General features: G+C 36.6%; 1 protein-coding gene across 1 annotated transcript; it reads left to right on the forward strand.

Moving 5' to 3' along the window:
• The first annotated feature begins 40,044 nt into the window (after positions 1 to 40,044).
• Positions 40,045 to 46,899, forward strand: LOC149815407 (DUF21 domain-containing protein At4g14240-like). Its single transcript, XM_089989103.1, has 13 exons — positions 40,045 to 40,406; positions 41,236 to 41,312; positions 42,365 to 42,448; positions 42,593 to 42,706; positions 43,053 to 43,139; positions 43,273 to 43,344; positions 44,414 to 44,481; positions 44,753 to 44,840; positions 44,953 to 45,026; positions 45,114 to 45,492; positions 45,779 to 45,825; positions 45,991 to 46,072; positions 46,504 to 46,899. The coding sequence occupies exons 1-13, from the start codon at positions 40,163 to 40,165 to the stop codon at positions 46,675 to 46,677; spliced, it is 1,590 nt and encodes a 529-aa protein (XP_089845229.1). The 5' UTR covers positions 40,045 to 40,162; the 3' UTR covers positions 46,678 to 46,899.
• The last annotated feature ends 25,190 nt before the right edge of the window (positions 46,900 to 72,089 follow it).

The raw sequence follows: 72,089 nt of genomic DNA on the forward strand, positions 1-72,089 counted from the left end.
GGCTCAGGTTTATACCTTTATCCTGATTGGGCGGAAAATGAAATACCTCATCATGGGAGGCTCAGGTTTGTACCCTTATCCTGATTGGGCAAAAAATGAAATACCTCATCAAAGGAGGCTCAGGTTTATACCCTTATCCTGATTGGGCGATGAAATCAAGTCCTTAAGAAGGATTTAAAATTGGTGTCAGGATGTATCAAAAACGGACATCAAGCTCTCACTTCACGTCAGGATAGCTAGAAAATATTGTCAAAATGTTGGAAATTTTGTTGTTGATTCAAAGTTTTTGAAAATGATGCACATTGTTGCAAAGATATTCCTTCTTTTCTACCTGAAGCATTACCTCCAAACGAGATTCACTTCGTAGAATCAAGATTTAGCATCCAAATTTCTTGCGATTGACTTTCTTCAAGGAGGTTATCAATTTCGTTGATATGACCAAGAAAGAGAATTTGATATTATGAAAGCAATTGATGAAAGAATATTGATAATAGAATTGCATAAATTTAAAGAAATTCTTGGAAAATTTTGGCAAATTTTGGCAGTTTGATATCCTGGGAGTTTCTCTCATGATAATCTTTCTACACTCTTTTGGCTCTCTTGGGTTTTTGCTACATTCTCCTTCATTTTGGAGATGTTCTGACTTTTTCTCTCTTTCTTTTTCCTCTCTTGCTCTCTTTTGGGAAGGGTACGTCACAAACTCCTTCAACTTGGAGATGTTTCGATCCTTCTTTAACGATATTGGCTTCTTGGCTGGAGATTTTTTTTTTTTTTGAAGGATAGCTGAAATTAAATATCTTTTAGGGATTGTCGGTAGGTTCATCGCATCTGCCTTCATCTCGACAGTGCTTTGGACTTTCCCTGGAAGAATCCGTCACAAACTCCGTCATCTTGGAGATGTTTCGAATCTTCTTTGGCCCCGGAGGTCTACTCGCTTAATTCGCCTTCATCTTGACAACAAGTGAGAGATCTCTTTTGCGGATATTTAATTGCAGCTTAGGTGATTTTAAGGAGACAGGGCTGGGATGAATTCTCTCTTTTTCTAGCACTCAGGATATTTCCACTGCCTCATTTTCACAAGAATGGTCTTTAAAATGTGCCATTGACTGCGATCAATATCAATCATCTATGGCTTTGCAAAAACATTGAATCTTCTTTTCTAACCATATCGAGGATTTATCCTTCATCCTTTTGGTTGGCCAATAGAAAGAATTTGGATTTTTGAATCCTTCTTCTCAAAAGCTTTGCCTTTTTTGGAAGTAATACTGAAGGTAAACTGAGGTAAAAATTTGTGCAATAAAGTTCTGAAATCAACAAATAATTTGATTGACAAATTGACAAAGTTTTCTTGAAATCCTAGGTGAAAAAGAGCATTTGAAGTCCGGTTTAATGCACCCGTGACAAAAATTATCCTTTCCTTTCCCCAAAGGAGGTGACTATCAGTTTACTGGGAACAATATCAGTTCAATTGAGAACGACCATCGGTTCATTGAGAACAATATCGGTTCAATTAAGAACGACCGTCGGTTCACTGGGAACAATATCAATTCAATTAAGAATGACCATCGCTGGGAATAATATTAGTTTAATGAAGAACGACCATCGGTTCATTTGGAACACTATCAGTTCAATGAAGAACGACTATTAGTTCACTGGGAACACTATCAGTTCGAGGAAGAACGACTATCAGTTCGCTTGGAATATTATCAGTTCAATGAAGAACGACTATCAGTTCGCTTGGAACACTATCAGTTCGATGAAGAACGACTATCAGTTCAATTGGAACACTATCAATTCAATGAAAAACGACTATCAGTTTGCTTGGAACACTATCAGTTCAATGAAGAACGACTATCAGTTTGCTTGGAACACTATCAGTTCAATGAAGAACGACTATCAGTTCGCTTGGAACACTATCAGTTCAATGAAGAACGACTATCAGTTCGCTTGGAACACTATCAGTTCGATGAAGAACGACTATCAGTTCACTTGGAACACTATCAATTCAATGAAAAATGACTATCAGTTCGCTTGGAACACTATCAGTTCAATGAAGAACGACTATCAGTTCGCTTGGAACACTATCAGTTCAATGAAGAACGACTATCAGTTCGCTTGGAACACTATCAGTTCAATGAAGAACGACTATCAGTTCACATGGAACACTATCAGTTCAATGAAGAACGACTATCAGTTCACATGGAACACTATCAGTTCAATGAAGAACGAGGACTATTATATAGAGTTGGATTGCTTCTATGAACGGTTTCAGGATTATCCCCTTATCCTGAACGGGGATAGAAATTGGATGACCCGAAGGTCGACATTGACATAATTAATATTGAACTTGAATTCTGATGAAAGGTCAGCGTGAAGACTGCACCTAAGAGATCGAATAACGCGATCAATGGGCAAGACACCAACACGAGTGTTAGATTTTTAAAAAGTACCAGTACGAGCATTGGATTTTGAAAATGTACCAGTACAAGCATTATGTTTTGAAAGATTACCAGTACGAATACTGGGTTTTGGAAGATTACCAGTACGAGCGCTGGATTTTGGGAGATTATCAATACGAGCACTGGATTTTGAGAGATTACCAATACGAGCACTGGATTTAGAAGAATTTACCAGCATGAACCTTGGATTTTGAAAATCTTACCAGCACGAACACTGGATTTTTAAAAATTTACCAGCACGAACACTGGATTTAGAAAATTTTTACCAGCACGAACCTTGGATTTTGAAAATCTTACCAGCATGAACACTGGATTTTTGAAAATTTACCAGCACGAACACTGGATTTAGAAAATTTTTACCAGCACGAACCCTGGATTTTGAAAATCTTTCCAGCACGAACACAGGATTTTTGAGAATTTACTAATTGATTTTGATAGAAGATTTTCAGTCTTCACCCTCACGATGACTTGGACAACTGTCGGGGTCTCAGGATTTATCCCTTAACCTGAAGGGGAAGTTCAGGTTTATCCCTTAACCTGAAGGGGAAATGAATTTGATGCAAATGAATGTAAATGAATGCAAATGAATGCATGTAAATGTAAATGAATGCAAATGTATGCAAAATGATGTAAATGAATGCACATGTATGCAAAATGAGAGATTTGTTTGATCCTGCCTGCATACATAATGTTTTGAAGACAAATTTTAAAATAATTCCCCAGTGTAACTGGGAAAGAAGGATTTGACCATTATTGAGGAAAATATATTGAGGAATTACAAAGGATGGAAAAGAGGATTTAAGTATAGAAAATTTTCAAATGTTAATCATTGATGGGGTCTAATAATTCTACACCATCGGCATTGATGAGCAGATATGAATTGCAGAGTAATGCTTCCTCAACAACATAGGGACCTTCCCAATTCGGCGACCATTTGCCACCCAGACGGTGCTTGAGATAGGTCGTTGATCTGAGCACTAGATCATTGACTCAAGATTTTCTTTGAATGACAAATTTTGCATATTGTTTGGCTATCCTCTGACGATATGATTGAGCGTGCTCTGTTGCTCTGAGTCTTCTTTCATTGAGCAAATCAAGTTGTACCAGTCGCTGCTGCTAATACTGATCAAGCGATAACTCCAGCAGTGATGCGAACTTCAAGGCAGGTTTCTGAACATGTAGAGGCAATACTACTTCAGTTCCGTAGACAAGTTCTGACGGAGTAGCATTAGTTGGAGTACAAATGGTGGTTCTGTATGCCCATAATGCATCATGGATCTTCTCATGCCAATTATGGCCTGTTTCCAAGGTTCGCTCCAGGATTTGAATCAAAATCTTATTGGTGGCCTCTGCCTGACCATTCCTTTGAGGATAATAAGGAGCGGAGAAACGATGCTGAATTCTGAACTTTAAGTCAAATGTCCTCATTCTCTTATTCTTGAAATGACTCTCATTGTCTGACACGATATCGTGCGGTATGCCGAAACAACAATATTCTTGTGGATGAATAAGACCATGTGTCGACCTTCTATTATACGCAAAGTGATAGCTTCGACCCATTTAGTGAAATATTCTGTTGCGGCAAGAAAATATTTGTAGCTGTTTGAAGCAGGAGTGATGGGGCCCACAACATCAAAGGCCCACATAGAAAATAGCCATGGAGAGATGGCGATTCGCAAATATGTTGCTGGCGCATGAATAGAAGGTGCATGTATCTGGCATAGAGCACACTTCTTCACAAACTGGTAGCAATCTTGCTGCATAGTCTTCCAATAAGATCATGCCCGGATGATTTGCTTGATAAGAGTTTGGTAGCCGATGAGTCTACTGCAAATGCCTTCGTGTACCTCCTGGATAACTTCTTTGGCTTCATCTTCGTCTAGGCATCTGAAATATTTAGAACTGAATCCACGATGATAGAGGACATCGGCAATAATAAAATATCGGGCAGACACATGCCAAATCGCTCGTTACTCTTACCAGTGATATTCTAAGAGAAGGAGACAGATGTCTTCTTTTTGATGGGAGCCTTTCTAAAACAGTCCTTAGCTTGCTCAGACATCATCCTAATCATCATTTTCTTGAACATCTGATATGTAGTAGGATCAATGCCATCCCTACCATTCAAACTCTGTCTTCTGGCAGATCTTGGAGAATCCATTTCTTCTTGCCTGCTTCTAAAATCACTGATGCCCTGATACAGTGGTGTCTTCTTGCTTGATCTGATCTGAACCACTTGGGAATACTGATGCTCTTTGTAGAATGGATGATTAAATTTCGATGATGAAGATTCAGGATAGAAATGAATATAGTAAAAATATTTGATGAGAATTTGATAGATAATTGAAAGAACATCCCATTACTAGGGATTGGGTCGCCGCTGGAGTCACGACAATTATGTTGTCATTCTTTGCAAGGAGAACGAACAACTGCAAATATGCCTTGTCACCTAGGCGAGGTTATCAAACCATGATAGAATGAAAATTGAAGGATTTTTTTTTCTTTATTGAAGGAAAAATATGATTGCATCAATAGTGGACTTGAGAAAGACGGAGTATATAGACAGTCTGTCATCACTCTTAACGATCAACAGAGACACGAGGACCAAGGAAAAGAGTGAGAATGATGAAAGAATCCCAGCCATATATGGCAGAATGGTATGTTTCAGACCATTGTGCTGATGTAAGGTCAAACTTTGGCATAACCCCTGATAGTAGCCAAGCTTCTACGCGCTTGTCTCTGAGAAAATTGCCTGACACATCACTCTGGATAGTAGTAGGTACAGAAAAATGGGCCAAGTAGCTTGAACTGCTTGCCATACACATATGTATATTTGGGAAGAAGGCGAGCCCTTCAGTGCACAGAACCATCGCATGCTGATTTCTTTCTCGAGTTGTTCTAGATAATGAGCTGACTTCTGCAAATGCCTCGTACTGTTGATAGATCTCGATCAGGCTCACGTACTCATTCTCATTTTCTTCAATCAGTGGCCAAGACTTGCGCCCTGTCATGCGAGCTACGGCATCTTTGGGGTTCAGACCCTTGACATTGATCAGAAACTGGTGCTCTAACGGATCTCCAGGCTGACCGGCTGGTTCAGGCAGTCCCATAATCTCTGAAAATTCATTCATCAGTAGTGTCATCTCTCCCCGCGGGAACCAGAACGTGCAAGTGCGCGGATTCCACCGCTCTGCCAGTGCATGAATCAGATTGCTGTTGACTGTCAACTTTCCCACTGCAGATGCCAGTTCTAACCCGCAATCGCTCAAGTGGTCCGGAAACATACGAGAGAAGTTTTTGAACCAGACATAGTACCACCGGGGGAAGAAGGGTCCGGTGCTAAGAGATCGATGCTCAGGAAGACTTTGTCGCACCTCGTAGGAGATGTGACCCTCAGGAAAAATAGAATCGAGCTGACTAGATGCCATTGGACTTAGGGACAAGAAGACTGGAATTAGACTTTGGAAAAATACAAGAATTTTGAAAATTGCAGGCAGGATAAAATGAAAGCTGGAAATTCGAAGTCCAGAGGAACGAAAGAATGAAAAATCTCCTGGAGTTTTGAAGAAAAGGTGGATAATTTAGAAAAATCGTCCAGGGTTTTTGAGAAAAAGGAGATATTTCACAAAAGATGGAAAATGAGGTATTTTGGAAAATTGTTCGGTATTTTGGAAAAATTGAAAAAAAATATGAGAAAATAAGGCAAAAGTGACTATCATACATTCAATTACAAACAATTATGCACATACAACATTTCCTAAGAAGCTGACTCTAAATGCATCGATTTTGAAAGAGCTTTAGGACCCTAATCCTGACTCTAGGCTCAGATCAACTGTGTCCAATCATGCTATGCCGATATACTCGAGCCGAGGCTCGATGTACGTGGCATAAAACTCATCTCCGGGTCTAGGCTTGTGTTTTCCCAACATCCTTGAGCGCCTGCCGATATACGTTGGACTATGGCCCTTGGTACGTGGCAGGGGGGCGTTAGCCCAAATAAGTGGCCCAGTTGTGAGGCTCTGTCCCGAACTATGGTTCTGCAAGAGAGCCCAGCAACGTGAAGACCGGGTAGACATAGGTGGGGTGGTTTTTGAAATATGATCACATGCAGGCAAACAAAGGGCTCTAAGTCCTAAAGAGATAGAATTTTGAAATTTTTTGAAGAAGCAAATATTGTTTTCATACAAGTCCTAGATTGAGGAGTGTTGTATTTCAGACCTAAGTCTAAGTGAGCATGCATAATTATCCTCAATATGGTCCTATCAAACCATGCCTAGTCTATATGCAATCCATGTCAGCTGGGTTCAAGTCTAGGCTCCTAGGTTCACATGATATCAGAAATTAAAAGCTGACAGTTCAAAGAGCATGATTTTGATAATTGAGCTAAGTCAAAGCACATAATTGATCAGACGAAGACAAGTCCCATCTCGGTCGCCAAACCTGTTATCATCGCAAAATTTTTCCCCTCCCTTGCGAGAGAGAAACGAATTTCGCGAGTCAAACTCGACCAAAGTTTTGAAAATGATTTTAAAAATTTACTCGCCTCCGTTTTGAAAATTTGCGGGAAAATTCCATGGAATGGGATCCGCCTGTCGGTACGAGGTTCAACCGTTCCTGGCGCCTTTACCAGGGATAATTGAACCAAGGACCAATTATGTGCTTTAACTCAACTCAAATATCTAAATTATGCTCTATTTTTCCTAGAATGCACAAAGAATCAGGCTTGTGCTATGAAATTTTTAAAAAAATGCAAGTTTGAGAAAATATGATGTTTGCTTTGGAAGATTGAAATATGCTTGAAAATTGATTGAAAAAGTACTTGAAAATTGAATTCCTGGGAAAATCAATGAATTTCATTGGAAATCAGAAATTGGATTGAAAATGAATTCTTAGGAAAATTTTAACTTTGGAAAATCGATTTTGAAATTTGGAATTGCTTTTTTGAGAAAATGGATTTGAGAATTCTAAGAAAATCTAAGAAATTCATTGGAAAATGACTTTTGAAATGACAAATGGATTCTCAAGAAACGGAGAAATCTGAGAAAATCGATCTTTTTGAAAACTTGAGACTTTGAAATCTGAGAATTTTAAAACATTGGAAAATCTTGGTTTGAACTTGGAAAATGCTTTGAAATCTCTTTTCAAAACTTAGGATTTTGAGAAAATTAGATCCTGAGAAAGACTTGGAAATTCTTGAGAAAGCTGAATTTTCTGAAATTGAAATTGGAAAATGAATTTGAGAATAATGCAATTTGAATAATATGAATGAATGAATATGAATTTGAAAAGGGAATTTCATTGAGGAATTGAGAAATCCCTTTAAAGTTTTGAGAAATGCAGTGCATTTTTGAAGTTAGCCTAAGAGTGTAGGCTGAATGTGGCTGATATAAAGATCATAAATCTTGGTTTTCTTTGTATTCTGACTATGGCCATAAATACAAATCCCACCGAGTTTATGAACTCCATAAAAGCTTGTGCACATGCCATTCGTGTAAACCATAGTGAATTTGAAATAATGTGCATGAATCATACATCACATATTAAAATTTGCATAAATTAAACTATATGCAATGCAGCCCTATTCTAAGCAGAAATGTAACTCTTATTCCAAATATTACATTGATTTTTATATTGAATTGAAATAAAAGAAATAAAATGGCTAAGTCTTCTTCTTGAATATTTCTGCAAAAATGGAAAATAAAGTTAGCACAAAAATGTAGGTTTTTCTGAATTTATCCGAAAATATGGAAAATTATCGGATATTATTCAGATATAAACCCAGAATCATACCCCCTTTGATATAAACATGATAAATAATGAATAAATTTCGAAAATAAACTTGAAAATTCGAAATTGGGGTCAAAATGACCAAAATGCCCCTGATAACCTTGAAATCAGGGTTTTCTGAAAGAATTTTTGTAAATTTTGGAATTTTGAAAATCAAATGAAATAAATCAAACATAATATGATAAAATATGATGATATGCATGAAATTTTGGAGAATTAGAAATTGAAATTTCGAAATTTAGGTCAAAATGACCAAAATACCCCTGATAACAAGACTATGGCCTTGAAACCAGGGTTTTCTGAAATAAATTTTGCAAAATTGAAAAATATGAAATGCAAATGAGATTAAAATTAACCCTAATATGATTCTACATGCTTATGTACATGATAAAAACCCTAAAATGGCAAAAATATCATAAAACATCGAATTTAACCTGATTTTCGCTTCTACATTTAAAGATAAACTAACACATGGAGCAAATGAACTTGAAATTAAACCAAATTTGGCATGGACACCTAAAATAACCCTAATAACAGAATGGAGCTCGAAAATCTAATTTTTTTTGTATTTTTAAATATGGAAATTCAAATAAAAACCCTAAATTTTGTGATTTTTGCCTAAAATGTTGATTCTAAAGGGGATTTAGGATATCCAATTTCCATAAAAATTTCCCAAATTTTATGGGGTGACAGAGGACAGTGAGAAAAGTATTTTTTCCTTTTACACTTTCTGGTTTTGACCTATGGTCGGAGCTGTACCACTCCGGCAAGTCGGATCGGAATCCGGCGACTCTAGTAAATGAAGGAAACAGACAGGTTTCGGTATAAAATGTGGGAAAAATGGAAGACAGATGGGAAAATCGCTGAAATTGTGGGAGAATGTTCCTGACAAACAGAGGAAGATTTGATCTTTTGACACCATTGGGATTCGGGTTACGGTTTGGAAAAGGCCATACTGTTATCAAAGACCTAAATCTCTGGAATTTCTGGACATTGGAATCTGTTAGATAGAAAGAGAAAAACCGGGAAAAATAATTAAACAGATCCAAAAATTCCCAAAGTTTGGGAAATGACAGGAAATTATGTTAGGAACAACTTTCATGTTGAAAGTTTTTGCAGACAAGTTACAGATTTGGCGGACTTGATGCATTAGGATCTGTCTATACCCTGACAAAGGAAAATCAAGATTTTCCCAGGGGTCTGAGAACACCGATTTTTTACAGAGGACAAAACTAATTGGAAAAACCTCAAAATTTCCATATCATTAGTATATTCAATTATAAATCCACTGTAATTTTTTGAGGATGATCTGAATCTCCCACAATGGTGGTGCCGGAGGTTCTTGTCTGCTAAAGCAGAAATTAGAAGTTCTGGAAATGGGAAATCCCAGTTTGGGACTTGATTTGTTTGAGAGGGTTCCGAAACCCAAATTAAACCAAATTTTCGGCAGGAAAACAATAATAAACATGTGAAACCATCATAAAATTTCTAGGATTTTTGAAAGAAAATTCATGCATGAAATATTGACTGAACTATGCGTATGAGTATAAAACCTATGAACTAAGTATCAACTATTAATAGAATTAAACTAAACAACTATTAAACTAAGAAATAAAACTAAATGCAACATTAAATGTGAAAAAAAAAACATCAACTCTATATGATGATGGTAAAACATAAAAATAAAAATAAAAAAATAAAAAAAATAAATATTAGGGAGGCATGAAGCACTTCATTGATTTTGGCTATTTGAAAGGGGAGACTTAACCCATCGAATTGGATTAATCACCTCGTTCATATAGCCTACACATATGAAACAAAAACATCTGCTATTTTCTATGATTTAAACTTAGAAAAGTATGATCTCAAATCTGAGTTTTGAATGAACTTTATGCTAAATCCCTCATCTCAATAGGCAATGATCAAACCTACTCATCATGCATTGATAAAAATTATGTAGAGTGTAAGCAAAAAAAATAGGTTGTTACCTTGGATCGGTTGAAGCAAAGGCTAGAGGGAGTTTCCTTGGTGTTTGCTGGGATTGACCGAAGGGGAAAGAGCATGGGAAGGTCTGTATACACCGGGAGCAATGATAGTTGCAATGGAAGGCCGTCTGAAGGAAGGCATCAAAGTGGGTGCTAATGAGCTGCTGCCAGCCGTCACCTTGGAGATTGTTGGGCTGGACCTTGCCGTGGCTGTCTTGGCTAAAGTAGCGGTGGCTACATGAATGCTCTTGTGTAAATGACTTAGGGCTTGATAAAAATCAAGTCCTAAGTTTTTAATCATCAAATCAGCTTAATGAGAGAGGGCTAATGGCTGAGCGTGAATCCTCTTGGAGAATGGAAGGAAGATGGGTCTTAAGGTGGCTGGGCCAAGGTGGCGTTTGATGATGGAGCTGCGGGATCAATGGGCTGAAGGAGGCTGTCTTGACGTTAGTAGATGTTGAAGCTTGCTGGAAGTGGAGCTTGGTGGTGGCATCAATGGCTGGAAGTTGCAGCCAAGAGGAGAGTTGCTGTGGTGGAGTTGGAACCGACTAGAGGTTGGGGATGGTTGTGCTGCAAGGGCTGCAATGAAGGTAGGCTTTTGTTTTTGCTGAAGCAAGGCTGTGCCTTGTTGTAGATATCTAAAGATGGGAGGAAGGGTTGCTGCTGGAGCTGCTACACTAGCTTGTGAACCGGCTGGAGGTAGTGGAAGCCTTTGGAAGAGGTGGCACCGGCTGTAGCTGCTTCCAAAAGGGGTGGCTGGAGGAGCTGGAGGCTGCTGCAAGTGTATAATGGTGGCTGTGTATGATAGGAACCAAGGGAGAGAGAGTGAGAGAGAGAAAGAGGCGTGAGGTTAGAAGATGGGCCTCGTTCTCTTTCTCTTTTTTTTCTCTTTGTATTGAACTTAGGTTTTGATTTTCATCAAAACCTAAGTTTCCATTGTTATCTAATGAGCCATACGTGAATGGCTATGGCTGCAGCTTTTGCTTTGAAAAAGATGGAAAGGAAGTAGGGAAGAAAGGGGAAAGAAGGAAGGGAAAGAAAATGAAAGAAGAGGGGAAGAAGGAAAAGGAAAGGAGAAGAAGGAGGGGCTGGAAAGACTATACGTGAATGGAGGGAGAGGAAAGAAAGAAAGAAAGAAAAAGGAAAAAAAAAAGAAAGAAAAGAAATAAAGAAGAAAAGAAAATAAAAAAAAATATAAAAAAAGAAAATAGAGGAAGAAAGAAAGGAAATGGGCTCGAGGTTTGGGTGACCCCCTTGTGGGTCCCACCTTAGGAAGAATAAAATAATTTAAAAAAAAATTAAAATAAATAAAATAAAACAAACCAAAAAAATAAAGAAAAAGATAATTTTTTTTATATAAATTAAAACAAGAGAATGCAAATGGATGGGCCATCTCAGAGCGGGTCCAAATTTTGATTTTGAAATTCATTTTGACGATCAGAGGGGTAAAATAGTCTTTTCAGAAAGTTTCCAAACGAAACGAGCTATTTTTGGCAGTTTTTGAAACGAGCTCGGATTTTGAAGTTCAATACCTCGTTGCGAAGCAAATCCAATGTAGAATTTGAAAATTTGATTTTAAAAGAAATCCAGATTGTTTTTATTGAGAAAATATTTCCAAATGAAACGAGCTATTTTTGGCAGTTTTTTAAACGAGCTCAGATTTTGAAGTTTAATAGCTCGTTGCGAAGCAAATCCAGTATAGAATTTGAAAATTTAACTTTGAAAGAAATCCATATTGTTTTTCTCGAGAAAATATTTCCAAATTTAGAATCTTGGGGGTAAAAACGTTAATTTTGAAAACCCAGGGTTTGAAATTGATTTCTGAAAACTTTTAAAACTCAATCTGGATTGAAATTTATAAAACTGGAGTTCTGGACTTCGAAAATGGAATGAAATGTGATGAAATGTTATGAAATGCTGAGAAATGATATGAAATGATGAGAAATGACATGAAATGCTATGTGAAATGCTAGCCCTGAATGAAGGATTTTGGATGTTAGACCCCGATTGACACTTGTACCAGTTCAAAAAGTGTTAAAATTGACAAAATTTGCAAAAATGGTTGAAGAAATGATTTTCGAGCTCTGCCAAGCTAGAGTAACACTGAAAATTAGGGTTTGAGCTGGATTCAACTGAAATGAACTGGATTGAGCTGGGTTTTAGAGTTTCAGAACTCAAATGAACTCAACAGACACTGACTCAACTGACCTTTCCAACTGAATTTTCAAGAAAAGCTGCCATTTTTAGAGAAATGGTTCAGAATGGTCATTGAAATGAAGTGAATTACGAACCTGAACTGGGTTTGAGCTAAAACAAAGGTCAGTAATACTGAGATGAACTAAAATCATGTCTCAAACACTAACTCAACTGACTGAACTCGACTCAATTTCAGCTGAAAGAGCTGAAATGGACTAAAATGGGCTCCTGAACACTTAGAAATGGTTTTGAACTGAAATTGGAGCACTTGAACTCCTGGTGAGCTCAAGTTAGACTCTGGGGAACATGACTGACTGGGAATGACTGACTTGGAGACAATTGGCTTGGATTCGAGTGAGAAATGAGCTCATTTTTGAAGAAATGATCCCATTTTGGCAGGAATGGTCAGAAATGAAAATGGTTTGTTCATTGTGAGCTCAGATGAGCTTGAGATGACTGATATTTTAACTGTCCTGAACTGATCAATGAGCTTAGTTGACTCCGACTGACTAGGGTCCGGGATGACCTAGGGGTAAAATGGTAATTTTTCTAATGAAAATGGGTAAAATGTTGATTTTTTGAAACTGACTCGGGGTTTGACTCCTACACTGACCTACAGGGTTGGCACTACACAAGGAGGGATTTTTAAGAATAGATGAGGAAAATTTTGGGTGTTTACACCCGCCAACCCGTTTTCCCGACCCAACCCATTTATTAAACGGATTGGTGGGTCATGTCGGGTTATCCGTTTATTAAATGGGTCGGGTTAGTGTTTGCCATAGTTGATCCGTTTAATAAACGGGTCAGGTTCGGGTTGAGGTATGCTGACACGCCAACCCGACCCGATTGCCACCCCTACTTTCAGGTGATAGTGGACCTCTTTTCTGCTTGGGGGTAAAACAAACGCCAAGGCCCAGAAAATAATTGTGGGACCCACACATTTAAATGGCCCTAAAGTAAGGGTGTCAACGAGTAGGGTTTGGTTGGGACCTAGGTGAAACCACACTTGGACCAAATTTTTGGGTATGGTATCGGGTTCGGACCCAGGTCTAATGGGGTCCACTATAAGAAAAGCCATACCCAGATCTGGTAAAAATTACATGAACCAAACCCGGACCATACCCAGTAAAACCATATTAGAAAATTGTAGGGTTTTTCTAACAATATCAACAATTTTTTAGTGGATTTTGAAAATTTGTACGGTTTTTCGGGAAATACATCATTTTTATCATAGAGTATGGTCATTTTCAGTTTTTTAAATCATGACCTATCACGTTTTCTAACAATATTAACCATCGATTTTTATATTATATTAAAACCTTAACTTACAAAATTGCTTATGTAAATTGTCTTACACTAACTAAACCGGAGATCACATGCACTTCTAAGTTTTGATTTGTAAAACATGCAATAGAACATCAAGAAATAATATGGTGCATATCAAGTCGACACTCAATAGTAGCAAACCTTTACCTTTATCATATCACTGTTTTCTTTTCTCTTTAGGCCTACATTGCCATGATATTGCCCTTTGGAAGCAGGCAGGTGGAGAGTTTGTCCTGGTATTTGGTAGGGTACAAGGATTGAACTTTCTTAACCACATGGCTTTATGCAACACATACACTAGAAATGGCTATCATGTTCATGGAATGCTCTTCTTAGACTTTTTGTTATATCTTGGTTTAAGAATCTAACCTGCAATACCTATAATTTTTTGACAATTATTTAAATAAATAAAGATGATTTTATGTCTTAATTATAGATTTTTATATGTATTTAGATTAAAATTGATTATGTATATTAACTTGAAATTTAATCTCAAGTGAATTAGAATTTTAATTAAAGTTATGATAAAAAATGAATTTAATTTGGAGTTAATTTGAGGCAAATTAGAAATTGAATTAAGTATGAACTTGATTTGGATTTAAGTACAAGTAAATTTGGGTATGGTATGTGAAGTTGGATCCAATATAGGTTTGAAACTAATTAGATTTGAACTAGGTATGAAATCCAAGATTTAAAATGGATCTAAAGTCCAAATTGAAAATTAAAAAATTTAGTAAATTAAATAAAATATAATTAATTATTTTATAAGGTAAGGTAACCCAAGAGGGTGGAATGCCCATTAGGTGGGCCCACACATCTTTGCTGAAAATTTACTTTCTAAAAACCTTGAATTCACGTGAAATCTCATAAAGAAAAGAAAATTGAAGAATTTCAAAACTTACCAAAAGAGAGTCAAGACTTTGGTAAGAAAGCCTTGAATTCAAATTGGACTCTTGTAGCAAACAAGGCAAGTAAGGGGACCCACATGGGACATCCTTACCCACTTGGATGATTTAAGGAAATAAAACATATATATATATAACCAAAGAAAGAAGAAAAAAACATAGGGGGCGATAGAAAGTTTTTTTATTTTGAAAAAAAAAATCCAAGGAGGGGTGACCTGCCCTCTTTCCTTATATGATTGGGCTGCTAAGGCAAGCCCTTAGACTTGCCTTAGCTGGACTCAAAATCCATAAAAAGAGAGAGCCAAGTGTCCCACCCATTCTTGCCTTCTCTCTCTCAAACCTCCTTCTTCTTCTATATCTTCTTCTTCTTATTTTTCTTTTTTTATCTCCTGCAAAGAGGCTGTTCTAGCAGCCATTATACCTATACCTTAAAGGGGAATAGTTATAGATTGGGGGTACCTTACTCGAGTTTGAAATCAGGAAATGAAGGATCTCAAAACTGAGCATTGTACGAGGTAAGTGCATCACATGCATAGGCTCATGATTTATGTGTAGGAGTGATTTCAAGATCTGAGCCAAGGGTGGATCAGACCATGAAACAACTATAAGGAATGGTTTTTCAGTTTTCAAAATAGTTTTGGTATAACCATGTCACCATATTGGTTTTTGAGAAAAAAATTGGTTTGACAAAAACAAGTTTGAGGCCCTAAAGTAAAAAAATGATTTTGGAGAGGATTAAGATCTTTGATTAAGCATGAGATCTCAATTATTTTCAACATATCTAATGCATGAATGTTAGGTTTATATGATTCAAGCCTGAATTATAAGTTCTGAAATTTATTTTGGCTTGGATCAATGTTTAAATCAAGCAAAAATGTTTTATAGAGAGATTTAGGCAAAATCAATATAGGGTTTTATGGTTATATTAGATTGTAATCGGCATGTTACTGAGTTAAATCCATGTTAGTTATGTCAATTAGCATGATAATATCTTTGTAAAATTAAGATGATCATGCTTTGATTTATTTTTAATTGATTGTTGGATAAATCTATGTTCTTGGAATAAACCCATGAAAGAAACATGATTTTGGAATGATGAATGTAGTTATTTTAATTTTTATTAGCATGTCAAAGCTTAGATATTTGCTTTGATGTATTGTAAATGTGTTTAAACATATGTATTTAAGGTTGATCATGTATTTATAGCTTTCTTAATATTAGTTATTGGATAGATTGAGTTCTAAAATTTATTGTTATGTTGTTCTCGTTTTTAACCCGACCAGTTTTAAAAAAAAATTATATCTCCCATAATATGAATCCAATAAATACAAACAAAAATACTGAGATTATCTACACATATGAGGCTTGATTTTGAAATCTTATTTTGTTTTGTTTGAGTCAATTTTGAGGGTGAAACGTCTATAGTAATAGAGCACAGTTTTTCTGTCTTGGTTATAGAACTATTTATACCTGTCCTTTTAAAAATTATAGGAACATATCCAAAAAAACTCAAATTAAATTATAAAAAATCTAGGTAGAAACCAATACATAGTAGAAGAATCTATAAGGACTTTTTCAAAAGTGTTCACAGAAAATCTCAATAAATTCTACAAGTTGGTAAAAAAAATTGTAATTTAAATAGTTTGTCATGTAATTTTTCTTCGCAGAGGTTTGTTACATAATTTTTATGGATTTGTGGAGAACGAATTTGGGGCTGAGATTTTGAAAATTTGTTCATGACATGTTAGGGCAACTCCAGTTAAATTTTATAGGTCAGAATTGTTTTCTGTGATTTTTTTATGATTTTTTCAAAATTGGGTAAATAGGGAGCCAAATTTTCCTAATTGCACGTGTTAATGCTTAATCATGTTTTTATGTTGCTAATCAGGATGGGTGATGGCTAAGATTTATTATGTGATATTTTATGCATGTTAAATGAATGTGTATTATGATGAATCATGTATGTTAAGAAGTTATACGTCATAAACACGAGAATGTGCATTATATATCATTGAGCATGATTTGAAAATATGATGAATGCATATGTGGATTTTAAGAATAAGAAAGAAAGTGATTAGGATTATGCATGCTACCTATATACGATTGTAAGCATATGAGCATGTAAATTAGCGCATGCATGATGATAATGAACAGTGGTATGCATGACTTGAAAAGTGCAGCGTGATCATCAACCTAATGAGGTAAAATTGGTATATGAAATGCATTGTTATGCATTAATGTCTTGTATTGTGTTTTTCTATAATTATGCAACAAATATGTGGTATGGGTCATGCACATGGCTCATGAGTGGGTCCGGGTCCAATAGAACCCACGAGTGCTTGTTAGAAATCAAATGAAAAAGAAGACATAGCAAAACATGCACATAATCACATAAGCCTCAAGGAGGCTGAGCTTAAAGTTACCCAACGATGGGGTATGTACTCTGAGCTGTTTGAATGGGTTAATAAACAGCTTTGTGTTGTGGATGCATCCCAAACTGGAACTTGGGTTAAGGAGTCTGTGTGCTAAGAGCACTTGAAATTAAGATATGATCCTAATGTTAAATAACACCTAGTGACCCATTCAAACTCGAAACCACCTTGGAGAGGGTGGTGGTACACTCGATCAGTCGACCATTTATTGTTTTGGAGAGCAAAGCATCTCTGTTGTTCCCTAGTCATCGGTCGTAGGGGGTTGGACTACCATGTTGCCTAGGTGGTATATCCCAAAACTCTGCATATGAATCGATTCCATATGGACCACAGGGAGTTCTCTCGGTCACAAACTGCTCCAGTGAAAAACTCCGATGAGAGTTTGACGATTCTTCTATTCAATAGGGATAATAAAGCACATGGCATAACAGACACCCACATTGACTTGTTGAATCAAAGTTAGAATCCCTGAGTGTGTACCCTTCGAGATGAGAAAAGAGAAACAAAATATTAAAATACATACTCACTGGCATTATTACAATTTATACATAAATGCATAGTTTATTATGAATTGTGTGTTTACTTCTGCAATTACGCATAGTAGGATACTTATCATGAATATTGCTTTTAAGCATGATTTGGTTAGAAGTTTGTGAAATGTGCTCATATTGATATATTGTGTTGTGTGATTCAATTGTTTATCTGAACACAAACCTATGGTTATCTCTTGTGTTCGGATTATATCCATGTTTATGTTGTTTGGTGTATCCTACTGCAGTTGTGGTTTAATGCCTTCTACTTTAAAATTTTACTGATAATACATGAGCTGACGTGATGGTGGGTTGCTTAGTTGCGTCAGATGGATCATCATCATTTTCTTTCTAAGAGATCCAGCTTGTTTTGAATATTTTTATATTAAGTTAGATTGTTGTATGAGACTTGCAAACTCTGAATTGATTTGAGTACTGGTTTGAATTAATTCCATGAGTTAAGTTCTTTAAATCCAGTTGGATGAGTGTTTTGGGGTTATTGTAACTCGCCCAAAGTTTTGAATCGGTTTCAAAACAACTATTCCACTGTGTTTGCAAATAGATAAGTTGAATAAAAAATTTCTTTGAAATTTTTTGATAAAATTTTAGGGGTGTTATATAACCACTACCTTAGTGCATTCATTATGTGATTGAGCAGTTGTGTAACTGCTCATAATTAACTAGCCTCACATGAGTGTCCCCAAGGTTCACTAATGCCAAACCTGGCTGGGAACTTGGCTAACCATATTGGGTTCCTCTGGCCTGTTGCATCAAGCTGCTGGTCCAAGCTTGGATAGATCATGCTGCCTACTTAAGGTCTGTTCTCAATAATTAGGCCTGAAAATGGTCTCATTTTCCTTTTTGATAATCCAAGGAAACCCCATCAATGATCTCATTGGCTGGACTTCGGTTGGTAAAACCTTTGAGGGGCCCCCTGTCAGGCCAGGAACCCAGTTTCGACCTTGCAACAAGTGACGCCACTCGTAGGTTTTGAACTTGTGATGTCCCGCCAACTTGGTGACATTCACAAGTCACCACTACCAGATACCAGATGAGCAGAGCCCTTGTGGGCTCATTTTCTATCCTTAAAATGCCTGCCTCTGTTGCCTGCTTGGCCCTTGCTCTAGTTATAGAGCAGTGGTGTTTGCTTGTATGGACCCCAAAAGTCAAAAAAAAATTGTAAATTACAGTAGTAATTATACATTTCAGTAGTGAAGCAATTGATAGAGTAAATACAAAAATATACAGCAATTCATGGACCGAGTACAAAAATATAAACATAACACCTCAAATAGCATACGTAAGAGAAACCCAAATAGCTTGAAAGGTTTATATAGACGAACCTATAGCAAAGCTCACATAATGTCTACCAAAAACAATTTACTTGGATGAACCTATTTTAACCAAGTGCACATCTAGTAGCAATTAGACCTATTTAGTCAAAATATAGAGTATAGCTCTATTTAAACAACATACCATTTGTTTTTCCTTTCATGTTTATATGTTAGCTTCTCCACATGCTTTTCTAATGGCTATCTCAGCTTTATTATGGTTTGTGTTCTTCATACAACATTAGATTCACAACATGCTGAACATTTTTCTAATAATAGAAAGTTGATTTAAAATTATAATAAAAAAATAAGTGGTGGTAATAAATTCTAATCATCATAGATGACAAGCAAAAAAGCAAAACAATGGACAAATCTGCAGCAAAAAAAAACATGCAAGAAATCTGTCTTAAAGTAGGCAACACTTTATACCAGAACTGTAACACCTGATTTTTTAAGAATTTGTCCAAAAAAGAAAGTCCTTAGCCTGACAAAATCCACTCTTGATCCATGGCAATGTTGTCAAAATTGGTTTCCAGTCTTGATTGATTTTGAAAAATGATTCAGAGAATTGGCTGATTCAAAATCGAACTGGATCCGATCAGAATCGATCAATTTTTTACCATCAGATGGCATGTGTCATTAAAAAATGAAAACCCGTTCTTCACCTTTTCCAATTACTCCAAGGACCCGATTAGCCCCGACGACCGCTACCTGGTGATCTGCCTCATCTGAAAACCAGCCACCCTAATCACACACCCAAAAACGCATCCCCAAAGCCCTCGCTCCAAGAGAGAGAGAGAGAGAGAGAGAGAGAGAGAGAGAGGGAAAATAAAAGTGAGACATAGAATGAATGGTGCTATGGTGTGAAACTTGGTAAATGCATTTAAGATTGGATGGAACTCTTGAGAAAGGTATTCTCCACTTTTCTATTTCATTGACTGTTTTTTTAGCCTAAATTGTTACTTTTTGAAGCTCATGTTATCTATTATTGAGATGGTATTTTTTTATCAAACAAATAAAATATATGTACAGAGGGGGTGTTTGAACCATGGCGAAGGTGTAGTCGTCCACTGTCTCTTTGATGAAATACTCAAGCTAGCATGACTTATATAGAACCATTCACCAAACTTAGGTCTGCCATTCATCTTTTCTTGAACCAACGCATTTGTGTGGTTTATTGTTCAATTCATGCTATGCCTACCAATTGTTGTTGAAATGCCCAATCAAAGCTCTGGCTTCAGGGACTACCAAGTGTAGTAGGCTGGTGCCATGCCTCCGTGCGTATTGATCATGTTCCCTGATATAGGGATGTGCAAGTTCGGTTACTTTCTAAAGATAATTTAGTGGAGCCCCTCTATTTGAAACCATAGCATCTAACTAATGGCTGCTGAAAATTTAGTAGAATGCATTAAGTTATTTCAGTTATACTTTAAAATTTAGAATGGTCTTTCTTGTAGCAAGGTCAGCCTTGTTATAGTGTCCTATTTTCATATTTTCGTGTCTTGTAGATTTATAAATTTCTTATTTATATGCAATCTATGAAAGATTTGTGAGGCTCTAGTAGCTGATACATGGAGATTATTAGATCGTGTCATCATATTTGCCGTATAGTTTTTGTGTGGCAAGCAGGCTTCTATAGTGTTAAACAATAAAAGCATCATATAGGTTGTTAGTAGGGATAATTTTCAATGTTGTTGCTTCGTTACATTTTTATAATTGTCATTCAACTTTTGTTGGGATATGATACAAATGATCAAGAAATGGATGAAGTATTTGCCAAATTAAAAATATTATTACGAGGACAAATTCCAAGCTAATGGCAACAAGCATCTCCTTGTTTGGAGGTAAGGAAAATGTAGGATCAATTGGGGTGATTTCACTGCTCCTAGACTGAGTTACATGGACATTGTAATAACTTATTTCAATGTATATTTCATTTGATTCTAGCACTTTTACCATCTCTGCTATTTGTAACTTCAAAATTTATGAATTAGATGACATCCATGGAATTTAAGAATTTAGCTATAAGAACTTAGACATGTTAAACATAAAATCCATATCCGTATTTCATAGTATAATATGTGATCAAGTTGGATAAGGTATATTGCATATTGGATTTGGAGTCCGTTTGAGTTTTATACGTTGATCAAAGCCCATGTTTTGAATCAACCAAGTTTTTAGCCACAAACTCGAATTAAATATACATATCGATACAAATTGAGAGACTTGGAAATTCTGCAATAAGTTGACTGCTCCCATATTATTTTTTGAAAAGATTACAGTCTAATGATTCTCATCCTATTAAAGTGTTCTACATTTGATAAACACTGCTTATGCTAAACACTGCAGTGTTTAGCAAGTGCTTCTGCTGTCAACACTTAGGGGGCCTTTGCATGTCACATAATGGGGTGCCGCGGCACCCCTTTTCGTGGATTTCACTGCCGCGAAAATGGAATCAGATTCCCCTCCAGCGGGAACTGTTTCCGCGAAAAACCCACCTCCAGCATGTAAAATGGCACACTCATCGAGGGTTTTCCACGAAAATGCACGATTCCACTGTTTGTTTTGTAACTGTGGGCCCTGCAGAAATGCACGCCCCTCAATGCAATTTTGCAGAAAATAACCCACTTTCTGTGGCACACAAATGCGCCCTTACTCTTCATAACCCACAGTGAGATCAAGAAATATCATTGATCATATTGGAACAGGGTGCAACAATATTAGGTTACTTGACTCTACAAAGCAACAGAAAAACCCTACACCTGACTCCTACCACTACACATGTTTTTACAAGGGTGTTGTGCCTATTGGCACCTTGGAAAGGCCATAAAATTCAGTGGGCTTCTGATTCCACACACACACTGCAGTGTAAAGCCTGTCATGAAGATTTGCATGCAAGCAATGAAACGGATATGAACGATTAAGAATATAGCCAGTAATCCAAACATTGTAACGATTATAATTTAAACTGAATCTTAGATTTGAGCAAATGATTTTACATTCAGAAAAACAAAGCTCGAGGAGCAGAAGCAACCGTAGATGGGGCTGGTTGTAGCATAACAAGATTCAAGCATCTATCTAAACGTTTTATGTTATTGTAACTCACCCAAAGAAAAATCCCCAAGCCTTTGGATTATCTAAGTTCGAGGTTATCAAGTGCCCAAATGATCGATAACTCATGTCTAAGATAATTTAAAATATGACAAATCACCACATTCTGAAGAGACAATCTGCTTTGTTCAATTACAGCAAACATACAATATATCGGCACCAATTGTCATAGTTTGACTATACAATCTATGGAAATTACCAGCAAGCTTCTTTAAGTCACTGCAAGATAAAAATCAACACCTTGTAGTCCTTCCTATCATATTGTTTGTTTCTCCGGCCGAGGGTGGACCATAAAGAAAAATGAAGATAACGTGTATCCAAGCTTCGAGATTGAATCTCACAATATATACTTTTGCCCTGTAACCTAACCAGTTTACTGTCATCTGAGATTGGATCTCACAATAATTAAAATGGATCATATCCAATTGGAACTGGTCAATTTTTTTACTATTAGATGACGCTCTATGGTAACTCCGCCTGTGTAGTTATACACTGCCGGTCCCAAGCCCGGATAAAGGAGGAGGGTTGCGGTAGGCCTGTGACAGCCAGCATAAAAACTTTGTCATATCCTATGAAAATGAACCAATATGAGAATTTCGTTGGGGCGTTCCCTACTGAGCGACGCGCTGTACTCTCTAGGCCCGGAGGCAGTGATAAATGTGCAAGGGTTGCTAGGTCGTCGCCCAGAAGCGACGCGTCACACCGGCGCCCGGGTGTGGTGTCAAATAGGCAAGGGTTCCCTCACTTTGTTGGACGGGTGGGGGTAAAGAAGTTAGTCCAAGACCATAAAATTAGGTTAGCCACTTGGAACATAGGGTCTTTAGCTGGTAAGTTGGTAGAGTTAGTAGATGTTATGTGTAGGAGAAAGATTGATATTTTATGTCTTCAAGAGACCAAATGGGTAGGTGAGAAAGCTAAAGTGATAGAACCTTGGGGATATAAGATTTGGTATACAGGAATAAATAGGAATAGGAATGGAGTAGGGATTGTTATGAGTCGTCAGTTTATAGATAATGTAGTTGAGGTCCGTAGGAAGGGTGATAGAATTTTACTTATTAAATTAGTATTAGGTACGGATATTATTAATATTATTAGTGTTTATGCACCTCAAGTAGGTTTAGATGATTCCATTAAGCATCAATTTTGGGAAGATTTAGATGGAGTAGTACAAGAGACATCTTATGGAGAAAAGCTTTTCATCGGCGGTGACCTTAATGGACATGTAGACATTAGTAGGGATGGATTTGAGAATATCCATGGAGGCTATGGTATAGGAGAAAGAAATGAAAGTGGAGAAAGGATTTTAGATTTTTGTTTGTCCTATGATATGATCTTAGCAAACACTTGGTTTAGGAAGAGGGAGTCTCACCTAGTAACATTTAAAAGTGGGGTTAATACGAGTCAGATAGATTTTTTCCTACTTAGAAAGAGAGATAGGGGTTGTTGCATCGATTGTAAGGTTATACCAGGAGAAAGTGTAGCTACACAACATAGAGTCTTAATTTTAGATCTTAGAATTAGACAATGCCGCAAAAGGGATAGACATAGGATAGATCCTAGAATTAAGTGGTGGGCACTGAAAGGAGCTAAACAAGGAATGTTTGTAGAGCAGGTAGTTAAGGAAGTTGATTGGTGTCTCGAGGAGGATTCAGAATCAATGTGGAATAAGATAGCGGGTGGTATGAGAAAAGTAGCTAAGGAGGTATTGGGTGAGTCTAAAGGCGGTGCACCACTAGGTAAGGATACATCATGGTGGAACGAGGATGTCAAATTAGCTATTAAGGTTAAAAGAGAGTGTTATAGAAATCTAAGTAAGAGTCGTGATAATGAGAATTTGGAGAAGTATATGATAGCAAAGAAGGAAGCTAAAAAAGTTGTTCGAAACGCGAGGGCTAAGGTATATAAGGAGGTTTATGACAAGTTGGATACCAAAGAAGGCGAGAAGGATATTTATAGGCTTGCAAAGATGAGAGATAGGAAATTGAAGGATTTGGGTATGGTTAGATGTATCAAAGATGAAACGCAAAGGGTTTTAGTCAAAGATGAGGAGATTAAGGAGAGATGGAAAGATTATTTTGATAAGCTATTTAATGATAGTCATGCTCAAGATCTTGGAGACTTCTCCATTCCTTTTCATGAGATAAATCGTGACTTCATGCGCAAGATTCAAAAGAAAGAAATTGCAGAGGCTTTGAAGAAAATGAAATCAAGAAGGGCAGTTGGCCCAGATAGTATACCTATCGAGGCTTGGAAATGCTTGGGAGAGAAAGGTTTAGAATGGTTGACAAATCTTTTTAACTTGATTTGGCGAACAAATAAGATGCCTAATGAGTGGAGGAAGAGTACTTTGGTGCCTTTATATAAGAATAAGGGTGATATACAAGATTGCACAAACTATCATGGTATAAAACTCATGAGTCATACTATGAAACTTTGGGAGAGGGTGATTGAGTCTAGGTTGAGGAAGGTTGTCATGATATCGGAGAATCAATTTGGTTTTATGCCTGGAAGATCAACTATGGAAGCTATACATCTTCTTAGACAACTTATTGAAAGATATAGAGAGAGGAACAAAGATTTGCATATGGTTTTTATTGATTTAGAGAAGGCATACGATAGAGTACCTAGGGACGTTCTCTGGTGGACAATGATGAAGAAAGGTGTTTCTCTCAAGTACATTAGTATAATTAAAGATATGTATGAAGGAGTAGTAACCAATGTCCGCACTTGTGGAGGGGTGACAACCAATTTCCCGATAACGGTTGGGTTACATCAAGGATCTGCTTTAAGCCCTTTCCTATTTGCAATAGTGATGGATGAGCTTACGAGATCAATTCAAGAAAATGTACCGTGGTGTATGTTGTTTGCTGATGATATTGTTTTGATTGATGAGTCTAGAGCTGGGGTTAATGCTAAGTTAGAATTATGGAGACAGACATTGGAAGCTAGAGGTTTTAAGTTGAGTAAGAGTAAGACTGAATATATGGAATGTCGGTTTAGTAAGCAACGAAGTAGTGATGGGAGTGTAGTGAAGCTTGGTGAGCAAGATATACCGGTAAATGATTATTTCAAATATTTGGGATCCATCATTCAAAAGTATGGAGAAATTGATGGAGATGTAAATCATAGGATAAAGGTTGGGTGGATGAAATGGAAAAGTGCTACTGGAGTGCTGTGCGATCGTAGAATGCCATTGCGGTTGAAGGGAAAGTTTTATAGGACGACTATTAGACCCGCTTTACTATATGGTACGGAATGTTGGGCTGCCAAGAGACATCATATTCAAAAAATGAGTGTAGCTGAGATGCGGATGCTTAGATGGATGTGTGGAAATACAATAAAAGATAAGATTCGAAACGAAGAGATACGTAAGAAGGTAGGTGTTGCACCCATTGAAAATAAGATGCGAGAGAATCGTTTACGGTGGTTTGGACATATTCGGCGAAGGCCTAATGATGCTCCAGTTAGAAGGTTGGAGAAATGGGAAAATATATTAGTTAAAAGAGGTCGGGGTAGGCCTAGGAAGACTTGGATGGAGATGATAGGAAAGGATATGAATGCTTTGAACCTCACCGAGGACATGGCGTTGGATAGAAATGATTGGAGGAAAAGGATTCATGTGGAAGACCCAAAATGAATTTCTTTTTTGGTTCATATCGCTGACCCCAATTGTTTTGGGATGAAGGCGTAGTTGTTGTTGTTGTTGTTGTAGATGACGCTCTATGGTATGAGAATGGCTGTCTTTCTCGATACTAAGTGCAAAACAAATAAATTTGTAACAAACCAGAATCTTAAGAGATCAGTTTGGAGAAAGTTGGGATTAATAGTTCAATTTGAAGCCCATGTTTTAAATATACATATTAGTACAGAGCAAATTTCAGTCATTGAGCTGCACATTTAAATTAAACGCAAGCTTTCAACTATCATAGCTGTTTGGATTTCTCTGTAGTCTTTGATCTTAGCTTTCAACTTCATGATTGTGGTTGCAGTGTCATAGCGAAGCTATTTGGCTTGGTGGATCAATAAAGACGTCACAAACATATGTTTTCACTTCTGAATGCACTACACATGGTTGGTTTGTTGCTGAATAGGGTCCGACCATTTCTTTTGTGACGTTTCTTTTTGCAAGGTTGTTGCATCTACGAGATTTATGAATCCAGTACAAAATGAAGGTTACCAACTCCATGACAAGATAAATGATATATGAGCTTCAAACAAGGAGTAAAAGGATGCAGATGCACCTTGCAAAAGTATAGCCAATATACAGTGCAAAGTTTAATAATATGAGTTTTTGAATTCATTCAAGCCAAAGATACCACCATAAACAAATGAATATACTATGCTAAGGAGCAAAATCTACAAGTGCCTAGACAATCCTACCACAAACAAAAATTTCATGACAAAACTCACTTGATTCCAAAGTCTAAATATATGTGACAAAGCAAAATGACAATTATTAAAATGTAACAGAGAGAACATTACTTAAAGAGAACAAGTACCACAAAAATACTGATGATGCTCAAGCAAAAAGGACCTTAAGTACAATGTCCTTGAAAATTATACGAGGACAACATAAAGAGTTGAGATTACCTTTGAGCAGAACCAGAGGAAAGTAACATCACAACATAATCTCATCAGACGGTCAGCAACATAATCTCATCAGACGGTCAGCAACACAATATCAACATGGATTCCATAATGTGTTATCCTGTTGCTCACTATCTTTTCCTATTTTTTTCTTCTGAAAGATTTCTTATGCAATTTTATACAGCAGAAATTTTATGCTTATAGACATGGTTTTTCATGAGGAAATATTTTAAGCCCCTAAATGTTTAACAAACAAAAAACAAGTTTTAAAGTATCTCACAATAGCAAATAACCCACAAGCCATGTACAACAAAAATACCATAAATAAAATTATATGGATGGTCATGATAACAGTATAGAACACAAGAAACAGAAAAGAAAAACAAGCATAATATAATTGAAGCAATAACAGTATAAAAGAAACAACTACAATGGGAGGCAGGATTCAACATGACTATGGCAGAGCAGAGTAACTAATGCAAAGTCATAATTAGTTCTAAACATGGCAGCAATGTGTTGTACAAGGAAAAATGCACAAAGAGAATGTATCCCATAGTAGACACAAGGATAAAGCCACTTCTATAAATAAAAAATAAAAAGAGGGGGCACTAGTCTCTACCAGAGGATGGATTGAGTTAGGAAGACATCATTTATAGTGAGTATATAAGGCTAGATTTGGTTTATATCAGCGTAAAATCACCCAATAGTATTGGATCATGCATTTGGGCCGGATCTGAACATGTGTTTTGATGAGTTGTGGAGCCTGATTCATTGTTTTTTGCCCTTGCAAGAAGGGGGGTTCGGGGGATCCTTCCTGCGCAGGTCCCGCTGAGCGGGCGGGGGTCCAGGAGGGGCCGCCCCTGGCGGGGGGTTATAGGGGGGCAGCCTCCCCCCCCCCCCCCCAAGAAGAATTTTTTCTGGACTTATGTTTGGGACCCAGTTTCCAGTGGATCAGACCCGATTTGGTTAGGGTTAGGGTTGTCGTCCTTGCCTTGTTTATATTCTCACTTTTCTTTCTCCATCTTGTAACTGTTAGATAAGAGTAATAAGATTTCTCTCTGGGCGACCGTAGTTTTTTACTCTCTCTCAGATTTGAGGAGAGGTTTTTCCACGTAAATCTGTGTTCTTCTTGTGTTTTGTTTGATCGTTCGTGTTCTTTGTTTCCTTTTGGTTGTTTCTTGCTCGTGGTTTTCCTAACAATTTGTATCAGAGCAAGGTTCATTGAAGCAAGAATGAAAGAGGGAAAGATAAAGATCGATCGGTTCGACGGCAAGTATTTTGATTTCTGAAAGATGCAGATTGAGGATCTGCTGTATCAAAAGAAACTGTATCAGCCTCTATCGGGAAAGAAACCGGAGACGATGGGGGGAGAAGAATGGCTATTGTTGGATCGACAAGCCCTAGGTGTGATTTGTCTCACCCTGTCTCGCAATGTTGCGTTTAACAATGAAAATGAGAAGACGACGACAGATTTGATGGTGGCATTGTCAAACATGTATGAGAAGCCATCCGCCTCTAACAAAGTGTATCTGATGTGGCGGTTGTTCAATCTGAAGATGGTTGAGGGTGCCTCTGTGACAGATCATATCAATGAGTTCAACACCATCACGAGTCAGTTGAGTTCGGTGAGCATCAATTTCGATGATGAGATAAAAGCCCTTATACTACTCTCTTCTTTACCCGAGAGTTGGGGTGTGACGATAACTGCGGTGAGCAGTTCGTCTGGCCAGAAGAAGTTGAAACTCTTAGAAATCCGAGATATGATTCTCAGTGAGAATATTCGAAGAAAGGAGTCGGGAGAATCCTCAGGCGCTGCCTTGAGTTTCGAAGGCAGAGGGAGGAACTTCCAACGGGGCCAAAGTTCAAACCGTTGTAAGTCAAGGTCAAAGGGAAGGAGTAAGTCGAGATCTCGTGGTAACCTTGTGTGTTGGAACTGCAATAAGAAGGGTCATCTAAAGTGGGATTGCAAAGCCCCTAAGAAGAAGAAGAATCAGGACAACACTCAGTCTGTGAATGCAACAGTTGAAGAAACTACATGTTTTGAGGACGTTTTGATCTTGAGCATGGGCAGTTTGATCGAGTCGTGGATTCTAGACTTAGATGCCTCTTTTCACTCCACTCTGTGCAAAGAGCTTATGCACAACTTCGTGGCCGAAAAGCTCGGTAAGGTTTATTTAGTTGATGATGTGCATATTAGGACTGCTTGTGGGTCCAAATAGACATTGCATAATGTTCATTATATACCTGGTTTAAAGAGAAATCTGATCTCAATAGGTCAGTTGGATAATGTTGGGTATACAACGGTATTTGGACATGGTTTTTGGAAAATTATGAAAGGAATATTGGTTGTTGCACAGGAAAGAAAATTGGGGACCCTATACATGACTGATAATGACCAAGATATTGTTGCTTCGGTGAGTTTGGAAGCAGATACTAAGTTGTGGCATTGTAGACTCGGGCACATGAGCGAGAAAGGGATGAAGGTGTTAGCATCAAAGGGACTATTGTCAGACTTGAAGTCTGTAAACATTGGTTTTTGTGAGGATTGCATATTAGGCAAACAAAAATGGGTCAGTTTCTCGAAAATCAAAAGAGAACCGAGGGCGGAGAAATTGGAGCTAGTACACACTGATGTTTGGGGACCAGCCCCTATTTGTTCCCTTGGAGGCTCACGATACTATGTGACCTTCATTGATAATTCCACCAGAAAGGCGTGGGTTTACTTTTTGAAGAATAAATCTGATGCTTTGCCACTTTTAAGAAGTAGAAAATAGAGATAGAAATAAGACAGGGTTGAAAGTGAAGGGCCTACGGTCTAACAATGGAGGGGAGTATGACAGTGCAGAGTTTAAAGCATTTTGTGCAGGGAACGAAATTAAAATGAGTCAGACTGTTCCGAACCGACCACAACAGAATGGAGTTGCTGAAAGGATGAATAGAACTCTCAATGAGCGTGCGAGGAGCATGAGACTGCTTGCAGGTTTGCCCAAGGCATTTTGGGTTAATGCTATCAATATTGCAGCCTATTTGATCAATCGGGGTCCCTCAGTCCCATTGGATATGAAACTGCCAGAAGAAGAATGAACGGGGAAGAAGGTAAATCTATCTTATTTAAGAATTTTTGTTGTGTTTCTTACGTACACATTGATTTTGAAAATAGGGATAAGCTAGATGCTAAGGCCCGAAAATGTTATTTCATTAGATATGGCTCTAATTACTTTGGTTATCATTTCTGGAATGAAGAAAACTAAAAAGTAATAAGAACCAATGATGTAACGTTTAATGAGAATATGTTTTACAAAGACAGGTCCAATGTAGAATCAGAGGGGACAGAGAAACAGGGGGATATGATGAGAGAGATTAACTTGGAGAAAATCTCAACAAATAACCCTGAGACAGTCGAGGTAGACTCTAATACAGAGTCAACCACTCCTGCACCTGAGTTGAGGAGATCTATTAGAGTACCTAAACCTTTGACTCAGTATTCTCCTACTTGTTGTTGACTGACTCTGGCGAGCCATAACATTTTTCTGAGGCAATGTAGGTGAAAGATTTGGTTAAGTGGGAGTTAGCAATACAAGATGAAATCAAGTCTTTGCAAAAGAATGAGACTTGGGTGTTAACTAAATTACCGAAGGGGAAGAAAGCATTGCTGAACAAATGGGTATACAGAGTGAAAGATGAGTCTAATGGCAGCAAGAGGTACAAGACAAGATTGGTAGTAAAAGGATTTTTGCAAAAGGAGGGGATTGACTACACTGAGATATTCTCTCTCATGGTGAAATTGACTACCATAAGGACAATTCTTGGTATTGTGGCTGCAGAAAACTTATACCTAGAGCAGTTGGATGTAAAAACTATTTTTCTCCATAGAGATTTGAAGGAGAAGATTTATATGGTGCAGCCTGAAGGCTTCAAAAGTTAGGGTAAAAGAGACTTGGTGTGTAAACTGCAAAAAAACCTATATGGCCTAAAGCAAGCTTCAAGGCAATGGTATAAAAGGTTTGACACTTTTATGTGTAACTGTGGATTCAGAAGATTCGAGTTGAACCATTGTTGTTACTAAAAGAACTTTGGTGAGTCTTACATTATTTTGCTTTTATATGTAGATGACATACTTGTTGCAGGTTCTAGCATGAAGGAAATAAACATACTTAAGCAGAAATTGTCAAAAGAGTTTGAGATGAAGGACTTGGGCCCAGCAAACCAGATTCTTAGTATGCGGATCACTCGGGATAGAGAGAAGGGAACTCTAAACCTATCACAGGAAAAATATATTGGAAAAGTGTTGGAAAGGTTTAGAGTTCAAGATGCAAAGCCTAGGAGCACCCCGCTGGGAAGTCACTTCAAACTCTCGAAGGAGCAGTCACCAAAGACAGATGAGGAACAAGAGAAAATGGCTAAGGTCTTATATGCCTTAGCCGTTGTCAGTCTCATGTATGCCATGGTGTGCAGCAGACCAGATATTGCTTATGCAATGGGAGTTGTGAGCCGTTATATGGCGGATCCCGGACCAGAGCATTGGGAAGCTGTGAAGTGGATATTGAGATAAAGGGGACATTAGGTATGACACTTTGTTTCAGTGGGAGAAGTGCAAACTTGCAAGGTTTTGTAGATGCAGACCTTGGTGGAGACATGGATGGACGGAAGAGGACTTCCGGATATATGTTTACATTTGGTAACACCGTTATCAGTTGGATGTCAAGACTTCAGAAATGTGTTGCCCTCTCAACCACAGAAGCTGAATATATTGGTATTTCTGAGGCCGAAAAGGAGATGGTGTGGTTGAAGAATTTTCTGGAGGAGATTAGAAAGGAACAGGACAAAAGTGTTCTCTTCAGTGACAGTCAGAGTGCTTTGTGCCTTGCAAAGAATCCAGTATTTCATTCAAGGACAAAGCACATTCAATTAAAGTATTATTACATTCAAGAGAAGATAAATGATGGGACATTGTCATTAAAGAAGATCCTTGGTGCCAAGATCCAGCAGATATGTAATATTTCTTCAAAAAACAGAATTTTGCACTTGTAACTGTTGACAGAAAACTCAGTTTCAGTCTAGAAATTTCTACACTAAATATATAAGAGGTTTTGTAGATATGTAACTTGAAAATGTTAGGGTACATTGTAAGTATTATTCAAAAAAATTATTGACTATAAGATCTCAGTATAAGTCATGGCAGAGCCTGTAAAAGCAGCATAATTTTTGCTAATTACTGTTTTTAAGTAATGCTTGTGAACCTATGTGATTCAATGCCTGTCATGCTCACATGCATATAGTCAATGTATGAATTTGTGTATAGTCTATGAAATTTGCAAAATTGATATGTGGTAGTGTGTTAAGTGTATGCATGATGATTATGTTGAATGTCATGTTACTTGATGTGATGAATCATAATGAGATAAGTCATGTGTGATAATAAATTATATGAATAATGTATAAATGGTTTATGTATAGGCATGGGCATCATGCATTGTGTTGAAAGATGCATATAAAGCATGTGGGATGGGACATGGGTCATAAGGGACCCTACGAGCACATGGCTCTAGAATGAGCATACGTTCAGTGAAAGCATTGCGGTGTTTATGTACACCCTATAATGAATAATTGTAATGCATGCACATATACTCTTTAACCTAAAGGGAAGTATGACTTAAGGCTACTCTTGAGGGGAGTATATTACCACGAGTCTGGCTCCAGGGTATCCAAGAATGGGGATATGTTACCGTGGGCTTGGTTTGAATAGGTTAATGGTTTTCTTGAGTTGTTGTAAGAGCATCCTGAGGGAGGCTTGGGCTGAAGGCCCTTAGTACTGAGACACTTGAGTTAACTTGTGAGTTTAATTAATCAACACTAAGGACCCATTCAAAACAATTGTCTATCTTAAAGAAGGTAGGCAGTACACACGATCAACGAAAGAAATGACTAATTTGGAGAGTGAGGCATCTTCTCGGTTTCTCATCCTCGGCGTAGGGAATCAAGACTACCTGATAAGGCCTAAGTTGATATATCCATGACTTTGCAGTGTAGAAATCAATTTTGTGGATCACTGGAGTGTCTCTCGATTGTTGGTCAATTCAGTAGGTGTTTGTAGATCTTTCTAAGTTCATGGGATTAATAAAATATATGGCATAATGAACCCCTATCAGATTGGTTAGATCGAAGTTGAGTCCCTGAAAGTGTACTCTTATAGGGTGAGAAAAGAGAAACAATGCATTAGAGATAAAGTTCATCTACTTCACATGTTTTTCATGTTCCACAGGTTGAGATGTATAAAATGGTTGTATGCAATAGTGCATGATCTTGATTACTGACAAATTTGAATGTTGGTATTGTGCTAAAAAGTAAGTTAATGTTGTTTATTTATATGTATGCTCATATGTGTGTATATGTAATCTAGATCAGTGATATATACTTGATTGATATATTCATTGCATGCTTTGTGTATTTGAAATTTTTTTCATATTTATATAGTAGAGTGTTACGTATTAAGGCATGGTTTGACCCCCTTCTTTTACCATTTTTAAGGTAATGAATAAAGTGGTCATGCAGTATACTTGGAGTGGTGCCAAGACAGATTTTCCAACCCTCTTCTCAAACTCTTTTGGCTCTTTCTAAATATTTTGGCTCTTGTTTTGGACAGTTGGACATTTATGTTTTATTTAAACTCTGATTTAATGAATGGTTACGTTAAATCTCTATTTCAATCATGTATGTGTGTGTTGTGGTTTGATTATAACTCGTCCAAGTTTAATCAGGTTTGCTATATTTTGCCTGTTGTTTTTTTTGTGGTTTAAAAATAACAAAGTCTTTAAAAAGGGTTTAGGCTTTAAAAAAAATCCAAGAATTTTCCCAGTAAAAAATAGAATGTTACAACAAAACACGATTTAGGGTTTGGGACCGAACAGAGCCCAAACCTAACCCAAATTAGATCTGGTTTGGGAGGAGCGCATAAAGAGCTTAATGAGAGGTTGGGTAGGGTCCACTAGGCATCCAACCCCCTTTATCTTCTCTTCTTTTCCCTTCCAATGCCAACACACCCTATTTTGTTTTCCTTTTGGGTTTGAAAGAAACACTTTCTTCACCATAGCTAACTCCTCCTTCGCTTGTATTGGAACTTGTGCCAACCTTCGCACCATTGGGATTTATGCCAGAAGCAACCCCTCAATCTGCCTAGAGATTCACATCCCTCCCTTGGTAAGTGTATTATCCTCTTCAACTTCTTCTTTATTTCCTTCTTGGGTTAGAGAGAACTCGATTTCTCTTTCTTCCCTAATTAGTCGACCTCTCTCTCTCTCTTTTTGGGGATTCGTGCATAGCTCGCCAGTATTGGCATCATGCCCAGCATGGTTGGGATTCATGTCTAACCCTTCCATTGTGGTGGTGTGGTGTTGTTTTCCCTATATTTTTTTCTTTATTCAATCTTCTTCTTTTATATAGAATTTCTCATAGTCGACCCCTTATTTTGTGTTTTCTTGGGATTTACACCAATGGCAATTGCATTGGGAAGCATCCAGATCATAGAGTAGGATGCCCAATAGTGTGAAACCAGTTGACCAGCCCAATCTCCTTATTAAATTGGGGGGTTTTGGTCGATTTTGGAAAAAATTGCCCCATCCTTGATTGTTGATTTATGTGGAAGAGTTTTTTACCTCACTTTGATAAGTTTGTGGTCCTGTAGCACTCTTTGTCAACGAACAAACACCCCAGTTGAACCTTGTGCTATTTCTCTTGGTGTGGCACGCATACGCCAAGTGTTTGGTTATTTATCATAGGTGTGATGCGTTACGGATTTCATGAAACCCCTTGAATTTTTGGGTTTCGTTAATTACTGGGTCTATGAGGGTAGGAACCCTTAACTAAATTTCTATAATACTTATCTAGGTTGTTTGTCGCAATTATGTATGAATTGTCGCTAAATTAGCTATGCATGTACGTAACATAGACTAACTTTAGCAAATTTTGGTTTTTGTACATGCCTAGTTAGAAAATGCTAATGTTATAATTAATTAGTGATTGAAGCATGTAATTAAAATGGTTTAGTTAACGTATTAAATTTTGTTTTACATGTTATAAATTCTGGAATCTCAGTTACCTTGGGAATTATGTTGTACACTAAGTGTTTGGTAAAATGCCTAAGAAGGAAACAATTTCAATTTTAGATGTAGTTTTAAATGGGTTTTAAAACTAATTTTTAAATGTTGATTATGTGGATTTAAAACCCAGTTTTGAAGTGGTTTTTATACACATTTACATCATGGTTTTGATTATACCTTATATGCATTATAAATTCATACAAGCAAGTGTGAATGTGCATAGTTAACTAAGTTAACATGCATATCGTATTTTCAGTTTTGTGCAAGTGCTCATGCATTATTGATGTTTGCATTTGAATATGCATACATGCATGCATCAATTCAAATATTAGACTTGTATTAAATGCTTAGATGTTTATAGTATGTATATCTATGAATTGTCATGCAGGTACCACATGTTAAGTATCGTAAAGAGGCTAAAAGCCAATGTGTATGCAAAAAATGCAAATTAGGTAAACTACCCCTGGTAAATGTGTATGATGCAATGTCTCGTGTAAATATTGAAAGAAGTTTCGAGATCATGTGAAGTATGATTTGAATGTATAAGGATTGAAGTATTTTTCTTACTGTGGTATATAGATCATGCTTGATTTGATTTTAGAATAGCGAAATATGAAGTATTTTTATAGGTACTTGTTGTGAATGTATGATTAAAATAAATGTATATGTGACATGAATGCATTACTGAAATGAATGCATATGCGAAATAAATGTATGTGAATCATGTCATGTATGTTATGAATATATCATGCATATGAGTGTGTATGAATGAATCATGCATGGGAGCATGGATTAAATATGACATATATCATACATTAAAGCATAAATGAAGTGTATCATGTATCATGCATGAGGGCATGGGTATAATGATGACATGAGTCATGCTTAAGAGCGTGGACTAATGAATCATGTATAGTGACATGAGAGGGTTATCATATAAGATAATGACACTGAAAGTATGACCTATGACTTTAATAAAAGATAACTCTGGGACCACGGGTCTACTTGTGGCACCAATAAAACTAGGCTATCCGAGATGGATGGGTTCATCTCGATCTCGTGTCTTTCTTGAAGAGGGAAAGATGGTATAAAAATATTGGAGAACTATGTATGCCTCGTTCCCTCCCCACAGAGGTTATGGGGACAAACCTACTCGAGGATCCACAGGATAGGGCCAAAAACTCTGCAAAGTATGATAATATGTGTTATTTGTTTTTAACTCAGGTGGCGTACATAGATGTAGGCCAGTATAAGAACTCTGTGTTCATCTCTTAATTGCTGCATTGTAGGATTGACTGCCTGAGATAGACTCAGTTAAGTTATATGGGAGAAATAAAAATGCATGGCATAATAAATACTCTTATGCTTGTTTCTAGGCGGCTATACCTTATTTTGTATCAGATGTGTTTAAGTAAATCAAGAGAAACAATGCATTAGATTTTTAAAATCACTTTTGTCATATGCATAAACACTGTGAAGTAAACATATAAATTACTAATATTTATGAATGTCATTGCATATGAGTATACATGTGAATGAAAAAAAGATATAAGAGAACATTTGATTGACCATATGAAGTAAGTCAATGAGTTGACTAAAATGCATATGTGTCTGTGATAGACATTGAAAAGGTCGTTAGAATTGACTTGTTCTTCTTTATGGTAATGCAAAAATGCATAGCATGATCATGAGAATTCACCTGTGGGCATGCATATCACGGACATGTATTGACTTGTCATATGATTGAACTGGATACTCTTTTATAAAAGAACAAATGCAAATGTCATAAATGATTATAGACTGGTATGTCTTGTTTGCTTGTAAAGCATGCACGTATAATATACGTTGGAATAGTCAAATAAGATTTTAACTTATTCGTTATGTGTAATTTATGAATGCATATGTTATGAATGTGGGAGACTCATATGTCTTGATTTTTTTGAAAAGCATGTGTGTGTTTCACGTTGGACATGGTTAATAGGACTTTACCAATTTGCTTTACATAATTACACGCGATGTATTTTAATTGCTCATTCATTTATATAAATGATTGTTATGAGAATGAATGAATGAATGTCATGGGAATGAATGAATGAATATCATGGAAATAAATAAATGCAATGCAAATGAGCGTGGATTCCCTTGAACCACATTTTATAAATGATGAGAATCATACTATGGTTGTACTAATATAAACTTGATTTGTATTCTTCAAGTTCAATTTTGGTGTATTCTACAAACGCATTGTATTAAAGCCCATACAAAATTATGGTCAAATACTTGTAAATATTTTAGAATAAGATGAACTTGTGGATGTTAATTCTTTCTTCGTATGCAAATTGAAATTTTATTTCAAATCTCAAACTTTTACGTAACCTCTCAAATGTCTTAACCCTTAAATAAATTTTGTCTTCCGCATTTATTATATGAATTTTGATGGTGTAATAAACTCAATCAAGTTGTGTCTATGGATGGTTTTGTATTGTACCTAATACTAGGAGACTAATATATGTTCTATGTTTGCGCTCAGATGGGTCATCCAGTATTTAAAATAGTTGGATTGTGATCCTAGATGAGCTTGATGATGTATTACCCTTTGGAATTCATGATAAGCTTTACACGAATGAAAATTTGTAAATTTTCTTAAAATTTTGGGTTTGGAGAAAAGTTTTAAAATGTTGGATTTTTTAGGAACGTTACAGTTATAAAGCTTACCCTTTGTCTTTTTTTTTCTAAGAACCAACAAAACTTTTGTCAGAAACTTTAATGATTTTTTGAAATTGGAGAACCAGTCAGCACCGTTGGATCAAATTTGATTTGATGGTTAAAACCAGTTATGACTGGTTCACATACTTTGAGTTCTTATATTTCAGGGACTATATATATATATATATATATATATATATATATATATATATATATATATAGAGAGAGAGAGAGAGAGAGAGAGAGAGAGCTAAACATATTAGGTCCCACTTCTCATTCCGCCCCATAGGTTTTAAGTGTTTTATTATAGATCTGAACCATGATGTGTTTAGCATGCTCAATTTAGTGGGAATCGACTCTTTGATTATGTTTTTTTAATGAAAATATATTTTTTGATCAAAAAAAAATGGGTATCTTCATAACCATTGATTTTGGATGACTGAAAAAACTTATATACTGGTCATATTTCGGCGATCCAAAAGTTGGTTCCCACTAAACAAAACCTATAGGTCACATCTGCGGTGTTAGACGTAAGAAAAAATACTTCAAACTATGATTTTTTGAGGGGTCTAAAGAACACATTACTCTCTCTCTCTCTATATATATATATATATATTTATATATATGAGAACTAGAAATATGGGCATTTCCAACACTTTTTTTGCAAAATTCAACCATGTAGATCTGTTTGACATGGTGAATTTACTAGGAATCAACCAATGGATCATGTATTTTAGATGAAAAAAATGTGATTTTTGAATGCTTGAATATATATGAAGATTATGAGTCATTGATTTTAAAACCTTTAAAAAAATCATGTCTATGCATCAAAATTGGATGTTGGTTCATATAAATCCAAGCAAGTAGCCGTATGGTTAGATTCAAGAGAAAAGTAGAAAAAATCCATGAAAATAACAGTTCACACATTAGTTCTCATATTCTAGTGATTCTATAATATATAAGTATATAATGTGTAAAATGAGCTGAGTTGAGCTTGCCATGTTCATGCTTGACTCATTTACCTAAACTAGTTGGCTCCTAACTGAACTCATCCAGCTTGTTTTTTTGGCCAAGCCAAACGGCAAGTTGCTGGTCTCTCTTCCCAGCCCTACCTCCATGGATCAACCTTTAGCCCGCATTTGCATAGTGGGAAACAAGCGATATTCCACGAAAAAACGAACATAAATGATAGCGCCAAAATGAACTGTTTTTCTTGCAAAAAGCGGCCCACAAAGTCAATATCAACTCCTTTTTTCCGCAGAATCATTTCCTACGAAGAGGCAGCCTCGGACTCGCTTTCTTTGGAAAGAGGCTCTTCCATGTGAAGCTTTGAAAATATAGGTCCTAAGGAAAAAGTGAAAACAACCCTCTCAAATTGAATAGCAAAGATACCTACCTGGTTTGCCCGAGTGGCAGCGAGCTTAGAGAAAAAGTGCAGTACCCTTCGTTTTAGCTTCAATTCTCACCGTGTGTGCAATTGCCTTTAACTATTAGGCTCCATAACAGCACAGTGACAAATATCCCAAAATTTATGAAAATATCGTGTTAATATCACGAGCAATTACTTGAACGTTTTAAACGGTAATTTCTTGGGATATATTCAAAATATCATGATTTTTCATCAAAACATAAATATCATGATATTTATGTTTTTAACAGCAATGTGGTTTTTATTTAGATTTTTATAAAAAAAAAAATTTATTTTTTTATTTTTTATTACCATGATTTTTGCCAAATTCAAATTCTCGCGAGTTTTTTTTACTGCCGTGGGTTTTTAACTTATGTCACTATACATAAGAGCTTGGGTGTCGGTGACCCATCCAAGGTTTCCTGGCAAGAGGCCCACTCATTAAGTGACCTGCTTCTGAGCGAAGATCCCTCACCACCAAAAAGAAGAAGAAAAATCAATAGCAACGAACCATCTCACACTCCTTGAAAATCTAAATAAGTAGCAACTTAAACATAAGTCCCCTTAATGTAGAATAGGGACCAAAGTAAAATGACAAGTAATACTTTTCCACGGAGACATTACATTTATTGCAAATCAGCTCATATTGGATTTGAGGGCTACTAGAATATGTGAACTTAGTGTAAACTGAGATCCTAATGATCATTGGGATTTGAAGTTACAACGTTCCAACACAAGGTGCCGTAACAAAGCAGGGCTTTCTCCAATTTTCATATGAAAATGGCTTTACCATTGCTCCATTGGAATTGGCGTAAGTTGGGTGTGGGCCTTGGCGGATAGGTGGGCAGTCAAGGTTCGATTCTCATGAAAGCAAGCCAATGCTTAGTATAAGCTAAGGGGGAAGAGGTCTTAGCTTTGAAGTTTTATGCTGCCGTCCCGTAGGTATGGCAGGCTGAGCCACTGCGATTAGGTCTTCGTGCCGGCTGCGGTTTGTTATGTTATAAATTCACACAAAAAAAAAAACGTTACCATTTGTTGGAATTTTCCCAATGGATCTCACAAATAGGGGACGTTTCTGTCATAAAATAAAAAAATAAGGTTGTTCCAGTAATTGAAGTATCTGGTCAACGAAAGTTCTTGTCTTCCGAATAAATGGCAGCGAACGCCACCAAAACCCTCGCGCTTTCTCTATTTTATTTATTTTTTATTTAAAAAAAAAATCCAGAGAGCGAGAGAAGTGATCTGGCAAAGAGGAGGGTGGTGGTGGTGGTGGTGGTGGGAGGAGGAGGAAGAAGACAGAGAGATGATGCTGTTCAACGCGATCGTGGTGGCGAGGATGACGACGAAGGTCGGGGGAGGGTTCGTGCTGGACAAGGAGGACATGGCCTTCGAGTCCTTCTGGTGGTTCGTCGACGCCGGCGTCTCCTGCTTCCTGGTGCTCTTCGCCGGAATCATGTCCGGCCTCACCCTCGGCCTCATGTCCCTCGGCCTCGTCGATCTCGAGATCCTCGAGCGCAGCGGCACCTCCCTCGAGAAGAAGCAGGCCGGTGCGTCTCTGCCTCCTCTCCCGATCGTTCTCTCCTCTCTCCCTTTTCTTCTTTCTTCCTTTTCCTTTTCGTCGGATTTTGAGCTTTCCTTGAAGTCTGGTTGTTTCGTTTGGTGGATGTAGCTTAGGGTTTTGCATAATGTGGTTCGTAGTGTTTTTTTTTTGTTGCTTGTTTATTGCTTTGTAAGCTCGGGAATCGTGGTTTTTGCTTTTCAATTTTGGGAGGAATTCGAGATGTAGGGTTTTCCTTTACTCTTCTTTCTCGTTCGTGCATTGCATGTGCTGGATTGATGGTGTTTTGCCGCAAGTTGGTTTTTTTTATGCGATTTAACGGCGAAGTTGACAACGATGATGATGATCATTCTTGTTGTTTGTATTTGACTTCGGAGAATAGATTCTTTTTTTTTTTCTGGCTTTGTTTTTTCCCCTGTGATTTTTCTTTTACTGCTTTTTAGCTCTCTCTCTCTCTCTCTCTCTCTCTCTCTCTCTCTCTCTCTCTCTCCTAAATGCGTGTTTGCATGCTTGAGTGCATGCGCGTCCGTATCAATGCTAGTCGATGAATCAAAACGACGTGTATCCTCATGAGATCCCAACTAGATTGCAGGTACAATTGATTGTAGCAAATACATCCCAATTATTATTATTATTATTATTATTATTATTATTGTTATTATTATTATTATTATTATTTATATTATTTATATTATTGTTTTTATTATTATCAACAACATCATCATCATTATTATGTGGTGTTTCTGTGGTTGCCGCATTGGATGAATTGTTAATGCGGATTTGGTTCTTTTAGTTTACAAACGGGTTTTTCTCTGCAGCTGCTATTCTTCCAGTTGTTCGGAAGCAGCACCAACTTCTCGTGACACTGCTTCTATGCAATGCATGTGCGATGGAGGTATTTCCTTTGCTGAACTTCAGAAAAAAAGACGCATGAGATGTTCATTAATTCATTTATTTAGTGATGCTCTGTTTTATACTGTCCATTGTAGACCCAAAAACACAATTTAACGACTTTGTCTTTGACTGATGCCAACCAAACGTGACGTTTGGTCGGTCTGTATTGCTTTCTGCATGTCCTGCACTCCTAATACTTTGGAAATAGAGAATAGTCATGAAATGATCAAATGACGTGATGGTATTGATATGCCTACATCTTGTCCAAGTCCATGCTTGGACCCTAGCCAAGTGAAGCTTAAGATTCTAAACATGCTTCCCAAGCAATAGGATTGTAGATATCACCTAGTCATCTGCCAACAATGTTAGATTCCGTCAAAGATCATTGTTGGAGAATTTGTTTGGACAACAGATTTGTCTATCTTGAAGGGAGAAGGGGAAGAAAACGAAAAAAAGAAGAAAGGAACTGATTAAGTTAGGTCCTTGTGCAGGTGCTTTGAGGTTCAATATCTGGGAGAGAGTAAAATTGATGCCTATAAAGAGTCACCTGCACAAATAATGTTGAAGGCATCATGCTACCTGACCAAGCTTGGATTTTAGATTTGGTTTTATTGATGCTCTAATGATGTAATACTCCCATCTTCACTTCCTAACTGCATTCCCTATGTACCTAATTCCTCCTAAATTTGGAACTTCATGAGAATTGCCCTGTTGAATATTCCATAGCCTTATCCATGTGAAAATTGAAATAGTTAATAAGATTCTCCCTTATACCTTGCCATTTGTTGAAATGATGAATGCATTTTAGGCAAAGGACATAATGTTTATATTTTTTGGGCAATGCTGATTAATTTACAGAGAGCAGATGTTACCACTCTGTGGGCAATATGAGCATATGAAATTTGGCCTAGAGAGCAAAGAACAGAATCTCAAGAGAGAATATTCAGCATTTACATTATTAGAATTTTTAGATGTTATTTTCTAATTAACAGCTACTGATAGCTTATCATGATTAATAGTTGATTTGAAATTTCTATATATTTCTTCTTTCAGGCTCTCCCAATTTATCTGGATAAGATTTTCCACCCATTTGTTGCAGTGGTTTTGTCTGTCACATTTGTTTTAGCTTTTGGGGAGGTAAGTTGTCACATCCTATATACATAATCATGAGGGGCTATTATGATACCCTTTTTTCTTTTAATCATATATAGCATATTGTTTATATAGCTTGCTCCTAACAGCATGAGTGATTTTATGCATGTTATGTTCAACTTTTTGCAGATCATTCCACAGGCCATCTGTTCAAGATATGGACTTGCAGTGGGTGCAAATTTTGTTTGGCTTGTTCGTATTCTAATGATAATCTGCTATCCGATAGCTTATCCTATTGGGAAGGTGACTTCTTTGCTTAAAAAGTCGGTTTTGTTAGAGGACAGTTTTATAAATGGTGTACTAAACTATAATTGGCTTTGAGATGAATTATTAACCTTGCACATGTGATCAAAAGTCTATCCTTAGAGTTGTTATTTCAATAAGTCAAGTGTTTGCTCATATATTATGCAAGCATTTTGACTGCTGGTTACTGTTTTAAGGAACCTTGAGTTTAGAATCAATATTACACAGAAATGTTATCTGGATTCGTCAAGCTGAGATAGACTTAGGGAAATTTTTATACTATAATATTGAAGTTACTTTGAAGAGTGATTTCATTCCTTTTCTTTCAACTTTTCTGTTATTGTAGATCCTCGATTTTGTGCTTGGGCATAATGAGTCCGCACTTTTCAGGCGTGCTCAATTAAAGGCCCTTGTTTCTATTCACAGTAAAGAGGTATCTTTAACTCTGAATAAAACTGTTTTTTGTGTTAGTCATGCCCTGTCATGGCATGACCAATGATCTTGTTATTCTAAGCCTGAATTACTGATCCATGAGTTGTGATTTTTTTTGTTGCAATCTGCCCCAGGCTGGTAAGGGTGGGGAGCTAACACATGACGAGACGACAATTATAAGTGGTGCGCTCGATCTGACTGAAAAGGTATGGATTACAAAAAAGTTTTGTTCAAGCTAAGGTATCACCCATTTGTTATTACATTTTTTCACACTAGTAACCTAGTATAATCGTGAACAATGTGGAACCCCTGGCAATTGTATGATTTGTTTATTTAATGCCCTGTTGTAAAAAAATTGGTGTTCCTTTCTGTTTGATTTGCTTTCTTTGCTATATTATAGACATGTTAGGATAAATGTGGTCCGTGTTTTCTAATGTAAGGCAGTTTTATTCATCTTTTTTTAGACTACTTTTCCAAAGAATTTGGGGCACATATTGTACTTAATAAAATATTATCTATTTTCTTCTAATGGCTAATGGATGTTGCGGGGGAAGTGTATGTTTTGATAATCTTTTCAAATATATAAAAGAAGCACCTGTCTTGATATTTCTCTGTAGTGCTGCTATGGCACAATTGAACTGATGGGATATATATTTTGACATAACGCTGATGTTTTAAATATAGGCTTATTTTAAGTAGCATTAAGCAGGAATCTTGACTTGTCAGGTTACCTTTCTTTCCCTGTTAGAGCCAGGGGAAGGTTATTATCAAATGTTTGAACAATGTACATTTTAAAACAAAAATGAGTTATTTTTAGGTAGCCAAAACCACTCTCCTAACAAGGGATCTAAATCAAATAAGAAACATAATTATCAAATTTTGGATTAAAATCTAAACCTTACTATAAAATAGAGTATCTTTTAGTGGAGGTATGAGGAAAGAGGGAGTTAAGACTTGAGTCCAATCTTTATTTCCTTTAAAAAGTATAAAAATATGGATCTCTCTCTCTCTCTCTCTAACTCTAATATAGTAGAAAGAACTAAATGACATTATAACCGAAGAAGCTTTTCATGTTATTTTGAATTTTCTTATAAAGCAACCCTGCATCAAAATCGGTGTTAGATGGGAACAGCATCCTGCTTGCAGGCCTGATTTGGACGAGAAAGTAAACCTATTTGTTTGATGCTCTCATAGAAGTTCTCTCATATGCATGAATGAGTATACCATTTAGTGTTTATGTTCTTATGTTCCCATTTCTTTAATTTGATTAAACAGACTGCTGAGGAGGCCATGACGCCCATAGAATCAACGTTTTCATTGGATGTTAACTCAAAGTTGGACTGGTGAGTCTTTGCACCTTATGGGCCATGTATCCATTTCCAAAGTTGTTTTGGTTTTATTGTCAGCAATACCTTTTCATATTCATTTCAGTAACAGTATCCCATTTACATAGGATATTATCTTAGGAGTCAAGATCTAGCTACTATTACATAAGTTCCTTCTTTGAGATCGTGTAGGTTATTGGGAAGGAAAAGCTGATCTTCCTCTAGATGATGTTACTCATTGTTATTAAAGGTATAAGGCTCCAATGGTTATCTGGTTTTCTGGTATCAGGGAAGCAATGGGGAAAATCCTTGCTAGAGGGCACAGTCGAGTTCCTGTGTATTCTGGAAATCCAAAAAATATTATTGGGCTTCTCTTGGTAGGTTGCGCTAAAAGAAGTGCCAAGTTTCTTTTGTAGTTGGTATCGCTCTACCATCATTTTGTTGGCTTGTGTTTTCTGAATCCAACAAACTAATCTCTGTTTGGGATAGGTGAAGAGTCTTCTAACAGTGCGTGCTGAGACAGAGACTCCTGTAAGTGCTGTCTCCATCAGGAGAATTCCAAGGTTTGCAACAGAATTGACTGCTCCAATATTCATTTTTTTCAAACATACATTTGACTTGAGTTATAATTTCCGTCCTTCTTTAAGCAGGGTACCAGCAGACATGCCTCTGTATGACATTTTGAATGAATTTCAGAAAGGAAGCAGCCACATGGCTGCTGTCGTGAAGACTAGAGCAAAGGCTAAAAGTTCTCCAGCAAGTGCAGATAGTGACAAATCTGAAGAGAACAAAGTTAGCAGTGAAGACTCTTCCCTTACCTCTCCATTGCTGCGGAAGCAGGATGAGAATTCAGAACATGTTATTGATGTGGAGAGAGAACCAAATATTCAGGCCCCTGAAAATAAGCCTTCTTCTTATCAGCTGGTCAATGGGGCATTCAATGTGGAGGCGCAATTTTCAGAGGATATTGAAGATGGAGAAGTCATTGGTATCATCACCCTGGAGGATGTGTTTGAAGAACTTTTGCAGGTAAATCTAACTGTATGAGATTCACTTGATGAGCCTGTTCTTCCCCTCATTTCTATTTAATGCTAAACACAATCTCTACACATTCTTTTGTATTGCTTCTGTCTCTTCCTGTTTCCTTGGTGATCTTTACCTTCTTTTAATTCCTTCAACCTGTAATACATTTCCCTATTTGTACTGGTTTTGTTTCATTTCCCCCCTGTAACAAGCAAAACAATCCCTAACAAGATGTCTGAATTTTTTCTTTCATGCCCAGTTAACCAACTTCTTGCTTTCTTCTTCAATGCAGGAGGAAATTGTCGACGAGACAGATGAATATGTCGATGTCCACAAAAGGTATGAGAAAGCAATATGCTTCTTCTGACAATGATGTAACTTCCCAAGGTGAACGCTTTATGGGAGTTGGCAGTATGGAGTTGTGAAAGCACATCTCTGCTTTGGAGGTTATTGAAGCCGCAGACTCCTGCTGAATCTTTAATCTGGAACTTGATGCATTTTCAGGATTCGTGTTGCAGCAGCTGCTGCTGCCTCATCTGTTGCACGAGCCCCATCTTCTCGGAGGTTAACTGTGCAGAAGCCAGGAGTGCGTGATTCTCTTCTCGGTCACATCATATCCTTTCGATGATATGTCCAAACAAAGTAGCTTGAATAAGACTATCATCTTCTGATTGATGAAGTTCTAACACGTGATTACCACTAATAAGTTACATAGTTAATTCTTTAGTAACATAATCTTCCCTGACACAAATCGTGTTTTTGCTTATTCTGCATCTTCTAGGTGCCCGCTTGGAAAATGAAAGAGCCTAGCCTTCTTGATTCCATGTGACAACACTTCGTACTTCTGTAGTTTTTGTATTTATTTCCCCTTTTTGTTTCCTCGATAACCATTAGGAGTTCCACCCACATATTCATGCTTTTGAGTATTCATTAGGAGTAAGCTAGAAGGATTAGTCATTTGCATCTTCTATAATATTTGTTTCTGGATCAGTGACTAGATTCTGGCTCTTTCTCCAGAGCATCCAAAATCGACAAGGTGCAGTTGCTAACTCAGTCCAAAAGAATACAGCTGATGAAGAACCGAATTCGGCAAGATGGCAAGAACTGAACTCTGCAAGATCTCAAGAACCGACGCCGGCAAGATCCCAAGGAGGTCTTGTGGAGCCGTTTCTGGGCACAAAAAGCGGATGATAATGAAACACACGAACTCAAGAGAGTTTTGTCTACCATATTGTGTAATTCCGTGTAAATTCGTGGATGATGAAGAGGCGGTATGGGTCATCAAATAAGATGGGCCGGTCGGATGCTGCAACCCACTTGTGAGTTGAAACTAAGTTGAGTTTACTATTGTTTTTTTTCCTTTTAATGTGTATGTAGTTTTTCTTCGGAAGAAATGGTATCCCAGTTGAGCTCTCTCTCTCTCTCTCTCGCTTGATTATTACTTGGTAAATTGTATAAAACAAAAAAGCCGCACCTTTTCTTTTTGTTTTTCAGTTTTTTAACAAATCCGTGAATCACTCAGTTGGCCATTGTTTCATCAGAACAAACTAAAATGTTCTCAATCTTATTGTTTACCAAAAAGAGTTATTTTATCAACAGATGACAAAAATGCATTAAGTTGGTGGTTAAACATATTTTGTATTCTATTTTTTGAGGTCATTTTTGCTTAGCTGTTGATGACCATCTGTCTCAACATTTCTTAGTATGGACACCATGTTGGATTTCCTCCACTAGTGCCCATTATGATCCTCTTCCATATCTTCTTATAAATAGGAGAGATTCATGGTAGCTTGACGAGGACTACTACGAAGTATTACTTTGTTGTTGACTGCCATATTTCTATGTGATCTCTCTTTGGGTTAAAGGGTCTTGCTCACCTCTTGACATTCTGACCTAAGTTCATTGAGGGCATTCATTGGCTAAGAAAAACATTGACCACCCGCATCCATCAAAGCATCGTTGTGCTCGATCAAGGCTGCATCTAGTAAGTGGCTCTTCTATGATCCATTTTATGCTAACAATGGATTACATGCCCATCACATTTTTGTTGTGCATATTCGAGGTATGGGTATGTTGATGTCTATGCGATGCTTGTCAAAAGTTTTTGTTGTTCTTCTTTGTTGGACACTCGTTTGGTTTTGAGTTGTCGGACAATGATGGAGGAAGCATTGACAAATGACTCATCGTTTCCACAGTCATTTCAGCAAGCCATTTGGTTGGCTGTCCGTCGGCGATTGTTGAGGCAGTTGTTACTGAACATCCTTAAATCCTCGCCATATTTGGTTGAGGATCGACGATCCGCTAGTGGATTTGAGTTCAGTGAGGATCGACGATCCGCTAGTGGATTTGAGTTCAGTGACATGTGATGATCTTGTCTGAGTGATTTGAGCATCATCGAAGTTGTGTAGAGGGATTTCAACGGCCCTACAGAGTTTTGGTAGAAATCTATTTATGCATTGTCTGGCACCTTGATTTGCATTTTTCAATGAACCGCTATTAAATTTGGTAATGGCGTCAAAATGAAAGTGGTTCGCAATTAAATTTTGAGCAACTTTCGTTCAAACCTCATTGGCATTTGAGATCTTCAACATGCTGTATTTGGGGAAGAGCATTCTCGGACCCATTGGTAGGTTTGAGTGGATTGGGTCTGCACTTGACCCAATAGGATGTGATCCATACTCAGACACATTCGAGGGACCGGTGGATCGGGTCTATGCTTGATCCGATGGGATCCAGTTCAGGACCTGTTAGGGGTTCCGGGTGGACTGGATCCATGATTGACTAGGTCAAACTTGGTCCATGACTCAGATCCATTGTGGGTTTCTGGTGGATCGAGTTTGAGTTTGACAATGTCGAATCCAATCTAAGACCCGAACCCATTGTAGGCTTTGGGTGGATCGGGTCTGAGTTCGACTAAGTCGGACCCAATCCAGGACATGGACTAATTGTGTGTTTCGAGTGGACTGGGGCTGAGTTTGACCTGATCAAACCCAGTTCGAGATCAAAACCCGTTAAGGAACTCAGGACTTGGGACCCGAACCCGTTGAGGGACTCGGGACCCGAGACCCGAACCTGTTGGGGTTCTAGGTGGATTGTGTTTGAGTCTGGCCCTATCAAACCTAGTCCAGGATCCAGACCCATAGGGGTTCCAGGTCGATCAGGTCTGGTCCTGATCCGTTGAGACTCAATCTAGTACCCATTACTGTTCATAGGTGGACCGGGTCAGTAACCATGGGTTGGATCAGGTTCAGAACCAGACCATTCAACCCATTTAGGACAGAATCAGTCCAAAAACCGATACAATTCTTCTGGGACCGGTTCAGGGGTTCCTGTGACTAGTTTTGGGGTTTCAAAAATCGGTTCAAACATTCTGAAACCGATTCAGGCATCCTGTAAATTGGTTCAGTGGTTTCTAAGATTGGTTCATGCATTTTGGGACCAGTTTTAGCTTTTTAGGAACTAGTTCGGTCCTTCTAAGACTGGTTCAATGGTTTATGAGATCGATTCAGGTCTTCTGTGACCAGTTCAGGGGTTTTCTTGACCGATTCAAGGTTTTTGTGATCGGTTCAAGGTTTTTTGTAACCGGTTCAGAATATTTAAGGACCTGTTTAGGCAGTTTTAAGACCTCAATCACATATATTACTCGTAAATGCATGTCTTTATCATTAATCTCATACTTTTTTGTAACTTTAACATGATATAAGGTGTGTTTTGTGTTATTTTTTGAGTTATCCATGATTATTTAAGCATGAGATTATGAATGTATGCACTTTATTTGTGTTATGACATGCTTTACATGAACTTATGGTAAAAGATTTTAATAACTCACTTTGGTTATCACCAAAGTGATTCGAGTTTTGTTGATTGAGAGTTTCTTGGACTGTGTTGAGATTGAATTTTGGTATTGAGATTGTGTGACTTTAGGAAATAATGATTACCCCCAAAAGTAGGTCATTGTGTTCTAAATTCACACGAGGTATAATAGTAGATGTGTACACTAGCCCATAAAACATGTTCGTACTCAAATGTATAGTGTCAAATTGCCTCTGACTACATGATCTACTAGTTTCACCAATTGAAATTAGTTTATTGAGAATTGAGGAGGCGAAATAGTTCAGAGTATTATTGTTTTCACTAAAATAAAATGATAATGACTCTATTATGTTTGCCTTAGAAAAGGCGATTAATAAAGGGTTTTATGTTTACTTTTTCGATATGAAACTCGTATAGAGTGATTAATCTCTCACTCATGAAATTCCACTAGAGGGGGTGAATAGTGAAATATGAAATAGATCGATAATTTAAAAATTAAATGCAATAAGGCACAACACAAAAAAAAACACAGGATTTATACTGGTTCAGTCAAGTCACTGACCTACATCCAATCCCCAAACAAAACACTTGAATCTTTTACTATAACATCTGAGTTACCGGATAAATAGTACAACACCCTCTTCCTCAGAGGTCTTCTTCTCTCAACAGAGAAGGAACACACCCTCTTTCACAGAGGTCTTCTTCTCTCAACAGAGAAGGACAACACCCTCTTTCACAGAGGTCTTTTTCTCTCAATAGAGAAGGACAACACCCTCTTTCACAGAGGTCTTCTTCTCTCAACAGAGAAGGACAACATCCTCTTTCACAGAGGTCTTCTTCTTTCAACAAAGGAGTATAGTGAAAAACAGAAAGTTACAATACTTCCTATAGAACCTTCAGAATGATATGAATGCACGAATGAAGGATTCTCAGAATGTTCTGTTCTTATCACTCAGATAATACTGTTTGTCAAAGAGTTATTCTTGACTCTTTCTCTTTCTTTTTCTAGGCTCTCTTTCAAAAATATCGAATAGGAATTTTTCTCGTTGTATGCTCACATGTCCCTTGTTTGAAATATTATTTTGTTAGTGTATATATAGCCTTAGAAAAATAGTCGTTGCCTTTTGGAATGATTGTCCTTGTGAGATGTCAAGTCATTTCAAAAACACCTTTGTGTACTATATTGCTTTTTCGAAAATGTCTTATTCCCTTAAGTGTAATACTTTGGAGTAGACTATTCGTTGTAGTATTTTAGGTGTAAATTATTTTGTAAAAGGTATATTCTCATAATAAATGGTTTGTAGTACATTGAACGTTGGATTATAAATCATCATGTAGTTTTGTCTTTATTTAATTTAATGATTTATAGTTTATTAATATTTTTTATTACAAATCGTCACTTCTTGACTTAAATGTATGTAAGTACAGTAAATGCTTTCAGTCCTTTATTTGTAAATGGTCATATCTCAAAATACTTTACGATGTGTTACTTAATGTCTACAGAAAGAATGATGACTTTAAGTAAGTCGACATTCTTGAGATGTATAAAGCAACTAAAGTCTTTTCTAAACATAATATAATAATATTAGTTTTCTTTGTTAGTTCAAACTAGACAATTTTGTATTTTGTCTTTTTCTTTCATACTTGAAATCATTAGTTTTTATTTCTTTTCAAGTTGTCTTATTCATAAATGTATGTTAGAAGGTACAATTAATGCTTTTGAAATTATGAGCTATTATCTCTTGTCAAAATACCTTTTTCATAAAAGTTTGTGAGAAGGTACAATGATTAGTTTTTAAAAATGTGATTTTTGAAATATTGTATGCTTTTATGAAACATAGCTTTTGTGAATGAGTGGCTTGTATGATAAAGCTTGTAATATGAAATATGCATGCTTCTGAAGGTTCTGTTACATATGACTCTAAAGAAGAAAAATATCTTCATCTTGAAGTAACTGATCCCTTTAGATGATCTTTAAGAATGAATGGATCATCAAGCTTTTTCTTCAGAGAGAATGATTGTACCAAAGGTTGTACTTGATCAGGAGGTCTCCATCCTTTTTGGGTGAAATATACTTGCATCAAATACTCGTTAAATACATGACAAATCATATTCAGTCATAATATAACATTATTCATGAAGGCATATTATCATATCATATTAAATCATATATGACAGTGTATCATATTGTGTGTCATCAAAATATAGTTTCTCAACATTCTCCCTCTTTTTGATGATGACAAAATATGCTCCCCCTGTCAAAAAGCCATTATGCATAGTAATAATAATATCATAAAAATGCATAAAAAATATAGAAAGTGTGAGAGTATTTTTCTCCAATATTGGAGATAGGTTTTTCTCCCCCTTTGTCATGGACAAAAAGGAGGGGATCAAAGTATAAAAAGTTATTACAGACCAATGAATAGAAAAACAAGTTCATTCGGAGTCGGATGTGGGTGGAAACTTCCGAAGCAAAGCATCTTGGCCTATCTTCAAGGATTCGAAGGCTTGATGCAGAGAGGCTTGACTCTTCAGAAGGAGATCCTGGGTGTTCTGGACATCGACAATTGCTGAGAAGATGTCTAGTTCAGAAGTTGCTGCTGGATCGGCTTCTTCATGGCCTTCGTCTTCAGATAAAAGTTGAGTTGATCCTTCCTCAGGGAGGGAGGTGTCATCAAAAGTATGGATAGAGTAGTGGACGACATCGGTTTGAAGAGGTATTTGGAAGTATTGAAGAATAAGGGAGATGAAGTACCCGAAAGGAAGAGAGCGAAAAGAACGAAAGTTAATCATGTTGTTAAAGATGACACTGGACCAATTTATGGGAAAGGCACAGAAAATTGCATAGAGAAGAAGAGAGGTTTCATTAGCAATGAATCCCTTGGATGGCGATTTAGGGACTACGTTGGATGAGAGGATCTGTGACAATAACAGAGCATGAGGCTTCAAGTTGCTTGTATGCCACAGGAAATGGGTTGAACGTGTGGAGAGGAGGATCTTCTTAAACACAGTTCGATCTATAGGAACTATGTTGGGGAGCTCAATGTCGTAAGAAGAGATATTGAGAATGCAACCTAACTGAGAAATATTGAAAGAAATGATTTTTCTATTAACCATGGAATTGATAGTGGAATGGTCTTGGTCGACTGAAAGATTTGTGTAGAAAATTTTGATAAGATGGGGATAAATGGTCATAGATTGGGGTGAGGCTAGAACATGAATAAAATCTGAAAGGGATGTTTATAGGTCGAAAGAGGGGAGAGCTTCAAGGTGTACTAACTTACCGATTTGAATTGGCATGGAGTTAATGGAATGAAAAAGGTGAATGAGATCTGCATATCTCAATTCTAATGCTTCAATCATGTTGATATCGGATGATCGTGAAGAGGATGTCATTTCCAACGGTCTTGAGAGAATGAAAACTTTGAAAAAAATAAGTACTTGGAGAGAGTAAAGGCTTGAAGAATGATAGAGATTTTCGAGTGAATTGGTGAGGGATGAATCAATGCATTAAATAGAGAGGAGAAACTTATTATGATAAGAAGTGAGTGACACTTGAATTTTAGATTTTAGTTGAAAGGAGAATGCGTGAGTTGTAACTTAAGGCTCTTGTGAATCATAGATCAAATCATTATTTAGAAGATAGTGTTGATGAGAGTATATTATATTAGGAAGAGTGAAAGGAATTTTCAAACATTATTTTTCTACATAAGGAAATTTTATAGAAAGATAGTTTATCGAATTTGTGAAGTGTGACAAAATTTGAGTATGGAGTGTTTGATTGGAAGTAGTAAAAAAAATATAGGTGAATAAGATAGGATGAAAGAGTAAGGCTAAGGAGGTGTGTTCTACGATTAGGATCCATAGATTTTGAAGATATCCATGGTACGATGTGATAAGATGTGAGGAGTAAAAGTAATTCGTGAAAGGAAGGTGTAAGAGTGTCATAAAGCCATATCATGTGAGATGAATAATGGCCTAATAAAACAAACAACTTTAAATAATCTTTTCTTTCCTTTATGAGAATGTATTCTAAATTCGTGAAAGATGAATTTAGAAGAAGACAAAAGAAATACATGAGTGAGGAGTAATGATTTCTTTAAGAAGTATTTTTATGGATATGCGTGGAAGGAGTAAGAGTAGACATAAAGAAAGGGTGATGTCATATACGAATTTAGAGTGAGATAAGAGTGGACAAAAAGGACAAAAAACAATTGATGCTTGATATGAGATGAATGACATAAAGCAATGTCATGATTGACATGAATTTATGTTTGTTTAAAGGATATGGCTTTTAGAGAAACTCGATTGGAGGGAGTTCATAGCTTTTGAAAAAGATTAATTATTTCAAAACATGTAAAGGAGTCAAAGTCACAGATGGAGGCTCAATTCGTATGAGAGAGAGAGAAAAGGATGGTACTAATGGTACTAATGAAAAGAACATATAATAGTTAAAAAAAGAAAGATAAGTTGTCGAGGAGTCTTTTTATGGAATATATATATATATAATATTTTTTTTATAGAAAAGTGTGAAAGATGATAGGACAAAAAGTAGATTGTACTTTGACATAAAGTCTTTGATTTCAAGGCAACTTGTGATGGACGAGACTCTTAGAGAAGACTTCTTTGAAAAATATGGTATAAGGGATGAATAAAAATAATAAGAAATACAAACACTCGATTATGATAAAAAAATTTTAAAAGAAGACAAGATTTCATATAAAGTATTTTTACTATTCTTACTTGTTAATCTTTGGTTAAGATGAATTTTGTTAAATGAGGATTATATTTTAATATTGTGAACTCGAGTGGACTAATTTTTCTATATTTTAATTTTATAAATCACTTAATTTACATATTCCTAATTCTCTTCTAATTCTTATAAAGTCTTCATTTTTTAAAGGTTTAGTAAAAATGTTTGCTAGTTGTTTATTAGTGGTTATAAATTCCAGTTTGATTATATCGTTTAGGACTTGTTCTCTTATAAAGTGATGTCTAATTTGAATGTGTTTAGTTCGAGAGTGTAAAATAGGATTTTTAGATAAATTTATAGCACTTGTGTTATCACATAAAATAGTTGTATTTTCGAAATTTAAACCAAAGTTTTTTAAAGTTTGTTTCATCCAAATGACGTGTATACATGCTAGGCTAGCAGCTATGTATTCAGCTTCAGTAGTTGATAATGATACACAGTTTTGTTTCTTACTGAACCATGAAACTAGTGAGTGCCCTAGCATATGACATGTTCCACTTGTGCTTTTTCTGTCAGATTTACTTTCAGCAAAGTCAGCATCACTGTATAAGATTAAATCAAATGTAGATGATTTTGAATAAAATAACCCAAAATCAACTGTGTCTTTTAGATATTTCATTATTCTTTTTACAGCTTTAAGATGTGATTCTTTTGGATTTGACTGAAATCTAGCACACAAGCAAACACTGAACATGATATATGGACGGCTAGCAGTTAAATAAAGTAGTGATCCTATCATACCTCTGTATAACTTTGTATCCACAGTCTTATCATCTTCATCTCTGTCTAATACAGTAGTTGTGCTCATAGGAGTAGTTTTTAAATCAGTTGAGTTCATGTTGAACCTCTTTAGAAGTTCATGAGCATATTTAGATTGGTTGATGAAGATTCCATCCTTGGTTTGCTTAATATGCAGTCCAAGAAAGTATGTGAGTTCTCCCATCATACTCATTTCGAATTCTTTCTACATGGACTTAGAAAAATCTTCACAGAGAGTGTTGTTAGTAGATCCAAAGATGATATCGTCCACATAAATTTGAACGATTAGGGTATGATTATTCACTATTTTCACAAATAGAGTAGAATCTGCTTTGCCTACAGAAAAATCAGTTTTTAATAAAAAGGTTTTAAGTCTGTCATACCAAGCACGAGGTGCTTGTTTTAATCCATATAAGGCACGTTTTAGTTTGAAAACATGATCTGGAAATTGTTCATTTTTAAAGCCTGAAGGTTGTTTTACATATACTTCTTCATTTATAAAACTATTTAGAAATGCACTTTTAACATTCATTTGATATAGTTTGAAATTCATATAGCTTGCATATGCTAAAAACATTCTAATAGATTCAAGTCTAGCAACAGGAGCAAATGTTTCATCAAAATCAATACCTTCCTCCTGGTTGTATCCTTAAGCTACTAGTCTTGCCTTGTTTCTTATAACATTACATGTTTCATCTAGCTTATTTCTGAAGATTCATCTTGTCCCAATGATCTGATGATCTTTAGGTCTTGGTACAAGATCTCAAACATCATTTATTTGGAATTGATTCAGTTTTTCAGTCATGGCTAGCATCCAGAACTCATCGATGATGGCTTCATCAATCTTCTTTGGTTCAAGTTGAGAAATGAATGTCATGTTTGCAATCCGTTCTAGCTGAGCTCTAGTTTGAACCCCCTTGGTCAGGTCTCCCAAAATCTGCTTTTGAGGATGATCTCTGATTTCGGCAAATGTTCTTTGAAGATCATCTTCATTAGGTTTAGCTGTGTTATCTAAGAATAAATTTGTACTTTCAACATCATCATCATTAGTCTGCTCAGATTGATCAATAGATTCACAAAAACTGACATGCATAGATTCTTCAATAGTATTTGAACTCTTATTAAAAACTTTGTATGTTTTACTATGACTTGCATATCCTAAGAATATGCCTGCAACAGATTTAGCATCAAATTTATCAAGGCTATCTTTTGTATTAAGGATAAAACATTTACACCCAAAGACTTTAAAGTAGTCTATCCTTGGAGTTCTGTCAAGAGTTTTATTTAATAAGGGTCTGATAAGAACTCTATTTGATATATAGCATGCAGTATTAACAGCTCCTGTCCAAAAATATTTAGCAAGGTTATTATGTTGGAGCATAGTTCTAGCAGATTCCTGAAGGGTTCTATTCTTTCTTTCTACTACACCATTTTGAGGTGTAGCTTTAGGAAAGGCAAAGTTATGAGAAATACCATGCAATTTACAAAAAGATCATTATCAAATTCTTCTCCATGGTCACTACGAATTTTTATAATAGAACAAGATTTTTCATTTTGTAACTTTTACATAAAATTTCAAATTCACAAAACGTATCACTTTTGTTTTTCAAAAATATTACCCAAGTAAATCTTGAGTAATCATCTACAATGACAAAAGCATATTTATTATGATTAAGTCTAACTACTCTAGAAGGACCAAAAAGATCCAGGTGGAGAAGCTCTAAAGGTCTTTTACTTGAAACAATATTTTTTGACTTGAAAGATAATTTTGACAATTTTCCAAGTTGACATGCATCACAAAAATAGTCCTTTTTAAATGTCATTTTAGGTAACCCATGTACTAAATTGTTTTTAGCTAATTTAGACATGTATTTTGAGTTGACATGACTCATTCTCACGTGTCATAAATTTTGAGTTTCATTATTAGCTATAAGACAATGTTCAGTAATGTTTTCTAGGTATAATTCATATATATTATTTCTTCTTATACCTTTTAAAATGATATTTTCGTTGGTGTCTGCTATAAGGCATGCATCATGTTTAAAGCTAACATTATAACCTGTGTCACACATTTGACTTATACTTAAGATGTTATGTTTTAAGCCTTTAACAAAGAGAACATCTTTGATAAGAGGTTTATTGATATTACCAATATTACCAATACCAATTATCAAACCTTTGTTGTTATCTCCAAAGGTGACAGTTCCTCCTTCTTTATGATGAAGAACAACAAAAAGATCTGGATGTCCTGTCATATGTTTTGAACATCCACTGTCTAGTATTCATCTGTTCTTCTTCTATGGAGCCTGCAAAATATTAAGTAAAAATTCTTTGTGGTACCCAATCGGGTCCCTTTTTGTTAGACTTAGAAACTCATATCCATTTTGATTTGGGTTTGTCTATAACTCTAGAGGAGTACAAAGTATGAAAGTTGTAATGCTCCTGCTTAGGTTCAGCAGAACCTTTGATGAAAACAGTCTTTTTATTTATACAAAAAGGTTTATTCATGTGAGAATAACCAATATCATTCTTGTAAAAAGAGAATTTTTGAGAGGATAGGAGTTTATCCAGGTTCTCTTTCCCTTTGGTAAACTTGAAAACCGTTTTCATAAGGTTTTCAGTTTTACTTTTTAATTCTGAAATTTTCACTTGAAGATTTTTAGTCTTGGAGCTAGTAGAAGAGATTTCAGAAGTAATCATAAAGTTTTTCTTTTTTAACTTAGAAATTTCAATACTGAGTTTTTCATTTTTCTGCACAAGCTCTAGATTTTCAGATTTCAAATTTTTATTTTTGAGAATCACTTTTCTTGATTCTTCAAAAAGTTCTTGAAAAGCATTTTGAAGATCTTCGAAAGAAAAATCGAGAGAATCACTTACAGAGCTTTCTGCCATGAAGCACATGTTGGCGGTTTCAGCTTCATCATCACTTGACTCTTCACTTGTGGATGGTTCTGAATCATTTCATTGAGCATGCAGAGCCTTTTTCTTGAAGAACCTTTTCTTTGGTTCCTCGATTTTGGATTTTCTTTTTAGAAGAGCACAGTCACGTCTCATGTGACCTGGCTTATTACACTGATAGCACATGGAGTCTTCCTTAGAGTCTTTTTTTTCCTTGTGCTTATTTGGAAGTTGGTTCTTTCACATGAAGCACTAGAATTTTCTAGTGAGTAGCGCAATTTCAGATTCTTTTTCTGAGTCCTCATTCTCAGAAAGGGCTGAGAAGGCTAGAGTTTTCTTTGTAGGTTGTTTCTCTTCCCTTCTTTTCTTCATATGGACTTCATAATCCATAAGATTGCCTATTAAGTCATTCAGGGTAAGCTTGGATAAATCTTGAGCTTTTTCAATTGCTGTAGTCTTTTTCTCCCAATCAATTGTAAGAGATCTCAAGATTTTCTTCACCTTATCTGTCTGGGAATAGGTTTCTCCTAGAGATTTCAGGTCGTTGGTGATGTTGGTGAATCTTCTAAACATCTCTATGATGGGTTCATCTTTGTTCATTTTGAACAACTCATATTTTCGAACTAGAGATGAGATTTTGGCTTCTTTCACTTTGTTGGTTCCTTCATGAATGACCTCCAGAGAATGCCAAATATCATGAGCAGATTCACAAATAGATATTATGTTGAATTCATTTTGATCAATGGCACAATACAAAGCATTCATAGCCTTTGCATTTAGATTGGCCATCTTTTTTTCTTCATCAGACCATAAGTTATAGTCTGAAGATGGAGATGTGTATGGATGTTTAATAATTTTTCATACAGCAAAATCTATGGACTTTAAAAATATAGTCATTCTGCATTTTCAGTATCCATGGTTGAAGCCGTTGAAGAAATGAGGACGAGATGCGTGTTGACCTTCAATATCACGAGCATAAGAGGTTGATGTCATAAGTGCTGGAAGACTTGTTATGTCGAAACCAGCAAACCTGCTTTGATACCAAATGAAATTCCACTAGAGGGGGGGTGAATAGTGAAATATGAAATAGATCGATAATTTAAAAATTAAATGCAATAAGGCACAACACAAAAAAACACAGGATTTATACTGGTTCGGTCAAGTCACTGACCTACATCCAGTCCCCAAGCAAAACACTTGAGCCTTTTACTATAACATCCGAGTTACCGGATAAATAGTACAACACCCTCTTCCTTAGATGTCTTCTTCTCTCAACAGAGAAGGAACACACCCTCTTTCACAGAGGTTTTCTTCTCTCAACAGAGAAGGACAACACCCTCTTTCACAGAGGTCTTCTTCTCTCAACAGAGAAGGACAACACCTTTCACAAAGGTCTTCTTCTTTCAACAAAGAAGGAGTACAGTGAAAAACATAAAGTTACAATACTTCCTATAGAACCTTCAGAATGATATGAATGCACGAATGAAGGATTCTCAGAATGTTTTGTTCTTAACACTCAGATAATACTCTTTGTCAAAGAGCTATTCTTGACTTTTTCTCTTTCTTTTTCTAGGCTCTCTTTCAAAAATATCGAATAGGAATTTTTCTCGTTGTATGCTCACATGTCCCTTGTTTGAAATATTATTTTGTTAGTGTATATATAGCCTTAGAAAAATAGTCGTTGCCTTTTGGAATGATTGTCCTTGTGAGATGTCAAGTCATTTCAAAAACACCTTTGTGTACTATATTGCTTTTTCGAAAATGTCTTCTTTCCATAAGTGTAATACTTTGGAGTAGACTATTCGTTGTAGTATTTTAGGTGTAAACTATTTTGTAAAAGGTCTATTCTCATAATAAATGATTTGTAGTACATTGAACGTTGGATTATAAATCATCATGTAGTTTTGTCTTTATTCAATTTAATGATTTGTAGTTTATTAATATTTTTTATTACAAATCGTCACTTCTTGACTTAAATGTATGTAAGTACAGTAAATGCTTTGAGTCCTTTATTTGTAAATGGTCATATCTCAAAATACTTTATGATGTGTTACTTAATGTCTACAGAAAGAATGATGACTTTAAATAAGTCGACATTCTTGAGATGTATAAAGCAACTAAAGTCTTTTCTAAACATAATATAATAATATTAGTTTTCTTTGTTAGTTCAAACTAGACAATTTTGTATTTTGTCTTTTTCTTTCATACTTGAAATCATTAGTTTTTATTTCTTTTCAAGTTGTCTTATTCATAAATGTATGTTAGAAGGTACAATTAATGCTTTTGAAATCATGAGCTATTATCTCTTGTCAAAATACCTTTTTCATAAAAGTTTGTGAGAAGGTACAATGATTAGTTTTCAAAAATGTGATTTTTGAAATATCGTATGCTTTTATGAAACATAGCTTTTGTGAATGAGTGGCTTGTATGATAAAGCTTGTAATATGCAATATGCATGCTTCTGAAGGTTCTGTTACATATGACTCTAAAGAAAAAAAAATCTTCATCTTGAAGTAGCCGATCCCTTTAGATGATCTTTAAGAATGAATGGCCCATCAAGTTTTTTCTTCAGAGAGAATGATTGCACCAAAGGTTGTACTTGATCAGGAGGTCTCCATCCTTTTGGGGTGAAATATCCTTGCATCAAATACTCGTTAAATACATGACAAATCATATTTAGTCATAATATAACATTATTCATGAAGGCATATTATCATATCATATTAAATCATATATGACAGTGTATCATATTGTGTGTCATCAAAATATAGCTTCTCAACAACTCATATAGAAAATAGCACAGCCGAACAAATGGTTGTTTATGAGAAGTGGGAGCGCTTAGAAAGATATCTATAAAAAGTGAGAGTGCTTAAATAATCTTAGCATGATGCTTTTGCAATCGCAAGTGGCTAAAAATATTCGAGGTGTTATCTCTCATTACATGATAGCGAAGAAATTTCTAAAAGCCATTGAAGCAAAATTTATTGATTTAAACGAAATTTCATCTCAGGCCATATGGATTAGATGCCTTATTATGGGTCTTGGTATAGTTGGTAGGTCACTAAAGATCTTATGTGATAATAAAGTTGTTGTGTCCTTCTCGACTAACAACAAGAGTTTCATCTCATGTTGACATATGAAGTTAAAATATTTTGTTGTTAAAGAAATAATCGAGAATCATTTAGTGTATATTGATACAATCAGTATGAAGGAAATGACCGTAGATCATCTTACTAAAGGGTTAGCACCGAGATTATATTTTCAACATATAATGGAGATGAGTCTATTTGATTTCTTTTGATGTATGATAATATATTATGATTATATGTTATCATATTTATGAAACTAAATTGATTCTATATGATTTTATGCATTATTGATTCTGTATAAAGTATCTCTTATTTGAGAAGAGAGAATAACAAAATAACAATATTGAAAAGGACCAATAGGACTTAGAGACCTACCCATTCATCAAGATAATCTTAACATGCTAAAACACTGAAAATAAATAATATTATATTGCATTAAAATATAACATTTCGTATAAAAGTGTTTATCTCCATGACTCATATGATTCATTCTTGTGATACAGAATAACTTATAAACCCACATGAAAATTAAATCGAGATGTAAAGAACCTCGATTATGTGCTTTTCCGTATCAATCGGTCAAGTAGGAGGATGTTGGGATCTAATCGGATCCAACCTGGACGTGACCCATATTGACATGGGCATATCAAGAGACATACATGTAAGAGGCTTTTAGGAGATTACATGATAGTTATGAAGTCTCATAATTATTTATTTATGTTCATTAGAGACCTCCACTAGTGTCTATTATGGACCTCTCTCAGATTTCCCTTTAAATATGAGAGATTCATGGTAGTTTGATGAAGACTACCATGAGAGCATACACGGTTGTTGAGTGTCACATTCATGTGTGATCTCTCTCTAGGTTCAATTGTCATGCTCACCTCTCAGTATTTTGGCTTGGCTCATTGAGGGCGTCTATTTGCTGGCGTCTATTTGCTGAAGCGAACGCCGACCACCTGCATCCATTGATGCGTTCAAATCGTCTAAGGCCGCATCCGGTAAATGACTCTTCCGCGATCCATTTTATGTTAACACACCACACCCATCTCGAAAAATGCCAAGATGAGTTGCTGCCATGATATAATGTGAATACTATTTTATCTACGTGAGTTTTAACTTTGAAGCCATTGACTTCATGGGTTGTACGCCTCAAGCATGAAGCACTGAGGCCGTTGGGTGACAACCAAAACCAGGTTTTTTAGCTTGGTTTTGAATGAAAACCTAGTTAAAACATCCAAACTAGGTTTTTGGCATTGTTTGGATGCCAAAAACCTAGTTTTGGCAAACCACGTTCCCTTTGAAAATCTGGTTTATGAAAAATCTGTTCTAGGCAATTTTTCAAAACCCAAAACTGGGTTTATCGGGGTTAGAGGGAGCATTGCCTCTTCCCACACACTCTCAAATAGACCTCTTTTGGGGCATTTTATGGGGCTGCACATGCCGCAGGGATGCAAAGGGCTTGGATTTCGAATCCCAAAATACATTGCGGAGCCGGATCGGTTCGGATTTGGGCAGCCAAAATTTGTAAAATCTCCTTCCTGAATCCGACCCGTTTGCAACCCCTATACGCTGACTGTTTTGTGGTTGGCGACCAACCAAAGGCTGACTGTTTTGTGGTTGGTGACCATCCTAAAAATGGCCGGGGTGTTACTGCCCAAGGCTGGTGTTTCCATACTGGCCATTTTCCGGCTGGCAATGACCAAAACTTTTTACATTTTTTTGTAAGGTTTTGGCCACGTCTGGTCATCTACAGGCCAGGCATGGCATTGGCCGGTGCCAGGCTGCCCATTTTCCTGTTGGTAGATGATCTTAAAATGGCCAAACGTTTTTTTTTTTTTTTGCTTTTATTTCATTGCTTTCCAGCAATCTACCAATCGAAAAATGGCCTGACTGGCACCAGCTGGTATTACCGGTGTCAGTCTGGCGACTTTTCTGCTGGTAGATTTTATTTTTTGGGGGTTTTGAACCTGCAACGTTCCACCACAGGAAGACTTGCACTGACAACTCTTACCAACCACGCTGAGCCCTCGTTGGTTTTTCGGCTGGTAGATGACCAAAAAGGAGTTAGATGTTATTTTTTTGCTTTTATTTTAATACTGGTCATTTTCCTGGCATGGTGGTGCTAGCTGGTGCCACCTTGCCAGAAAATGGTTGATATTTTTTTATTTATTTGCAAACCAAAAACCTAAAAAACTTAAAAAAACAGGATTTTGGTCAGCCGAACACTTAAAAACTTATTTTCTAAAAAACTGGTTTAGAAGAAAAAACAAGCTTTTAGAAAACTTGGTTTTGCCCCTGTCATCCAAATGAGGCCTAATTGTTTAAAATTTGATAAGAAACAAGTTTTTAATGAAGAAAGGTGAGCAAAAGTTTTTGAAAGGGTAAAGAATAATAAGAGTCGGCTTCTCATTTTCAATTCTTTGAAACATTATGTTGTGTGCCACTTCTTTTTCCCTCTCTTTTCCCCTTAATTAAGGGTGTCAACCGGTTAGATTTGGTTAGGACCCAGGTGGGATTAGACTTGGCCTCGATCTTTTGGGATGGTATCGGGTCTAATTGGAACCATTATAATAAATCCCATACCCGAACCCGATAAGAACTACATCAACTAGACCCGGGACATGAGTGGTAAAATAATAAATTTTTTTATCATTTTTACATTAAAAATTTGTGTGTCTTAATCGGAACTTGGGTCGGTGTTATCGTCGCAAAATTTTCTTCCCTTCCCTGCAGGAGAGAGGGGAAAATCTTTCCGCGAGTCAAACTTGACCAGAGTTTTGAAAATTGTTTTGAAATACTCGTCTCCGTTTTTTAAAATTGCGGAAAATATTTCGAAGAATAAGACTCGACCTGTCGGTACGAGGTTCGACCGTTCCTGCCGCCTTTAACAGGGGTAATCGAACCAAGGATCTAATGTGTGCTCGATTTAGTTAAATTATCAAAATTGTGTTCTATCCTAAATGCACAGAGAATTCAGGCATGTGTTATGAAATCTTGTAAAATGCAAGTTGAAAAACATGATGTATGCTTAGAAAATGCTTTGGAGTTGGAAATATTTCTAAGGCAAAAGATGAAAATCAATCTCTTAGAAGACTCTAATAAAGGGACTTAAAATCTCAACAAAGTTTATAAAGATTTGGGAAAATCATGAAGGAATGAGAATCTCGAGAAAATAGAAAGAATTCTTGAGAAAAGGCAAACACTTGAAGGGAAATGCTTGTCATGAAAACTCCAACTTTGAAATTTTTCTTTGGAAAATGATTGAAGATTTATAGGAAAATGATTTTGAGAAAGGAAATCAAATCCTAGGAAATTGAAATTCTGGGAATCCGGGCATTGAGGAATTGGAAATCGATTTTGACTTTGGAAAATGATGGAAAGTTTTCATTTGAGAAATTGAAAACGAATTCTAAGACAAAAAATATTTTCTGGGAAAATCAGGGAAAACTTAGCTTGGGAAAATCAATCTTTGAAGACATTTTTAGAGCATCTTGAGGAATCGATTTCTTTGAAAATGGAATTTTTGTGACTTTATCAAAAGGAAAAGCATGTGCTTTCATGATGCAAACTATCCTGGATGAATAAATGTCTTTTTATGAAAATATCTTTTCAGAAAAATATGCAATTTTAAAATTAAACTAAGGTAAGATTACCACATATTCCGACTATGGTCGTAAATATGCTTGTAATTTACTTAGTTAATTCTAAAATATTTTGTAAAAATTAAAGATATGCAGTGAATTTTGGAAGATGGCCTAAGAGTGTAGGCTCGGTCTGACTAGTAGAAAGATGTTGAATCTGGGTCTTGTCCATATTCTGACTAGGGCTGTAAATATGGATTCCACCGAGTTCATCAACTCCCTAAGAGTTGGTGCACGTGTCATTCATGTACATCCATAGTGATTTTTGAAATAAAATGCATGAATCACATAATCAGGATATTGCAGAAATTCAAACTATATGATATGCATCATAATCTAAGCAGAAAAGTAAATCTTTTATTCCAAAATTTACATTATTACATCACTAAATAAAACGAAAGAAAGAAAATTGCAGATTTTGGCTCCTCTCTTTGAATGTCCTTGCCAAACTTGAAATGGGGTTAGCTCAAATATGTAGGTTTTTCCAAGATTTTCCAATAATATCTTGAGATTATTGGACTTAATTGGATATAAACCCAATTTTCACACTTCCTTGATATTTGAAATGATGAAAATGCAAAAAAATCAAGTAATAAATAGTTTGAAATTCGGAATTGTGGTCAAAATGACTAAAATACCCCTAATATTGAAATTATACATTTAAAATCAGGGTTTTTTGAAGGAATTTTGGTAAAATTTGAGATTTTTGAAATTTGAATTGAACCAAATGATGATAAAATGCATGATGAGACATGATGACATGTTGCTAAACATATTAAGACTGTAAAAATCAGAATTTGTGTTTGAAACTTGGCGAAAATAACGAATTTTGCTTGTTTTTCGCCCGGAACAGGGTCCCGCAGGGACCCTGTTTTGATGATACGGCTAAATCGATCGTCAAACGGCTTTCAAATCATGTAAAATTCGGTAGAGAGCATCCTTCTACCCTTAGAAACAATATAGAATGATAAAATTTATGAAATGATATGGCCTAGATGCAATATTTCCAAGAAAATCCTAAAATGAGCCAATTTCGCATACGGGTACGAACCAAGCATAGCATTTAACGCAATAATGCAACAATATACCATACAAATGTCTGATATTTTGCAGGCTACTAAGGGACATGAAAATGAACATATTTGGCTTTTACATCCTCGGGATTTTACCTACAGTGAGTTCGGTAGTAGAGATTTGGTTTTGACGCGACTAAAATCAGTATAATCTGATGTGAAAATGGATAAAAACAACACAAAACCATAAAGATTTCTAAAAAATAAATGGAGAACTTCTGACATGAATATGCACAACTTTCATTTGTATGGATTTGGCATTTGATTAACTAAATGAGAAATAAAAATACAACATTATATGCATAACTCAGAAGAACAGATGTAAATGCTAAAACAGGAGACTGGGATGAAAAATACGGAACTGGCATGAAGATTGTCCTAAAAATTGCAAAATTTCATAATCAAACAGAGGACATTCAGAACACAAATCTCACTTTTTACAGATTCGGATTTGGAGCTATATACAGAGAGAACCAATCAACTTAAGTCGACCCAGAGTCTCAGAGACTCAAATCAGGCTCTGACATGTGTCCCAAACTCTCGGATTTTTGTCAGACAGTGAAAAAAATCAGAAAAGTTTGAGAAAATCATATTAAATACTAGACTCTATCTTGAGTTCAAGGCATTTTTTGGATCTAAAAGTGAATATTACATGAGGGAGATTTTGATTTTAAAATTCTTGACCAAATATTCTGAACGTTTCCCGGGTCATAAAATCCGACTTGGCATTCTGAACTTTGAACACAGTAAACTAATTCAAACGATTAAGATTTTTTTGAAGATTATCAGGGACAGCTATGGGCACGTAATATTATTTTTCTGGTATTTTTAAAGAAAAATAAAAATATGAAATAACGAGTGGACTGACTGACAAAAACAGGGAATTACTGAAACTAAACATATTTGAAATAAATGCTAAAAAAAAGAACTAACTAATTCCGAAAATATACTAAATTAACGAAATAAAACATGAATCCAATCTATTTAATGCATGAATTCTAGAAACCATCAAGGAAGCATAATTATTTTTAATATGTCATTTTATGAGAATAGCTCAATCCATCATTTGGACGAACCCTTTCTTCAAAGCGAAAATTCAATATGCAAATCGAGACGAGGGCATTATATCAATAGAACCGATTAGAATAGAAAACTCACCTTGTGTTCTTTTGCTGCTTTAACACCTCAGAGACGGGCGACTACCTTGATAATGGACTCCAGAGAGGGCGTGAATTCAGAGGAAAACAAAAGAAAGGGGAAAATGGAATTCTAAGTTGAAGTTCAGATCTCAAAACAGGAGCCCCTCTGGACTGGGCGTGGGCTAGGGATTTGTAGACTTTTTTGAAGATTTTCGAAATTCAAACAGAGTGAATCTGGGCCTTCCATGTGGCGCCATCTCAGAGGGTACTACTTTGAAATTTTTGGAATAAATAAAATGCAAATTTTGTAAGTGAGACACCTTAGCAAAGGAGTTGGCTTGATTTTCTCTGCAGGAGCTTCCCATATGGCGCCACCTCAGAGGATGCCATCTTGGAGTTTGCTTTTGTTTGAAATTCAAAATTTTGCTTTTCTGGAAGAAGGAGAGACTGCCATGTGGTGCCACCTCAGAGTGGCTCCACACTGTCATGTGTCAGAAGGAAAGACAGAGGAATCAGATGGCACCACCTTAGAGGGAGTTTGAATGTTTAAATTTTTGCTTTTTCTGGAGGAAGCAGGGACAGACATGTGGCGCCACTTCACGGTGGATCCACACTGCCATGTGTCAGAAGGCAAAAGCAGAGGAAGCAGAAGACGCCACCTCAGGAGCATTTGAATTTTGGTTTTATACTTTTCCTAAAAGCAGGCTGCAGAGCTATTTTTGTGGGGAGTTCTTTTCAGAAATGGCGTTACCTCAGAAGGGGATTCTACTTTTTCTGCAGAAAGGAGAATTGTACATGTGGCAATTCAGGGTGGTTCCTTACCTGACAAGTGTCAGCTTGCTGGAGGAGACTCTTCAGATGACGCCACCTTAGGAGGAATTTGAATTTCAAATTAGGTGGGCTCTGAAAGAATGGAAGGTGGCCATGTGGCGTCACCTCAGGGTGGCCCCGCAGTGCCATGTGGCAGGAGGGAGGAACAGAGGACATGTGGCGCCATCTCAAATGAGATAAAAAAAGTAAAGTTCAGGATTTGCACCACCTCAGGAAGGATTTGAATGTTTGAATTCTAGCTTTTTCTGAAGGAGGCAGAGAGTGACATGTGTCACTTGCTTTTTCTGAGAAAAGCAAAGTGAGACATGTGTCACTTGCTTTTTCTGAGAAGAGCAGAGCTTGACATGTATCACTTGCTTTTTCTGAGAAGAGCAGAGAGAGACATGTGTCACTTGCTTTTTCTGAGAAAAGCAGAGAGAGACATGTGTCACTTGCTTTTTCTGAAAAAAGCAGAGCTTGACATGTGTCCACTACAGGGGAGAACACCTCAGATGGTGCCACCTCAGGAGGAGACAAATCTACTTTTTCTAGAAAAAACAGAGATGGACATATGGCGACTTAGGGTGGCCTCAGAGTGACCCCACACTGACACTTGGCAAAGAAATGGAAGGTGAGAGAAAGTGACATGTGGCGCCACCTCTGGGTGAACCCCACACTGACACATGGCAGAGGATGGAAGGAGAGAGAGAGAGAGATAAAGCTCCTATATTTTTGGGTTTTTCAAAATTCAAGTTTTACAAAACGAAAGCCTATGTGGTGCCACCTCAAGTGGACCCCACATCGTTTCTTTATTGAAATAAAAGCAAGAAAGTAAAACCGCTTTTTAGAATTTTCATAAAAACTTAGACTAACTGGCAAATAAGAAATACTTGGCCTAATTGCAGAAATTTTGAAAAGAGGTGGCCCCTATGGGACGATTTTGTAAAAGAATGATATTTGAAATTGCTGACAAAAGGGGCAAAATCTGAGACAAAATTGCTGAGTTCAAGGCTGAAATCCATATTGAAAACTATCCAGTTCGTTTCCTGAGAAAATCTTTTGAAATTCAGAGTCCTGGGGGTAAAATGGGAAGAATTGACAATTTTGAAGACCCAGGGTTTTGAAATCGATTTTGAAAAGAGTTGAAATTCGAATCTGGATTGAAATTTTTGAAATCGAGAGTTTTGGACCTCGAAATGACATGTTGTGCAGTGCAGTGATATGAAATGCTCATGCGATGATATGCAATGACATGTCTTATGAAATATAATCTTGAACCAGAAATTTATAAATTCCTGTCTCCTGTCAAGAGTAAAACTTTGAAAATATGAGCTAAAATAGAGAAATTTTGAGAGTTGCAGATGAAATTTGAACTTTTGCAAGTTCCAGGCTTAGAAAATGACCATTTTGCCCTCCGACGATCTCAGAGGATGAATTGTGATGTTTGGTGGAGATGTCGGGGAGGTGAGTGAAATATTGGGGTGTTTACAGATGCTCTTCTTTGCTACTAAGCCAGCTTGTGGCCGAGCTTAGTGGCAAAGAAAAACACACCAAATTTGGGCTATAAAAAAAATGCCCCAGTTGGTAGGATTTGACTGGGTATGAGGAAATTAGCCCTGATGAAGATGGTAGATATGAAATGGAGGATGAAGAAGAAAGATTTGCTCTATGACAGTGAAGTTCAGGTTTTTGTCTTTAACCTGGATGTGACAGAAAATGCTCAGGTTTGATCCTTCGGCCTGGTTGGGGAATGGAATATCTCATCGAAATGAGACTCAGGTTTGTACCATTAACCTGATTGGGTTGAAAATGGAATACCTCATCAAATGAGGCTCAGGTTTGTACCTTTATCCTGATTGGGCGGGAAATGAAATACCTCATCAAATGAGGCTCAGGTTTATGCCCTTAACCTAATCGGGCGGAAATGAAATACCTCATCAAAGGAGGCTCAGGTTTATACCCTTATCATGATTAGGCGGAAATGAAATACCTCCTCAAAGAAGGCTCAGGTTTGTACCCTTATCCTGATCGGACGAAAGAATGAATGGAATCCTCGAAGGAAGAGACCATGATGGAACCTTCGGATTTTGCACAATAAATCTGACAGGGGTTTTGCAAAAGAAAGGAAAATGGGGTCCCTAAAGCTTGAAAAGGGGTTGATCTTGGGCGTCTCATTGCTGAGACTAAATAGCTTTTGAAATTGCCCTTTGCGAGAAAATGATTAATGGTTCGACTTCGAACCGAAATGGGATTGTCTTTGGTGGGACTGTGGGAACACAGGGAAGTGTGCGAATCTGAGAGTCCAGGCGCTCAGATTATAAAAAGAAGGGAAGGAATCTTGAAAACTCCCCTAATCAAGTCCTAAAGAGGGATTGAAAATTGGTGTCTGGATGTATCAAAATGGATATCAAGCTCACACTGCATGTTAGGATAGCTAGAAAATATTGTCAAAATGTTGAGAATTTTGTTGTTGATTCAAAGTATTTGAAAATGGTGCATATTGTTGCAAAGACATTCCTTTTTCCTACATGAAGTATTACCTCCAAACGGGCTTGACTTCATAGAATCAAGATTTGGGATTCAAATTTCTTGCAATTGACCTTCTTCAAGGAAGCCATCAATTTCCTTGATATGAACAGGAAAGAGAAAATTTAATATTATGAAAGCAATTGATGAAAGGATATTAATAATAGAATTTCACAAATTTAAAGAAGATTCTTGATAGATTTGGCAGTTTGATATCCTGGGAGTTTCTCTCATGATAATCTTTCTGCACTCTTTTGGCTCTCTTGGGTTTCGGTTACATTCTCTTTCATTTTGGAGATGTCTTGACTTTTCTCTCTTTCTTTTTCCTCTTTTGCTCTCTTTTTGGAAGGGTACGTCACAAACTTCTTCAACTTGGAGATGTTTCGATCCTTCTTTGCCTCAGGGGTCATGTTGATGATATTGGCTCATTGGTTGAAGATCTTTGGATGATAGCGGAAATTAAATATCTTTTAGGGGTTATCGGGAGGTTCATCGCATCTGCCTTCATCTCAACAGTGCTTTGGACTTTCCCTAGAAGGATCCGTCATAAACTCCGTCATCTTGGAGATGTTTCAAATCTTTTTTGGCCTTGGGGGTCTACTCGCTTAATTCACATTCATCTTGACGACAATTGAGAGATCCCTTTTGCGGATATTTAATTGCAGCTTAGGTGATTTTGAGGAGACAGGGCTTGGGTGAATTCTCACTTTTTCTAGCGCTCAGGATATTTTCACTGCCTCGTCTTTACAAGAATAATCTTTTAGAGATGTGCCATAATTGCGATCAATATCAATCATTTGTGGCTTTGCAATAACATTGAATTTTCTTTTATGACCATATCGAGGATTTATCCTTCATCCTTTTCGTTGGCCAATAGAAAAAATTTGAATTTTGAATCTCTTTTTGCAAAAGCTTCACTCTTTTGGAAGTAATGTTGAAGGTAAACTGAGGTAAAGATTTGTGCAATAAAATTCTGAAAACAACAAATAATTTGATTGACAAATTGACAACATGTTCTTGGAATCCTTAGTGAGAGAGAGCATTTGAAGTCCGACTCAACACATCTGTGACGAAAATTCTCCTCGCTTTTTCCCCAAAAAGAGAGACTCGGGCTTAGCCTTTACCTGAATGGGAAATGGAAATTACTTCTCTCTTCCCTGAAGACGAGGTGTTTGCAAAATGAACTTTCGAAGAGAAATTAAGCTTTCGTCAAAGCTCCCTAATATTAGGCTTCTCTTATGGAAATTGGGTCGATAGTAGTGAGGTTGGAAAATTGGGTCATGAAGGAACGAGTCCATCACACTCTCCCTAAAAAGAGGATCCTCCATGGCGAAAATGGCCTAGTGGGAAAATTGGGGGGCCACAAGAAAAGCGAGTCTCCGTCGAGCCTCTCCCTTTAAAAGGATTCCTTGTGTAAAATTGGAAATTGTTTTGCAAACGGTTCACAAAGGCATGAGTCCCTTCAAACTCTCTCTGAAAAGGGGCTAGGTGAACGAATTGGATAGCATGTGAAAAGAACGAGCTCCCTCGAACTCTCCCTAAAAAGGGTCACTCGCAAGAGAAAATGATTGAAATTGGATATTGGGCCAATAGGCAAAATGAATACGACCATGATTGGTAAAGGTGACCCGCAGGTCAAAAATGATTGAGATAGAATTGGTAACCCGAAGGTTTGAGATTGGATGACCTAACGGTCGAAATTGAGAATTGGTTGACCCAAAGATCAAAGTTGTATGTCCCAGGGTCAAAATTGAGAGTATGAAGATTGGGCGACCAGGAGGTCAAAATTGAGAATTTGGTAATTTGAAAATTGGAAATTGGGTGACCCGAAGGTCGAAATTGAAGAATTAAATGACCCGAGGGTCGAAATTGAAGAATTGAATGACCTGAAGCTTTAAATTGGAAATTGGTGGACAGAATGTCAAATTTGAGAAATTGACTGACCTTGAAGATCGAAGTGACTTGGATCAACAAAGGAGAATAAATGGCACAGGTCAGAGCTTGAATAAGGTAAAGAGATCACGAGTCGAAACTCGGATCAACAAAGGAGAATGAAGAGCTCGAGTCAGAGCTCGAATAAAGTAAAGAGATCATGAGTC

This window comes from Nuphar pumila, chromosome 15 (assembly GCF_984573655.1).
Source record: "Nuphar pumila chromosome 15, dmNupPumi1.hap1.1, whole genome shotgun sequence".
Taxonomy (NCBI): Eukaryota; Viridiplantae; Streptophyta; class Magnoliopsida; order Nymphaeales; family Nymphaeaceae; genus Nuphar; species Nuphar pumila.

Excerpts from the sequence above, each read along its gene's own strand:
- LOC149815407 (XM_089989103.1), top strand. The coding sequence starts at position 40,163 with ATGATGCTGTTCAACGCGATCGTGGTGGCGAGGATGACGACGAAGGTC. Across the intron at positions 40,407-41,235 it reads CCTCGAGAAGAAGCAGGCCG|CTGCTATTCTTCCAGTTGTT; the intron begins GTGCGTCTCTGC and ends TTTTCTCTGCAG. Across the intron at positions 46,073-46,503 it reads TAACTGTGCAGAAGCCAGGA|AGCATCCAAAATCGACAAGG; the intron begins GTGCGTGATTCT and ends CTCTTTCTCCAG.